We start from the raw sequence: 72,089 nt of genomic DNA on the forward strand, positions 1-72,089 counted from the left end.
TTCCTATCTAACTAGGGTTTAGATACAAGTGATTATATATACCCCCTCTATGCATGAATTTCGACCAAGCCATATACTACCCCCTTTGTGATTTTCGAAATTACAAGTAAGAGAGAGAAAGAGAATTCGACTCCCCTAGTTCGTGGACAAGAATTCATACGACTTCCATCGATCGATTAATTTCATCTATCTCCCTTTTCTTTGATCTTGTGTTGGTTAATTAGAGGCAATCTATTTTGGTTGCATCTCATACGGTTGATTCTAACTTAACCTCACCGTGTTATACTTCGTGCTTGGGAACTCGGAGAAGAATTGTGGGCGCTTCTTTAACAACGGTAGATTGTTCTTCAAAAGGTATTTCTTCTTATCCCTCTTTATATGAAATAACGATTAACGGATCCTATGGTTAAAAGGAAGTAGGCTAAAATTTTTATATTTCCGCTGTTATACCTTAGCCTAATTTCCAATAGCGAGTAGATCGGACATTCAGTTCTCAGTATGTTATCGTGCTAGATATCAATCTAACCCTAAGGAATCTCATTACAACCCTAAGGAATCTTATTACATAGCTGTAAAAAGAATCCTTAGATATTTGCAAGGCTCAGTGAATGCAGGTTTATGGTATCCCAATACTTCAGATTTCACAATTCTTGGATACACTGACGCTGACTACGGACGAGACAAGTTTGAACGAAAAAGCACCTCAGGAGGATGCCACTTCCTTAGGAGCTGTCTTGTGTCCTGGTTCAGCAAGAAGCAGGCATCAGTAGCTCTGTCAACCACTGAAGCTGAGTACATTGCTGCTGGAAGCTGTGTTGCTCAAGTCCTATGGATTAAGCAACAGCTTGAAGATTATGGCGTTCGGACCAAAACAATTGAAGTCAAATGTGACAACAAAAGTGCCATTGACTTATCAAAGAACCCAATCCAGCACAGCAGGATGAAGCATGTCAGCATAAGACATCACTTCATCAGAGATCACGTACTCAAGGGAGAGATCAAGCTGACCTATGTCCCAACGGATGAGCAGCTTGCTGATATCTTCACAAAGCCACTGGCTCGTGAGCAATTCAACATACTTAGAGAAGCCATTGGTATGTTTAATCCTCTTCAATAAATTCCAAGTATTGTATGCATGCTGAGTGAATTACCATGCTGAATGATTTATGCTATTGCTTGCTGAGTAGATATATATATGCTGAGTATTTATCTTAAGCTGAGCTACTAAGCATAAGAACTGCTTCCTTGCATAACACTGACTACTCAGAATCTTAAACGCTTGAAATTCTTAACACTGAGTAAGGATCCGTTGCAAAATTTAATGCAAGCACGCGAATTAAATAGCCACCTAGGATGACGTATGCACTATAATTAGAAAACACACGCGCCGTATGTGTCATAAATGCCAAAATCTTTGTCGATTGAGAATCTCGAGGTTAATTTGACAACCCAACGCTTTAGATCAACTCAATACCTCTATAAATAGTGGACGAATTCCCACTTTTACCTCTCTACGCTTAGAAAACTTTGGCATTCCAATTACTCTCTCAAAAAATTCCCAAAACTTCTTTGAGAATATGACGAACGTTTCTCTGAATATCTCTGGTGCTGGTTTATCCGACAACCGCTCCGATGAAAATCCCAAATCTTCTACCCAGCGTGACCACACTAAGGTCACAACACCGAGCAAGAAAGCTCAAGCTATCCAAGCCACCTCTTCGAAGGGAAAACAACAGCCAAAGGACAAGGGCAAGAAAGTAGTGGAACACACCTACTCTCAGGTTTTCGAGAGTGTGAAGGGGTGTAAGATTGATCACTCACGATGGTTTTCAAAGGGATTCGTGGATGCCGAACAACCCTTTTGTGAGTAGATCAAGAATAATGGTTGGACCGAGCTGTTCTCAGTTCGTGATGCTACTTACCCCGAGCTGGTAAGAGAATTCTACGCCAACCTAAAGGTCGCCGATGATAACCGGGACTACCTGGCTTCTAATGTTCGAGGGAAAGCCATCTTCATCAACCCTACGTATCTTGCTTCACTGTTCAAACTAAAAAACGAAGGAGCTATACTTCATAAATCAGGTGACCAAGATAAAACCAACTACGTTCACAGTTTCTGTAAACCTGCTGGTCATGTAGGTGAAATCTCGAGTACTTCCATGGGTCAGCATCAAAAGATGGCCCATTACATTCTGACCAATTTCCTTTTTCCTAAAATCAACTGCACCAACTCAGCAACCAATTTTGACCAGTGTTTTATATGGCACATGCTGACCTACACACCAATAAACATGCTCGTCTTCATAATCGGTGGGTTTCTACGAAGTACAGGAACCCTTAGGTTAGGCTCTTTTATCACCCGAATCCTCAAGGATCACAATGTGGACATGGTTGCGGAAATTCACACTTGGGGAACCGAGATTATAGCTGCTGCCCTATTCGGTTTGGCCCATGATCAACCTATTATGCCGAAGAAAGGTAAAGGGGAAGCTGTCCAGAACGCTGAGGGGGCGGTGACTCGAAAGGGAAGAACTCAAAGAAAGAGGAAGGCTGTCCAGAGCACCTCTAAAGCTGTTGCTTCTGCCCCAAAGAACCTTAAATTTGTATGCGGAGGAACTAAGCCTCAGATTCAACAAGGACAGGGTGGATCTAGGTCAGCTGAGAAAAGACCTAGGCAAGCTGAGCCTGAGGCAGAAGAAAGAGAGATTGATGAGCAACCATTAAGGAAGAAGAAGAAGCTCAATTTTGAGTTAAGACCTATAGATGCACTTCCAACTGATGTCGTCGTGCCTCCTAACTCACATTATGCACAGAGTCAAGGCATTGACGCTAAGCAATAGTTAGATGACCAGGAAGAACAAGACCAATTGGGTGGTCAGTTTGTCGAGGAAGAACTGGATGAACAGTTTAAGGAAGAAGAACTGGATGATGAGTCTGATGAAGAAGAAAGTGGTCATGATGACACTGAGGAAACAGCTGATGATGAGCACCTTGAACCAATCAATACTGAGTTGGTTGACGAAGAAGAAACTGAGAAAATAGCAAATGCTCCTGCTGTTCAAAGGGAAGCTTCACCTACTGACTCTATTGAGTCCATTCCTTGTGACCCTACTCCTCCAAAGCTAAAGAGACTGAGGAAGAAGAAGGCATTTCGAGCACCCGTCATTGACCTAATGGGTGACTCACTGCTGAGGGATGAGATCTCTGACCTTACAGATGTACATCTTAGGTTCTTCTCCAACCCTCCTGAGTCTCAACCAGAGAAACAAGAAAATCAAGCCTCTGTTTCTCAGCTGAAGGAACATGCCGACTTAACCGCTTCCGCAAACCAAAGTAATGCCGAGCAAGTGCTCGAAGATTCCGCTCCTCAACACGTTGAGCAAGCCAAGGAATTACCTGCTCAGGTGAACAATGAACTTACTCAGCTTCCATAATCTAGTCAGCTTCAGCCTGACCCTGAGCAAGTAACATATTCTGCCGATCCTCCACTTCAACAACTCAATGTGCAGAATCAAATCGAGTCAGTTTCTATTGACAATCCTAATTCCAGGCCAGCCGCTGATAATGTTGGGCCTTCTAATGATGAGTAGAACCAAACATCGCCTTCATTCGGTTCTACTCCTCCTCCGGCATCTGGGCCAACACATGATGGATCCTTTAGCTACCTAAATGCCACTGAGTCTGGTCGAAGAATCGTTGACTCAGCTCAAGCTCTTATCCAGGACCTTCATCAATCAAACACCAATGCCGCTGGGTCTACTAATGTCGAGACAACTCAACTGTCATCTGTCACTCAGCTTCTAACTGAGATCAAAGGTCTGAAGGATCTTCTGAGTGTCATGACTTCATTGTAATCTCAACAGCCCAGGCAGGACTCTATAACAAAGCTGGCCGAATTCCAGCTGACCATGGTAAACCACATAAACTCACTGCAAGGGCAGATTCATCAATTGTTAGCTGCGAACTCCACATATGCCACTTTTGCCGAAGTTCATCATCTCTTCAGCCAGCTTCATACTGAGCAAGAGAAAACCAATTACCAACTCTCTTCCTCCTCCCAATGCTCCATTGAGCGAATCAGCGAGGCTGTGCGTCTGCTAAACTTAAGCAAGCAAGAGATGGACACTGACCAGCTCAAAATAAACGAGATCCTGAAGTACTCTCGCGTTACTTTCAACCATGTGCGACACACCAACGCTCAGCGTGAGTATTATGATTCGTCTTTGCTAAAGATGTTTCATCAAGCTTTCGCAATGCTCACAGACATCATACACTGGGTTGCAAAGGGTCAAGCATATGTTCTAAGTATGTTGAGTGCTGCTGATGTCAGGATTCCTCGTACTATTTTGGATGATGGTGTTCCCATCTTCGATGGCATAAATACAAGCACACACAAGCTGAAGGCATTATCTAAATGCCTAACTAAAGCTGCCATTGAAGACACTTTCATTGCTCCTCCTGCTGATGGTGGCAAAACGGGGGAGAAAGTACAAGCTCAAGGAACCCAGCATTCAGAAGAAGCTTCGGGTAGTCAGCAAAGACAAAAGGGAAAGGATAAAGCTAAAGAACATGAAGCACAACTCAACTATAAGAAGAAATAGCTTTAGCTTTACTAGGACTGACTTGATGTTATTGTGTTAAAACTTGTAGTCTTTCCCTTGTGTAAGTTTGTGCTGACCCTGAATACAAAACGTTGATGCATCTATCCTTTTAACTTAACCAATCTTATGTGATGCTTACTTATGTTTTGTATTGAATAGTTAATCGCATCTTCACTAAATCAACTGTGCTACTTGTCTACATTGCTTTATGATTGCATGATGTGTTGAGAAAAATGTTGACCGCCTTTACATGTCTTCTTAAACACATTGAACAAAGAAATACTCAGCGCTCTCTGATATATAAATCTTCCGCATAAACTGAGTTAAATAGAATATGTTCCATAAGCTGACCTAATTCTGAAAACTGACCTTAGACTTACTTGAAATGTTTAATGTAAATCTAAGTCAGCCGCTCAACCCTTACGGGGGAGTATACTGAGTAAGATAAGGTCAACAATCATGGGGGAGCTCAACACTGAGTTCTTGACTGAATATTTTTGCCAACATCAAAATGGGGGAGTTTGTTGAAACACCTTTCCACATGATTTTGATTTGACAAAATTATTTAAGTAATGATAAAAATATTCTAACACATTAAATTTAAATGCTTTGATTTATTACACTAATGTGTTTGTTCAATGTTGAGTTTAATTGTTTATAAGACATTAAGATTAAAAAGCCCAAAGGCCCTTAAAGTGGAAGTCAAGCCCAAATCAACACATCAAGACCATTCGGCCCAAGAGTTCAAAAGGAAGCCGTATCAAGCAAAACGATGACTCAGCAAAAGAAGGATCGAGAAGCCTTCGAAGCAAAAGCTTCAAGTGGAAGCTGCTGAGTTGGACGACAATGCAGTCTGGACAGCGGCAGACAATGTTCAACTTCTAGACAAAGTATTTCTATTTTGAGAAAAGTTCAGAAGGCGCAGGAAGCTGTCTCGTGGACTTTTCCTTAAATGTCGAAACATTCTGCTGTGGACTGACGAAGACAGAAGATGCAAGAATCCTATTGGCCAACGACGCTGAGCACGCCCAGAGTGACAACGACAAGAAGCCGTTTCCCTCCAGCGGTTATTTTGAAATTCGAAATGACCAGGTGCCTCATATGTCACTATATAAAGGCCATCCATTTGCTTCAATCGATGAAGATCTTCAATTAGTCGAAACGCTGACCAAATTCATACTTGAAGTTTCTGTGAGAAAAGCAAAGCAAATACCTTACACCAATTTCCATATTATTGTGTAAAAGTCTAGAGTGATTTTCAATCATCTAAAGTGTCTTAGCAATTGTTGTTTAGGACAAACACTTTATCATTTCTAGAAGAATAGAAAGGAGAGGCTGAGTACTCGGTTATAGTACTCAGCGGTAGATATAGGAGTGAGTAGAGGTATAGAGGAAGGTACTCTTGTTATACTCAGCTTCTATCTGGAAAAGGTTTCGTGCTCTACCTTTAAAGAGCTCAGTAGAGAATTCAAAAAGCTCGGAATGAGTTCCGGGGACTGGACGTAGGCGGAGAGGCCGAACCAGGATAAGTCTGCTGAGTAATATCTTTCTAACCCTTAAACTTCTTTAATATATATATTGCTTGCAATAAAACTGACTAAGTAAAGAACTCACGCTGAGTTAAGTCTACTAAGAAGCTGAGTTTAGGAATAGACTCTAAGTGTTATTTTCTGACTCAAGTAAAGAAGCAGACTTAGTCACAAGCTGACTAAGCTTGTATCTTGAATCTACTTAGTGACGTTGTGTAAACCTTTTCATAAGAAAAGAAGTCAGCCTTAACGGACAAAATTTTAAATAGTTCCTATCCCCCCTTGTAACTAACTTGTCACGTTATAAGGGACCAACACAAACATCACTATGAACAATATCAAAGGGCATGCATGCATAACTGTTAGACTTGGCGAATGGCAATTTTATTTGTTTCCCATAAACACAAGAAGAACAAACTGAAGCATCCAATTTCTTAGTACAAGAAATGAATTTTTTATTCTGAAGGGTGCTTAAAACATTAGCCCCTGGATGTCCCAAACGATTATGCCAAATGGTAGGAGATAAAGCAGAAAAAGCAGAAGGATAAGATAAATCAGAAGCAGAACTAGGTGTGACAGGATAAAGATCACCCTCACCGTTACATCTCATAATAAGCCCCCCCCCCCATTCGTAGATCTTTCACAGAGAAACCAAATGGATCAAATTCCACAAACACATGATTATCAGTGGTAAATTTATGCACAGATATAAGGTTTTTAATCAACTGGGGTGCATGCAAAACATTATTTAATTGCAAATGGGGGGTGGATCCGGGTAAACTTGCATTGCCATAACCACGAATTGGAACACTTTGACCATTACCAACAATTATGTTACGATTTTGACTCATTAAAATAAGATGTGAGCGTATCTCTATCAGCGGTCATATGAGATGTAGCCTCGGTGTCTATATGCCATTGTTCGGGCGTTGGTGCAACGGTCATAGTATGCATAGCCTCTGTAATATCAGTGGGAATGGAAGATTGGTAAGTATGAGTAACATGAGTTTATGGAGGTGAAGGATGGGCCCCCAAAATTCCAGGTTGAGAAGTCCATAATGAAAGGGGATGAATGGGTGAAGGAGGAAGAGGAGGAGAAGATGACGCATGTTTTTCGGTCATACTTGGTTTTGGATTAAAAAAGTAGCAGAAGAGAAAGGGAAGGCGAGTGCAGCAGTGGGGGTTTAAGCTCTGATACCATAATAGAGGTAGAACCCTTGAGGTTTTCATTGATTAAGAAGTGTTTATATATATACACAACACAATACACAATTAAGCCTACAATTAAGGCTACAATTAAGGCTACAATCAAGGGAATAACAAGGAAATAATCTATTTCCTAAACAATAGGATTTTCCTAAATAATAGGATTATTTACATATCTAACATCTTAGTGGCTCCTCAAATCACTAAGAGTCTCTCCATCCTCTCTATTAATAGAGATCCTCTCTCCACCTCTTAGTGTCTCCTAACTTCATTTTTATTATAATTTATTATTGAAGTGTATTTCTTCTCACACTATTGGTAAATATAATAATAAATAATAATCTTAATAATAAAATAATAAATAAGGGGTGGATATAGGGAATATTGTTGGAGATGATATATCTTAACCCCTCTTAAATCACTAAGAGTCAATTGTTTATATTATTTTTAAAGAGTGCATTAAGAGTTTCTTGGAGTTGCTCTTACTTCTAAGTACCTCATTAATTATTAAAAAATTCATCTATTCTTCCTCGTTCAAAATTAATCATTATCAATTATAAAAAAAATTAAATTGTTCATCTCTCAAAATTTAACCCAAATATTTATATGATGAAAATCATGAAATTTTATTTTTCCCAATATATATATATATATATATTACTGAAGATTCGAATGAAAAAAAAATATGATTTGATGCATATATGTACCATTCACGGGGCGTTTGGTATTCCATTGAGATAGAGATAAGGATAAAGGTTGAGATAAAGATAAGGATAAATCGTTAGGATAAGGATAAAAATATGATAGTCGGGAATTAATATTCAATGTTTGGTATGTGAGATATGGATAGAGATAAAATTATATATTTTAACCTTATTTAAACTACATAACATTAATTTGAAGGATAAGATAGATTTTTCTATCCTATTAAAATCGCATAAGCTCCTTATACTACCCCCCTTGTGGGTATAGGATTATAGTGATAAGACTCATATCCGGCTCTTATCTCTCTAACCTATCTATAAAACAAACATAAGATAACTCGTCTTAGTTTTTTTTTATTCCTATCCCCGTATCTTTATCCCCTCTAACAAACACCCCGTCAACCCTAATTCATCACAGAAAGAAAGAAATAATCTAATTCATTTCACTATGTATGTACATTGATTAATTAACTAGAGGATATAAATCTAACAAAAAAAAAAAAAAAAATTAACTAGAGGATATAAACTGAGTTTTTCTTTAGTACAAAACATAACGCATCAAATAAACATACACAAAATTAAAATAACTCCATGGTAAGAAAAAGTCAGAAGAAGCAACATTTCCGAAGCATAATGATTGATAGAGGTAAATCTCTGCGAATGATATTGAATCTCCACCAAGGAAAAATCAATGAAGTCATTATGGTTTTGGAGCACTTGTCGGAATTTATTTATTTTATTTTTCATGAATCTCCTTCAATCTCTCGATTTGAATGCCAATTTTGATAAATTTACCTCCCCAAATTTAAACTATAAATATGTCAAGATTACACTTCAATTCTCATCCAAAACGTAATCAATCCATTCAAGATGTTTAGCTCTAGTCGTTTCATCGTAGGTCTTTTTCTCGTTACATTTGCATTTTCAAGCATCGATGTTGGACTAGCTTCTCGCAAACTTTTTCAATTTAAACCAGCTTCAACTGGTCTCGAAGGTCTCAAAAAAACCTTGAATGACGTAAAAAAGCTCGTCCATTCCTCAGCCAAACCAAGTGAAGCCGACTTAAAGCAAATCGAGAGCTTGCTCAAATCGATTCATGGTCTTTTACCAACGCCTGACGCCACTGCTGCGAAAGCAACACAGTCTTCACCACGATTTACTCGTAGGCTCTCATCTATAAATTCTAAATCATTATCGGCACTCGGATTGTTGAATAGGCAACGCAACTTGCAAAACCTTCCTTTCATTCCTAAACCAACACACTTCACACAACCAATAGGTGCTTCATCACAAACAGGTTCTCGCCGACTTTCTCAATTCGCGACGCCTGATAATAGCGCGTTACCACAAACCAAGATTCCACATTTTCCTCATATGTTGCCCCCAATGCCTCACTTGCCTCATTTACATTTCCCCAAGCCCGCTGGCGGTTCTCGCAGACTTTCACAGTTACCAACAACTCTTGTCAACCCACTTGCGATCAACCCATTAGCGCAACCAAGGTTGCCACATTTACCTCATGTGGTGCCTCCATTGCCTCACATGCCTCACTTGAATCTCCCCAAGCCCGGTAGCCTACCTCACCTACCGATGATGCCTCTACCGACCATGATGCCTCGTTTCCCTCATTTGAATTTACCAAACTCGCATTCCGCTTCTGGCAGTTCTGCTGCAAGCTCCGGATCAAAATCTACCCCGAGCACCGCAGGGGCACAAACTACAAATCCATCTTCCAGCACCACACAAGCATCTCAACCGGCAAACCAAGCATCAGGGAGCGCCGCGGGGGCACAAGGTACAAATCCATCTAGCACACAATCTTCTCAACCAATGAACCAAGCATCAGGGAACGCGGCCGGGCAACAGAGTACAAATCCATCTACCGCTCAATCTTCTCAACCGATGAACCAAGCATCAGGCAACACCGCGGGACCACAGAGTACAAATCCGTCAACCGCACAATCTGCTCAACCGATGAATCAGGCATCAGGTAACCCTGGAATGCCGAATAGGCTTCTCTATGCGTCAACCATTCGGAAGCAGGAACCGAATAGAATGCCAACTCTTCAAGGAATATTGAACCATGGATCCAACAGATTGGGAATGCCAAAACATTCCCGTTGATGAAATAGGTTTATCCTGACTTCACTATCTACGGAGACTTTTTTGAAGCATGTATATATTATATTTAGTAGCTATACTAGCATAAATAATCCTTGCCAATTAGCTAAATTGGTAGGAATTTTGTCGACATTTTTGTTTTTCCCTACAGAATAATTAGTCTTTGAGACTATTTTTGGGCCAGAGAGCAAGCCTAATAAAGTATAAGAAATTATGCAATTCCTTATCATTGTATAAAATTATGAAATTTTGATGTATATACTGAGATCTTATTAAACACCTTTATTTTCCTTTAATAGTATTCTTTGTTAATTTTTTTTTGTGGGAAGACTCTTTGTTACTTTTTATCTCTTACATTTAAGCGAAATTCAAATTTCATTTATTGGTGGCTTTTACACTTCCAATAAAAATTATTTGTTTTTCTATTTCATTCTTATTTTATGATTTTAAAAATGTCTTGAACTTTAAAAAATGTATTAAATACAGGGAAAATTACAAAACTGGGTCAAATGGGAGGCCCATTTACATATTTAACCCATTTACTCATCCTACTACATATCTAGACTGATTTTGTATGACTTTTCCATAATACCCCTAACCTTCCCACTTCCACCGCTCGCGAACCGCCGCTCCCCCTATCTCATTGGTTATACGAAAAGTTGCTCCTGCATTAATGATTTCAAGACTTTTGATCTGCATTTCTTCCTTTAAATTGCACGAAATCTGCATCATTTAGTCAAAATCACAATGAATTTCTCTTTTTCCTCTCTTCATCTCTTGATTCTGCAACTTTCGAACCCTAGAAAACGAAGCCATGGTTTTTCATCTTCCTGTTCGTTGCTTGGTTTCTTTTTTCTTGTTACCATCAAAGAAATGGTTTTTCTACGTTATTTTCTTTGTTCTTCCCATGTTATCATATTGTTATTGTTGCTTTTGGGGGTGAAATGGGCGAAAAATGTAAGTATCTATTTTTTTTCTGCGTTTTTTCATGAATTCACTTCGCAATCTATGGTTTCGCGAAACTTTGCGAAGAGAACGAGCATGGGAAAGTGATGATCTACTTCGTGAATCGATGATTTTGCGAAGATCTGCGAAGAGAAAGAGTCTGAAACGTGTGGATCTACCTCGCGAATCGATTAGTTCGCAAAGTCTGCGAATAGATCCTCACATTTCAGACCTCGCAGACTTCGCGAAAGCATCGATATGCGAAGTAAAATCACCTCTTTCCCTGCACATTTACATTCGCATGCTTCGTTAATCTTCATTTCGCGAAGCCAAAACCGTCTTTTTCCCTGCCTAACACGATTAATTTTTTCTGTAGATGGTTGAATACGTAACATCCCTTTCTAGAAGGCGGCGTACTGGGCTGCAGGGGAGATGATTTTCCTTCCTATATAGGGATGAACTTCCCCAAGATTGACACATTCACTCCTAAAGTGGTTGGTTAGGAGAGGTTGGGTCAATCTTGGGGTGCACCATGGGACACGTCCATCCCATGGTGCGAATCTTCAAAGTGAACCTAACTAATCCGGTACCAATTTTAAATCGGATGAGTAATCTTGGTGTGCACCGTGGGACACGTCCATCCCAAAAGGTCTGGAAGTCCAGACCTTCTGGGATGAGAAATGGAAGTCCAGACCTTTTGGGATGGATGTGTCACATGGTGCACACCAAGATTACTCATCCGTTTCAAGATTGGTACCGAATTAGTTAGGTTCACTTTGAAATGATTCGTTAGTAGAGTTCATTGTGGCAATCTTGTTGTAAATTTTGATAATGTTATGATTTGAATGTTGTTATTGTGGCAATCTTCTTGTAAATTTTGATAATGTTATGATTTTAATGTTAGAATCCGTTGTTGTTTGCCATTTTTTGTTATATACCACTTCGCGAATTAGCTTCAAAACATATCCAGCATTCGCATATGCGAACTAAATTCATCAAGTGAAACAAACTTCAGCTTCGCAGGCTTCGCATATGCGAACTAAATTCAATAAGTAAATCCAAACATTAGCTTCGCAGGCTTCGCATATGGTCAAATATGCGAAGTCAGACAGGATGGGGCGAGCCGCGCGTAAATATTGAGGGTATTATAGGAAAGTCACACAAAATCAGTCTAGATATGTAGTAGGTTGAGTAAATGGGTTAAATATGTAAATGGGCCTCCAATTTGATCCAGTTTTGTAATTTTCCCTTAAATATATTGTCTAAAACCAATTAGATTTAAATTTATTGATTAAATAATTTTGAGTATTTCTATAAAATAAAAGTAATCTATTATAGATGCATATAAAAGAATAGTATATATCTAAGTCCGATGCATATGATATTTTTTAATAAGGTATCAAAATGCTACACGGTCAGATTTTATCTAATGTCCCTGTACTTTCAAATAATTATACATTTCTCTTCTCCTCCTCAAGCCACCTATTCATCTTCTACTGTTTCGTCTTCTTTTATAAATCTATTAATCACCATTTCTTTTATTCTTTTTAATAGTTTCCCGAATTTTCGGTTTGAGGCTCGTCATGTACTCTTTACGTGAATCGTCTTCCAATTAAACCTTTCTGCGTAAGTTAGAATCCGAACTCGAGATCTAATTTAAATGACTTGATGCCCTTAACCATTCAACCCAACCTTAATTGGTACACTTTTTTTTTAGTTTATATACATGAAGAGTACTTAGAAAAACCATACGCTTTTAGTTTATGTACATGAAGCATGCTTAGAAAAACATTGGTTAATTTTAGGCCTAATACATCACCAGTGTCACGGGGGTAACTCTGTGTCGAGCCAAAGCCCCGTGTGGTGCCTCGACTTCCCCAAGTCTCGGCCAGCCAACTCCTACCGAAGGGTCCCGTCAATGTCTCTGTCGGTATTCCATCCCGGAAGAGTCTTCCAGTGGGGCAACCTCGCCCTAGAATGGGCTCGCACTATGGGGCACTCACCGGCCTCATAATGTCCATAGAGTTTCCACTCTATGGAGACATCCGTCTTCCTTCCCGAAGGACGCATGCCCGACTCTCCTAGTCTCTAGTAGACTAGGGTTAAGCCAGTCCCGACTACTGACCCAGGAGGTGGCGGAGATCCATACGTCAGGGTAGTCCCTGTCCCCTATAGTGTTCCTTATGCCAACTCCGCTCCTTCCGTCCGCGTTGTTGAAACACCTTTCCACATGATTTTGATTTGACAAAATTATTTAAGTAAAAATATTCTAGCACATTAAATTTAATAAGCTTTGATTTATTACACTAATGTGTTTGTTCAATGTTGAGTTTAATTGTGTATAAGACATTGAGAATAAAAAAACCAAAGGCCCATTTAGTGGAAGTCAAGCCCAAGTCAATACATCAACACCATTCGGCTTAGAAGTTCAAAACGAAGCCGTATCAACCAAAACGACGACTCAGCAAGAGAAGGATCGAGAAGCCTTCGTGGCAAAAGCTTCAAGATGAAGCTGCCGAGTTGGACAACAAAGCAGTCAGAACAACGGCAGGAAATGTTCAACTTCTAGACAAAGTATTTCTACTTTGGGTAAAGTTCAGAAGGCGTAGAAAGCTGTCACGTGGACTTTTCCATAAATGGCGAAACATTCTACCGAAGACTGACGAAGACAGAAGATGCAAGAATTCTATTGGCCAACGACGCTGAGCACGCACAGAGTGACAACGACAGGAAGCCGTTTCCCTCCAACGGTTATTTCGAAATTCGAAATGACCAGGTGCCTCAAGTGTCACTATATAAAGGCCATCCAGTTGCTTCATTCGATGCAGATCTTCAACTAGCAATCACGCTGACCAAATTCATACTCGAAGAATCTATGAGAAAAGCAAAGCAAATACCTTACACCAATTTCCATATTCTGTGTAAAAGTCTAGAGTGATTTCCAATCATCTAAAGTGTCTTAGCAATTGTTGTTTAGGACAATCTCATCATCATTTCTAGAAGTATAGAAAGGAGAGGCTGAGTACTCGGTTATAGTACTCAGTGGTAGAATAGGAGTGAGTAGAGGTATAGAGGAAGGTACTCTTGTTATACTCAGCTTCTAGTTGTAAAAGGTTTGGTGCTCTACCTTTAAAGATCTCAGTAGAGAATTCAAAAGCTAGGAACGTGTTCCGGGGACAGGACGTAGGCATAGAGGCCGAACCTGGATAAATCTGCTGAGTAACATCTTTCTAACCTTAAACTCCTTTGATATATATATTGCTTGCTTAAAAACTGACTAAGTAAAGAGGTCACACTGAGTTGTGTGCATTGAGTATCTGAGTTCAGGAATAGACTCAAGTGCTATCTCCTGACTCAAGGAAAGAAGCTGACTTAGTCACCAGTTGACTAAGCTAGTGTCTTAAGTTCACTCAGCGCGCTATGTAAACTCTTTTAAAAGAAAAAAAAGTCTGCCTTAACGTACCAAAATTTTAATAGTTCCTATCCCCCCCTTGGAACTAACTTGTTACGTTATAAGGGACCAACAAGTGGTATCAGATCCTAAAAGCTCACTGTGCAAGGTTTTACTACCTTGAGCTGATCCCCACTATGTCTGAAAACAGCACTCGGTTTCTCCCAGGAAATCTGACAACTCAGATTCTACCTGAGGGTCTGTCTATAACTCGGCCTCCCCTATTCTTCGGGTCTAACTATACCTTCTGGAAGAATAGGATGGAAAATTTCATTCAGGCTACAAATATGAGTGCCTGGCTATCTATAGTCCAAGGCCCATTTGTTCCTGTTGAAACTGTTGATGGCCAAACGGTTGTCAAATCTGAGACCAAATGGACAGAGGATGATCTCAAGAAGCTACAAAATCATGCTTCGGCTATAAACATGCTTCACTGTGCGCTAGATGCTGCAGAATACAACAAGATTTCAGGTTGTGAGTCAGCGCAGGAGATCTGGAAGAAGCTGGAGGTCACCTACGAAGGAACCAACAAGGTGAAAGAATCCAAGGTGAACCAGCATATGAGATTGTACGAGCTGTTCGAAATGAACGATGATGAAGGGATCTCAAACATGAATGCAATATTCACAAACATCATCAACGAGCTCAAGAGACTTGGGAAGATCTTCACTGAGGAAGAACAAGTCAAGAAGATTCTTAGGAGTCTTCCTAAAAGCTGGCAAGCAAAGAAGACCGATGTTGAGGAAGCTCAAGACTTAACCACCTATAAGTATGATGAACTCATCGGCTCACTGCTGACCCATGAGATCTCAATGAAGAATTTTGAGGTGAAGGAAAAGTCTGAAGACAAGAAGCAAAAGTCTCTTGTCATGAAAGCTGACTCCACTGATGGGAGCTCAACAGACGACGAAGAGATGGCTATGTTTACCAGAAAGATGAAAAGGCTGTTAAAAAAGAATGACAAATATTCTAAGAAGCCTTATAAGAAGTTTGATAAGTACAAAACTGACTCCAGCGACAGCAAGTACAAGAAGGACAGCTCAAAGCCCATTACATGCTTTGAATGTCATCAAACTGGCCATATCAAGTCAAGCTGTCCCTCGCTGAGGAAAGAAAGAAAGAACGGCAAAAAGGCAATGGTGGCAACCTGGAGCGATAGTGATGATTCATCATCATCAGAAGCTGATGCCACTGAGTCAGCAAAGATTTGTTTCATGGGTGATGGACTTGCTGAGCCATGTGTTTCTGAGAATGCTGACCCCTCCATTGCATCTGACGATGAGGAACATTCAATTGAGGTAATATCACTGCCCTTGCTCAGAAATGAAATGGTTAATGCCTTGAGTGACCTCTACACACTTGTCAAAAAGTATAATAAAAAGGTTAGAGCACTCAGTAGGCGATGTGACGAGGTTGAGGAGGTCAAACTAAGTGACCTTCGATATCTTCTTCAGGACAACTCAGATTTGCATAGTAACATAGGAATTATGCAAAAGTTTGTCTCTGAGGTCCAATCAGATTCTAAGAAACTGAGAAAGGACGTCACATCAATTCAAAACCAACTTAAGGTTCCGAATAAAAGAAATATTCCTCTGAACACTGAGTACCGAAGTACTAGTCAGCAGAGATGGAATCCTCAGCGGAATGTCCAGTGTGACTTCTGTGGGAAGAAAGGACACACCACAAAGGTGTGCTGGCATACTCAGCACTAGGGTGCTGACCAGTCAGTAAGACATCCTAAACGGAAGGTCAGCTGTGACTTCTGTGGAAAGAATGGCCATACTATCCAAGTATGTCGCCATAAAATAAAATATGATGCTTTACCTGTTGAACCTAACAAGCCAGGACCCAAAAAGATTTGGGTACCTAAAAGTAACTAGTTACATTGCAGGTAAGCCTGAGGTGTGCTGAGAAGTAAAAAATGTGGTATATTGACAGCGCATGCTCGAGGCATATGACTGGTGATGAAACTCAGTTCATCACATTTGAGCATAAACGAGGAGGAAGCATAAGTTTTGGAGACAACAAAAAGGGTAAGATAGTAAGGTCAGGAACCGTTGGAGGTAATCCTACTATTGAGTATGTCTCCCTAGTCAGCGGACTCAAATATAACTTACTCAGCGTAGCTCAGCTATGTGACAATGAGAGAAAAATTATATTTGATGACACTGAATGTAAAATATTCGAGGGTAAAACAAGTGAGTTAATTTTAACTGCCCCTCGTATTGATAATGTCTTCTTGATGAACTTAGAAAAAAAGTTTTCAAAAACTGTATGCTTAGTTTCAAAGGAAGAAAATTCCTGGCTATGGCACAGGAGACTTGGTCATGTAAGCATGGACCTCCTAGCCAAATTAGCAAGAAAGCAATTGGTTGAGGGATTGTCAGAAATTAAATTTGAAAAAGATCAATTATGCCACGCTTGCCAAGCTGAAAAACAAACCAAACAATCTTTTCATAGTAAAAAACATTGTCTCAACTGAGCGTCCATTAGAGTTACTACACTTGGATCTCTTCGGTCTAGTCCAGCCGCTGAGCTTGGGTGGAAGAAGATTTTCCTTGGTCATTGTAGATGACTTTTCTCGGTACACTTGGATCATCTTGTTGAGTAGCAAGGATGAAACCCTTGAGACATTTTCAAATTTGGTAAGAAAACTTGAAAATGATAAAGACCTTAAGTTAGCTCACATCCGAAGTGATAATGGTGGAGAATTCAAGAACCAATAGTTTGTTGAATTCTGTGAAACCAACGACATTGACCATAATTTCTCTGCTCCTAGAACGCCTCAACAAAATGGGGTTGTTGAAAGGAAGAACAGAACCCTGGTTGAAATAGCCAGGACAATGCTGTGTGAGCATAGGCTTCCAAAGTACTTTTGGGGAGAAGCTGTCAACACAGCGTGCTATATTCTTAATAGGGATCTTGTTAGACCTATATTAAAGAAAACCCCCTACAAACTTTGGAAAGGACGAAAGCCCAACATTGGATACTTTCGTGCCTTTGGCTGTAAATGTTTTATATTAAATACCAAAGATAGCCTAGCCAAGTTTGACTCAAAAGCTGATGAAGCTATCTTTTTAGGCTACTCAACAAACAACAAAGCATATAGAGTTTTCAATAAACGAACTCAAGTTTTAGAAGAGTCAGTACATGTAGAGTTCGATGAAACTAACCCTGCAGGTAGATACCAGCCGCTGACCGAGGATGATCCACACTCAGCACCCGCTGACCAAGAAACAGCTACTGAGTTGTTTCCTCAAGGGCTGACCAAAGATAAAAGTGAAACTCAAATTACTTTCACTAACCAATCTACACCTGCAGAGATTGTTGAAACACAGCCAGCGCAAGACATCAATCTACCAAAGGAGATTAGGATACCAAGAGGGCACTCTGAAAGTGCCATTCTTGATGCCGCTGAGAATACCCTGATGACTAGAAATCAACTCAGGAGATACTTTAGCAACGTAGCATTCGTCTCAATCCAGGAACCAAAGAATTTCGCTGAAGCTGAGTATGATGAATTCTGGATGAATGCAATGCAAGAAGTGTTGAAACACCTTTCCACATAATTTTGATTTGACAAAATTGTTTAAGTATAAATTAGAATACATATTCTAAACACACTAAGTTTAAATGCGTTGATTTATTCTACTAATGTGCTTGTTCAATGTTGAGTATAAATGTTATAAGTCATAAGGATTGGAAGGCCCAAGCCCAATACGGAAGCCAAGGCCCAAGTCAAACAACTCAGTACACTCGGCCCGCGTATGTCAAGACGTTGTCGTTTTGGACAAAAACGCAACTCAGCAAACGGAAGGATCTAGAAGACCTTCAGGAACAACTTCACAATGAAGCTGCTGAGTAGTCTCGACAAAGCGTACAAGACAGCAGACCGGCAAAGGAAAACTTCCAGACAAAGTGTTTCCTCTTTTAGCAAAGTTCAGACGACACAGTATGCTGTCCAGTTGACTTTACCATAAAAGGAGAGACCATCTGCTGTGCTGACCGAGGATAGAAGATACACGATTGTGATTGGCCAAGAGCTCTGTGCAAGTCAGGATGACAACAACACATAGCCGTTTCCCTCCAACGGTTATTTCGAAATTCGAAATGACCGAATGGCCAGACGTCTCTATAAATAGTGCCATCACAAGCTTCACAACACACAGAACTTGATCAAGCCATTACGCTGTCCAAATCTCTTCAAGTTCTGCAAGCAAGAAGCAAAGCAAAATTCTTACACTACATTTTCATATCTGTGTAAAAGTCTAGAGTGATTGTTTTTCAATCATCTAAGGTGTTCTAGCAATTGTTGTTTAGGACAAAATCTTTATCATTTCTAGAAGTAGAAAGGAGAGGCTGAGTACTCGGTTTTAAGTACTCAGCGGAGAGATTAGGATTGAGTAGAAGTCTAGAGGAAGGTACTCTTGTCATACTCAATTGCTGATATTGTAAAAGGTTTGAGGCTCTACCTTTAAAGAGCTCAGTAGAGGATTTGAAATCTCGGAAGTGTTCCGGGGACAGGACGTAGGCTTAGAAGAAGCCGAACCTGGATAAATCTGCTGAGTGAAGTATTTCTAAACCTTAACTCCTTATTTACACTGCTTGCTTAAAACAAACTAAAACTGACCAAGTAAAAGAGGTCAAGCTGAGTTGTGCGCTACCAACGAGAAGGTTCAGGAATAGACTCTAAGTGCTATTTCCTGATCTAAGCAACGAAGTTGTCCTAGTCACTAGTTGACTAAGCCAGTGTCTTGCTGAGTGCTAAGCGCCGCTGTTAGATAAACTTTTCTTAAAGAAAAGAAATCTGCCCAAATTATTTAAAAAAAGGTAAAATAGTTCCTAACCCCCCCTTGGAACTATATTTGCAACCTTACAAGGGACCAACAAGAAGAACTTGATCAGTTTAGACGAAATGAAGTATGGGATCTAGTGCCAAAGCCAAGAAGCCAGAAGACCATAGGAACAAGATGGGTTTTTCGAAACAAGATGGATGAACAAGGGAACGTGGTCAGAAACAAAGCAAGACTTGTAGCTCAGGGCTACAGTCAGCAAGAAGGTATTGACTACGGTGAGACCTTTGCCCCAGTGGCAAGGCTAGAGGCTATTAGAATTTTATGTGCATATGCATCTTATATGAACTTTAAATTATTTCAAATGGATGTTAAGAGTGCATTTCTTAATGGAGTTGTAAACGAGGAAGTTTATGCTAATCAACCTCCAGGGTTTGAGGACCCTAAGTTCCCTAACCACGTTTATAAACTCAAAAAGGCTCTGTACGGTCTCAAGCAAGCACCACGTGCTTGGTATGAGAGGCTGACCAGTTTCCTGCTGACTAGAAATTACGTCAGAGGTAAAGCTGATACAACCTTATTCATTAAGAGGAAGGGTAAAGATACCCTGTTGGCTCAGATTTATGTGGATGACATTATTTTCGGTGCCATTAACGAGTCAATGTGCAAGGAATTTAGCAAGCAGATGCAAACTGAGTTTGAAATGTGAATGATGGGAGAACTCAACTTCTTCCTTGGACTTCAAATCAAACAAGGGAAAAATGGCATCTTCATAAGTCAAACTAAGTACGCAAGGGAGATATTGAAGAAATATGAACTTGAAAATTGTAAGCCAATATCTACTCCAATGGGCACTGACACTATCCTCTGCGCTGATGAGAGTGGTAAGTCGGTAGACAGCAGATTGTATCGAGGTATGATAGGCTCTCTACTTTACTTAACAGCGAGTAGACCGGACATTCAGTTCTCAGTATGTTATTGTGCTAGATACCAATCTAACCCTAAGGAATCTCATTACATAGCTGTAAAAAGAATCCTTAGATATTTGCAAGGCTCAGTGAATGCAGGTTTATGGTATCCCAATACTTCAGATTTCACAATTCTTGGATACACTGACGCTGACTACGGACGAGACAAGCTTGAATGAAAAAGCACCTCAGGAGGATGCCACTTCCTTGGGAGCTGTCTTGTGTTCTGGTTCAGCAAGAAGCAGGCGTCAGTAGCCCTGTCAACCACTGAAGCTGAGTACATTACTGCTGGAAGCTGTGTTGCTCAAGTCCTATGGATTAAGCAACAACTTGAAGACTATAGCGTTCTAACAAAGACAATTGAGGTCAAATGTGATAACAAAAGTGCAATTGATCTATCAAAGAACCCAATCCAGCACAGCAGGATGAAGCATGTCAGCATCAGACACCACTTCATTAGAGACCATGTACTCAAGGGTGAGATCAAGCTGACCTATGTCCCAACGGATGAGCAGCTTGCGGATATCTTCACGAAACCACTAGCTCGTGAGCAATTCAGCATACTGAGAGAAGCCATTGGTATGTTTAATCCTCTACAGTAAATTCCAATTCTAAATATGTATTCAAAATGCTGAGTGAATTACTATGCTGAATGATTTATGCTATTACTTGCTAAGTAGAAAGATATATGCTGAGTGATTATATCAAGCTGACCTACTAAGCATAAGAACCATTCCTTTGCACAACACTGCCTACTCAGATCTTTAAACGTTTGAAATTCTTAAAGCTGAATAAAGAGCCGTTGTAATCTTTAATGCAAAACACGCAAATTCAATAGCCACCTAGGACGACGTATAGGCTATAATTAGAAAAGACACGCACCGTATACGTCATAAATGCCAGAATCTTTGTCGATTGAGTATCTCGAGGTTAAATTGACAACGCAAAGTCTTGGATTGACTCAAGACCTCTATAAATAGTGGATGCATTCCCACTGCGATCTCTTTACGCTTATAAATCTTTGGCATCTATATTTCTCTCTCAAATATTCCCAAAACTTCTCTGAGAAAATGACAAAGGTCTCAATGAACATCTCCGGTGCCGGTAACTGCCAAAACCGCTCTGATGACAATCCCACTTCTCCTACCCAGCGCAATCTCACTGGAGCAGCTACGCCGAGCAAGAAAGCTCAAACTGTCCAAGCTACTTCCTCTAAGGAGAAACAGCAAACAAAGGACAAGGGCAAGAAAGTTGTGCAACGCACCTATGTTCAAGTCTTTGGAAGTGTAAAGGGGTGGAAGATTGACCAATCTCGTTGGTTTTCACCCGGTTTCGTGGATGCTAAGCAACCTTTTTGTGAGTGGATCAAACAAAATGGTTGGACCGAGCTATTCTCAGTATGGGACTACACTTACCCTGAATTGGTACGTGAATTTTATGCCAACCTAAAAGTTGCCAAAGAAGATAGGAACTACCTGGCTACAAATGTTCGAGGAAAGAACATCTCCATCAACCCAGCATACCTTGCCTCGCTTTTCAAACTAAAGAACGAAGGAGCTATACTTCGTAAGTCTGGTGACCATGACAAAACCGACTACGTTAAGACCTTCTACAAACCTGAGGGACACAAAGATGAAATTTCTAGCACTTCCATGGGTCAGCATCAAAAGATGGCCCATTACATCTTGACAAATTTCCTCTACCCCAAAATTAACTGCACCAACTCAGCAATCAACTTCGAGCAGTGCTTCATATGGCATATGCTGACTTACACGCCGATCAATATGCCTATTTTCATCATCGGTGGATTTCTACGAAGTACTGGAACCCTTAGGCTGGGCTCCTTCATCACGCGAATCCTCCAAGATCACAAGGTGGACACAGTTTCGAAAATTCGAGTTCAGAGAACCGAAATTATGGCTGCTGCCCTATTTGGTTTGGCATATGACCTACCAATTGTGCCAAAGGAAGGAAAAGGGGAAGCTGAACAAAATGCTGAGGGGGAAACCACTAAGGGGGCTATGACTCGCAAAGGCAGAACACAACGAAAGAGGAAAGCTGAGCAAAGCACCTCTAAAGGAGCTGCCACTGCCCCAAAAAGGATCAAAGTTGTATGCAAACAAACACAACTTCCAACTCAGCAAAGTCCTGGTGCATCTAGGTCAGCTTCGAAATGACCTAGGGAAGCTGAGCCTGAGACAGAGGAAAGGGACGAAGTTGATAAGCAACCACTGAGCAAGAAGAAAAAGAAGAAACTCAACTTTGAGTTAAGACCCATCACGACTATACCGACAGACATCGTCGTTCCTCCTAACTCTCACTATGCACAGAGTCAAGGAATTAACGCCGAGCAACAGGCTGAGGAAGAACACGACCAAAATCCAGTAAGTGGTTAGCTTGATGAAGAAGAGTTGGATGACCAGTCTGGAGAAGATGCACTGGATGATGAGTCAGATGAGGAAGACAGTGGTCAGGATGACAATGAAGAAACTACCGAGGATGAGCAGTTCGAACCAATCAACACTGAGTTGGTTGAAGAAGAAGAAGCTGAGCACACAAAAACTACTGCTGCTGTTCAACAGGAACCCTCACCAAGTGACTCTATTGAGTCCATTCCTTGTGACCCCACTCCTCCAAAGCTTAAAAGACTCAGAAAGAAGAGCGCCATTCGAAAACCAGTCATTGACCTACTAGGAGACTCCCCGCTGGGAGATGAAATCACTGACCTTACTGAGGTACAACTCAAATACTTCTCCAACCCTCCTGAATCTGATCAAGGGGACTTAGAGAATCAAGCCTCTGTTTCTCCAAAGGAACATGCCGGCTTAAATGCCGCCGTAAATCTAAGCAATACCGAGCAGCTGCTCGACGATTCTGCTCCTCAAACTGATGAGCAAGTTAAGGAATTACCTGCCCAGGTGGATGCTGAACTTCCTCCAATACCATCACCAAGTCAGCTTCAGCCTGACTCAGTGCAAGGAACTCCTTTTGCCGATCCTCCACTTCCCCAAGTAAATGTGCAGAATCCACCTCAGTCAGCTTCAACTTACTATGCTGGAACTCCAAATGCCGAGCTGAACCTAACACTGCCTCTAACTGGTTTTACTCCATCTCGGGCATCTGGACCAACGCTGGATGGATCCTTTAACTATAACATTGCCTCTGAGTCTGGTAGACGCATTGTTGACTCAGCTCAAGCACTCATTCAGGATCTCCAAAGATCAAGCACCCATGCCGCTGAATCCAGCACTGTTGAGACAACACAACTTTCATCAATCACTCAGCTTCTAACCGAGATAAAGGGTATGAAGGATCTTCTGAGTGTTCTAACTTCTTTGCAATCTCAACAGCCCCGGAAGGACTCTATTCTAAAAATAGCAGAACTCCAGCTGACCATTGTAAATCATATGAATTCTCTACATTAGGAATTCCATCAACTGTCAGCTGCGAACTCAGCCTATGCCACTTCTGCCGAAGTCCAACATCTCTTTCGCCAACTTAACACTGAGCAAGAGAAAACAAACCATCAGCTTTCCACCTCCTCCCAATGCTCCATTGAGCAAATTTCTGAGGCTGTGCGTCTGCTAAACTTGAACAAGCAAGAGATGGCCACTGATGAGCTTAAGACGAACGAGATTCTGAAGTATTCTCGAGCAATCTACAGTGATGTGCACAAAATCCAGGGTCAGCGCGAGTATTATGACTCATCTCTGCTAAAGATGTTTCATCAAGCTTTTGCAATCCTCACTGACACCATACACTGGATTGGCAAGTCTCAAGCCGCTGTCTTAAGCATGCTGAGTGCAGCTAAAATTGGTATTCCTCGAGTCATTATCGATGATGGTGTTCCAATCTTCGATGGGATGAATGAAAGCTCGAAGAAGCTAAAAGCCTTCTCTCAGCGTCTAGCTCAAGCTCCCAATGACCCAATCTTCATTCCCAAATCTGATGATGGCAAAAAGGGGGAGAAAGATCAACCCCGAACTCAGCAAGCTTCTGGAAGTCAGCAACAGAAGGGCAAGGGCAAACTAAAGTAGCTTTAGTTTATATTGAATAGGATAGACTAGCTGTTGTCCTTTGAACCCTATTTCTTTTGATTAACTCTGTTGTGCTGACTATAAACAAATTATATGCATCTCTATCCTTTTTCGAAATGACTATCTTTATGCGATGTTTACGTAAGTAACTAATATAATTTGTTAAAAACGCATCTTCATTGAATCATCTGTGCTTTACTGTCTATATCAATTGATGATATGTTTGCTGTGTTGATCATGCATGTTGACCACTTCTTATATGTCCACTTAACTAAAACTCATTGAACAAATTTTACTCAGCGCTCTCTGATATTTAAACCTTCCGCGTAAAACTGAGTGAAATAGAATATGTTCCATGAGCTGACCTATCTCTGAAAACTGACCTTAGACTTACTCAATTAAACCTTGAAATGTTTAGAGTAAAACTAAGTCAGTAGCTCAACCCTTACGGGGGAGTTATTTGATAAAACAGGTCAACTATCATGGGGGAGCTCAACATTGAGTTCTTCGACTGAATATTTTTGCCAACATCAAAATGGGGGAGTTTGTTGAAACACCTTTCCACATGATTTTGATTTGACAAAATTATTTAAGTAAAAATATTCTAGCACATTAAATTTAATAAGCTTTGATTTATTACACTAATGTGTTTGTTCAATGTTGAGTTTAATTGTGTATAAGACATTGAGAATAAAAAGACCAAAGGCCCATTTAGTGGAAGTCAAGCCCAAGTCAACACATCAAGACCATTCGGCCCAAGAGTTCAAAACGAAGCCGTATCAACCAAAACGACGACTCAGCAAGAGAAGGATCGAGAAGCCTTCGTGGCAAAAGCTTCAAGATGAAGCTGCTGAGTTGGACAACAAAGCAGTCAGAACAGCGGCAGGAAATGTTCAACTTCTAGACAAAGTATTTCTACTTTGGGTAAAGTTCAGAAGGCGCAGAAAGCTGTCTCGTGGACTTTTCCATAAATGGCAAAACATTCTGCCGAAGACTGACGAAGACAGAAGATGCAAGAATTCTATTGGCCAACGACGCTGAGCACGCACAGAGTGACAACGACAGGAAGCCGTTTCCCTCCAATGGTTATTTCGAAATTCGAAATGACCAGGTGCCTCAAGTGTCACTATATAAAGGCCATCCAGTTGCTTCATTCGATGCAGATCTTCAACTAGCAATCACGCTGACCAAATTCATACTCGAAGAATCTGTGAGAAAAGCAAAGCAAATACCTTACACCAATTTCCATATTCTGTGTAAAAGTCTAGAGTGATTTCCAATCATCTAAAGTGTCTTAGCAATTGTTGTTTAGGACAATCTCATCATCATTTCTAGAAGTATAGAAAAGAGAGGCTGAGTACTCGGTTATAGTACTCAGCGGTAGAATAGGAGTGAGTAGAGGTATAGAGGAAGGTACTCTTGTTATACTCAGCTTCTAGTTGTAAAAGGTTTGGTGCTCTACCTTTAAAGAGCTCAGTAGAGAATTCGAAAGCTCGGAACATGTTCCGGGGACAGGACGTAGGCATAGAGGCCGAACCTGGATAAATCTGTTGAGTAACATCTTTCTAGCCTTAAACTCCTTTGATATATATATTGCTTGCTTCAAAACTGACTAAGTAAAGAGGTCACGCTGAGTTGTGTGCATTGAGTATCTGAGTTCAGGAATAGACTCAAGTGCTATCTCCTGACTCAAGGAAAGAAGCTGACTTAGTCACCAGTTGACTACGCTAGTGTCTTAAGTTCACTCAGCGCGCTGTGTAAACTCTTTTAAAAGAAAAAGAAGTCAGCCTTAATGTACCAAAATTTTAATAGTTCCTATCCCCCTAGAACTAACTTGTTACGTTGTAAGGGACCAACACGCGTATGTTGACATGCCTCACTCGCCACTCCATGCCGAAGCCTTCTCATAGCTTGCTAATGCTTAGGGTTGAGTTTGCCTATGGCCAAACTCCCCCCCCCCCCCTTACACTCTCCCCCACTCAAAGGATCAATGTCCCGTTGATCGGGTTCGTCTTCTCTTAAAAGAGATTCAGTTCTTTCTGAATGCTATTACGGTTCCACCAAGTTGTCGGCATTCTTGTTTCAAACTGATCTCCGCTTGCACTCATCTCTACTTGAGCTTTCACATTGTTCTCTTGTTATTATAGATGGTTTCAACTCCGACCATCAATTTGCTATTTCTGTAACTTGCAACTTGAACATCTTCGACTGAAGATATTTTCTTGCGCTGCAATTATAAACTTTATTTCTTGACGCTAGCAAAAGTACTTCTCAAAGGTTTTTGAAGCTTTGAAAAATTCTTTTCCTTTCAAATCGTCTTTCCCTCCAAGTATTCTTCCTCCACGGAACTTCCTCTGATACTCTTTCTCCATGGACCATCCTCTAATACTCTTTCTCCACGGATCATCCTCTGAGTCTCCATACTCTTCCATCACCTCTCACCATACACATCACATCATATACTAGAGGGTCTTGCTCTAAGTACTCTTTCTCTTCCATAATATACCATAATATACCTTAATATACTATAATATACCATAAGGAGGGTCCATACAGGACCCCCTTGTACTCTCCCCCACTCAAAGGATCAACGTCCCGTTGATCGGGGGAAGAGATTTGAAAAGTTTAGGACGACCATTGACGTCGATGAGCCAACCAAGAAGTCGCTAATCCTTGCTTCGATTTCTACATGTTCATCTTTCCGATTCTTGACCATTTCCTGTCTTTCGAAATTTGTACCTTGCAAGAAGGATCAAGAGGGAAACCACAATATTTGTAATATGAAAATGTGAATGTTGGTAGCTGAATACTTTTTTTAGGTAAGCCTACCAACATTCACAATGGAAGCAAAATATTAAGACAATAACATCACCATCGTTATTCATAATAGAAAGGTAAGAACTCTTACACCATTTTGCAAGTGCTTAAAAATACTTGATTTACCGAATCACTTGATGTTGATACGCTAATTGTGCAGCCGACATCTCCTCTTTGTCGTCTACGGTTGAGGTAGAAATATAAGGCAAGCTTCATTTCTTGCCTCCTTGTGTATCAGACTTCTACCTCTATTATCGCCATTAGTTCTGTCTCAATTGTCATTATTGGGTTGCTTTTCCTTCTCCCTCGGGATGAGTTCGAAGTTGAAGTTGAAACCCAAAACTAAAAACCCCGGGTTTTTCCATCGATGGTCTTTCAATCTGCCTCCATCAAATCTTTAGTTAAGCTCATATTTCACCGATCATAGTCTTCGTAGGGTCTGATAGGGACTCCTCGTTGACTCATGTTTTAGCTTACTAATAGAATGCCTCTTATTTGGTTGGACATGTCCACAGTTTGCTAAAACTCTTGCTTGTTACTTGTTAATTGTTGGACTCATTTGCTTAATACGCTCGTTTGACTCGAGCTTCATAGGGCTCCATTACCTGCATAAAACACATCTTGTACAAAAATATGTCCTGCATGGAATATATTCTACACCAAAACCATGTTCTGCAGGAAACTGCATCCTGCAAGAAACACGTCCTGTCTAGAACATATCTTGTCTAGTGTTGAGACTTCTCGCATTCGTCAAACTTATTGGGGCTTCCAACACACCAAACCACGTTCATTTTCTTATTGAGGCTCCTCACTTTCTCAAGTTTATTGGGGTGTCAGTACCTGCACAAAACATGTCCTTTTTGTACATGAGTTGTTTTGGGGGCCCCCTCCACAGAGCTCATTACAAATAAGGATCATTAGTAAAAAAACGTTCATTTGCATCGCTGCATTTGCATCGGCCATTTCTAACACGCGATGCAAATAACTCATTTGCATCGGTCCTTTAATATGGACCGATGCAATTGTTTTTAGGTATAGCATTTGCATCGGCCACTTAGAAGGGGCCGACGCAAATACATGTGTTATTTGCATCGGCCCCTTCTTAAGGGCCGATGCAAAAGCCCCTTTTTATGGTTCAGTGCTCGCTCAATGAATGGCCATGTGTTTCTAGTCCCAACAAATATTAGTGTTTGTCCCAGCACATCACCACTTATTTTAAAAAATATAATATTATTTTATAATTTGAGTTTTTCTTGTCTCATTTCCGCCTCCATCCACTTTGTATCTTCGTTCTTCCTCAGTTTTTCATTTTCGCCTCCACGGTCTTCTTCAATCTTCCATCTCTCGTCGACCGCCAGACCCTCTTTGTCTCAGTTCTCCATCTCTTGCGGACCGTCGTAAAACTCTTCGCCTCAGTTTTCCAGCTCTCGCCGACCGTTGTAACCCTCTTCTCTAGTTCTCCATCTCTCACCGATCGTGAATCGCCTAGTTCTCCATCGGTTACCTCAACTCGTAACTGCTATAAGTCACCTCAGTTCTGCACCGGTCACCTCAACTGAACTCGTAACTTCTATAGGTGGGTTATTTTTATCTTTTTATTTGTAGATCTGTCTTAATTAACGTTCAAAAATCTCGTAGAAAAATTGAAGTTCTAAATTTGAACTTTAACTCTGCTTGAGCTTGTTTATGTTCCTCTGTTTAGCTCAAAATATTTATTCATTTTCATCTTAATTTTATAGAAAAATTATGCATTATGTTTCCGAGTTAGCGTCTGTTTCCATTCTGGGATGTCTTGTAAAGGTCGATTATTGTGTTTTAGGTTGCAGAAAAATTGGAGGTTTTCACCAAGGGTGGCGACTTCTGAATTGCAATTGGTCAATGGTGGGGTTTTTTTTTTACTTGTTGGCGAATATCTGGAGTCTTTTGGTTAATAGTGGGATTTTTCAAAATGGTCCATCATGCAGAAACATCCTAATATGAATTTTTTCTCCAGTTCCTTCAATTTACCCCATAAGGTATTTCAACTGAATAATTGTAAAAAATTTCATGCAAGGTGATGTATCAATTTTTATTCTTTACATATAAATCCATTAGCATTCTGATCTTTTGCATAAAAAATACTTGATTATAGTGTTTTCAAGATTGTCAATTGATTCTGTTAAATCACTAGTTTAATTAAGAAATAGGTATATTCCCTTATCCATTCAATTTATTTCTTTGGTAGCATGTGAAACACTAGTTTTTCATAGAGAGTAATTGTGTCAATGTATTTTTTAGCTCAACTGGTACTTAATGATTGTAATTTATCATATGAAGAATCCCTTTCTATGGGTTTTTTTCATGGTCTTCAACTTATTCTTTAGCATATAAGTTGCTTTTGCAAATGCTCTGGAGCATAACATTTAAGAGGAAAAAATTACTTTGACTTGCATGTGAAACTTGAAGTATATATGCCTTTTGAAATAGTGCTAAATAATTTTTGTTCTTGTGTTTTTTTTTTTAATTTCAAGCTTAATAAAGTAATGAGCTGAAGTTCTCTGCCATTCAGATTTTTTTGAGACTTTCCTTTTTCCTCATTTTTTTATACTAGCTATACTGCCAAGTTTTCACTTTGTGGTATACTGAGATGCTAGATGAGCTGGGTGACCAACAATGGCTCTCCATGACTCCCCGTATCCCATGAGAAGTTGAAATTGGCATTCCCTTGCTACTTGTCTTTTCCTTAATTGAATTGCATATTTAAGTTTCATCAACACATATTTTGAATGTGCATGGCAGTTATGACATTTAACTTGAATGCCCTCCATGGGATGCATCAGATCAAGAAGGGTTTTTAGGCAGGAGCATGAGATTCTAGTAATGCCCATGCTTTTATGAACTACACCATCAAAAAGGGACACAAGATAGATTCATGGGAATTTGGTGTAAGCCTTGTACAATGTCTTTTTTTTTTATTATTTGTATAAGAACTCTGACATCAAACCTTCACTTGTAGCACCTGGAGGATTTTTTTATAAGCCGTGGTATGCTAAGTTTCTTCAACTTTCTGGCTCACGCATCTTCAATATTATGATTCATCACATATACAGCTCAAGTCCAGGTAGGCTGCTGTTGTGCCAAAATCATTTCATTGTGAATAAAATGAAGAATATGCTTATGATGACTGGTATGTGTTGAAATATTACATATGTTTCATATAAGTTTAAAACACAGTTGATGTTATACGCAATGCTATATAAGTCTTCTAAATCACGGTCTTATTGGTCACTGCTATACTATACTTCCTTTCATGGATTTTATTTGTTTTGCGAATGTTATACGCCTTGCTTGACAGTATCTTGATGAAACTAAATTGCTACTTTAAACTTAAGACCAACCTTAACAATGCATTTACATCTTATGCTAATACACAAACTCATCTTCAGTCTATACAGGACATGTTTAATGATTTCAAGAGTGGACTCATTTTTTAGAGCATCCAAAGCGCATAAATGAACGCCAACAACGGATGGATCAATCACTTCAAGGTTTGCATTTGTGTGCTAATGTCGATGAGGTTAACAAGCTTCGAGGACGATCGATGGATATGGAGACACAAATTGGTCAATCTTTAAGGCAAATCCAAATCACTCTCGATCGACTTTACGACTTGATAGATTGTTTTTGGAAAGAGGGTGGATATAAACCCACAGTCCCCATCCTAATTTGATTTTAGTACATTGTTATATATGCTCATTTTGGTGATTATAGTATATGTCATGAATGTATAACTTGACTAGTTTATTATTATGAGACCTTAAGAGTATGTGTATAACTTTAATTGTTGCTTCGAAATGTATTTCTTTTATTTATTAATTATATGTCTGTTTTAGTAATTATATTGTTTGTTTTATCATGGAAAAATATATGTATAAAAAAGCTGTCCAGAAATTCACAACAATGTCAGTCACTAATCCGAAGGTATAATGTTAGTTGATGAAGTGAGCTTTCAACTTTTTGTCCAAAATTTGGTTGTAAAGTCGTCGGTAAAATTTGCAACCGGATTCTTTGCAACCAAACGGTAGTCTCTGACAACATTGACACATAAATCTGAAGTTGGATATTGAAACCAAATAATGGTTGTAAAAAAACGGTTTGTAATTTTGCCACCTACATAACAACCAATAAATTGGTTGCAAACTTTGCTACCTTAAAGTTAGATTTGGTTTCAAAGAGTTAGCAACCTAGTAATTGCCAACCGATTCATTTTGGTTGCTAAAGGTAAAAATCTGGTTGCAAAAACGTGTTAGAGACCAATCTAGCAACCAGATTTTTGGTTGGTAATTACTGTTTATCTTGTAGTGTTATCATCGATTACTTAAAAATGTAATTTTAAATACTTTGTTTTGTAAAAAAAACATACCACATACCTTTATTTGCAAACTTTTAAACCATAGACCTCTATTCGCAAACAAGACAAACCACGGGCATTTTTTTCGTACTTTGCCCATTTTTAAATTATGTTGGGTTCCTTTTGTCAAAATGGGAGTGTTTCAGAAAATTATAATATTCTCATGTTGTGCTATTAAATTGCACCTTCTGACTTTTAATACCAAACAATAAGGAACAAATGAGACCTAAAACTCCAGAGATTCTGATTATCAAAATAATATTAGTCTTAAAGAAAATTTACTAGAATAGCTTGACATGTCACTTTTTGAGTTTCAGTGTGTAGGCCTTTCCTAATAGTGTCATTCTTCCTTTTATTAGATGTTGATACCAACTTCAGGGTTTCTTCCATCTCCACCATAAAAAAAAAGTGCACCTTAATATATAACTCCTTCACATCCTTGTGATCCATGTACGATATTAAAAAAATTCTCAATAACGTGGTTTCCCTCAAGTTTTTCCCGCATATAATTCGTTTCAGGTCTCTTCATGGTTTCTCTCACGTTTTCACGCATAACTTTTTACCAACTCCATTCAAGCAAAATTTTATTTTTATGCAAAAATGTTAGATATTGTTATATATGTTAATATTCTCTCTTTATGGTATTTCCTATTATAATTACCTCTAGCATAATTATAGGAATTATACCATAATTGTATTGTATTTCCTATTATAATTACCTCTAGCATAATTATAGGAATCATACTATTGTATAAATACCCCTTTCATGATTAATAGAAAATCAAGGGATTCACAATCCAACATGGTATCAAGAGCCATTCTCTCTTTCTAAACCCTAAATTGCCGATCCTGCCTCCCCCCTTTTTTCTTCTCTTTTCCAGCTGGGTCTCTCCCCTCGCTGCCGGCGATCCTCCCTCCCTCTACCGGTGCTGTTTTCTCTCCCCTCACATCCGTTCCACCATGACTGATAAGGCCACCCCTCCCCCCCTCACCCCGCCCTCACCATATCAAATATCTCCACCTTCATTAAAGAACCACTTGAATCTACCACTAGCCAATACATTACCTGGTCCGAACTCTTCAAAATTCATGCTGCCGCCTTTCAAGTTCTCGACCATATTATCCCATCCACCGATGACAAATCTGAAAATTCTTCTTCGGTTATGAAAACAAAGGATCCCGGCTTATGGGCTCGCATTGACGCAATTGTTAAACAATGGATTTATGGATCCATATCGCGAAGCTTGCTTAACAGTATTCTTGTTCCCGACGCCACCGCCGCTCAAGCTTGGACTCGTTTGGAGGAATTTTTCATGACAACAAAAATTCTAGAGTGTTATACCTCGAACAAGAGTTTTCCAATGTGAAAATGGATACGTTCTCCGATGTGAGCTCGTATTGCCAACACTTAAAGTCTCTTTCCGATCAATTAAGCAACGTTGGATCCCCGGTTTCCAATGATCGGTTGGTGCTACAATTACTTTCGGGGCTCACCGATGCTTATGATAATGTCGGTACTCAGATTCGACACCTTGAGCCTCTACCCCAATTCAACAAAGCACGTTCGATGCTTACTCTTGAGGAATCCCCTCGGAACAAGAAAACGGCCATTCAACCCAACACCGCTGCCCTTAACGTTGTAAATAGCCCCCCCTTGCGGGCAACTCCTCCCTGCCGACTTCTTACCATCCGGCATCTCAGCGGCACTCCGGCGGTTACCGCGGCGGACGTCACGGAGGCCGGCACACCCGCGGCAGATTCCAGCACGGTGGTGGGGGCAGACACACCTCTCGGCTATGGCAGCATCATCCATCCTCTTGGTAGCCGGCACCCTCCTCTTGGGCTTATCCTCCGTGGGCCTCTTCACCTACATGGGCCGCTCCTCCGTGCCCCTACACCGTTTGGCAGTAGGCCCGTCCCCAAGTGCATTCTCCAGCCCCGCCCTCTCCCATGGCCGAATCTCCTCAAGCTGGGCTGTTGGGCCCGCGTCCTCAACAAGCCCATATAGGCTATGAATATTACCCGACCAACATTGAGCAGGCCATGCATACTTTGACTATTCAACCACCTTCGGAGGTGTGGCACATGGACACTGGCGCTACGTCGCACATGATGGCGGATGCAGGTACACTCACATCTTACTTTAATAAGAGCACCAATTCTAATATTATTGTTGGTAGTGGTCATTCCATTCCGGTTGTTGGCTCAGGTAATGCATGCTTAAATCATAGCTCCAAACCTCTACATCTAACCAACGTTTTACATGCACCCAAATTAATTAAAAACCTTATCTCTGTCCGCAAATTTACTGTTGATAATAATGTGTCTGTTGAGTTTGATCCTTTTGGTTTCTCTGTGAAGGACTTGCACACGGGGAGGCATATCATGAGATGTAATAGTGCTAGCGATCTTTATCCTGTCTCGTCGACTACATCACCAACTCTATCTTATGCTTTTTCTGCATTCTCTAGTAATATTTGGCACAATCGTTTGGGTCATCCAGGGCCCAAAGTTTTAAATTCTCTTCGGAATAATAATTTAATTTCTTGTAATGGTTCATCAATTGATTCTATTTGTCATTCTTGTATTTCTGGAAAACAAGTCAAACTTCCATTTTATTCCTCTACTAATGTCTCAAGTATGCCTTTTGATATTGTGCACAGTGATGTTTGTGTTGGTCCCTTATAACGTAATAAGTTAGTTCCAAGGGGGGGATAAGAACTATTTAAAATTTTAGTACGTTAAGGCTGACTTCTTTTTCTTTGAAAAAGGATTACACAGCGCGCTGAGTTAATTAAGACACTAGCTTAGTCAACTGGTGACTAAGTCAGCTTCTTTCTTTGAGTCAGGAGATAGCAATTGAGTCTATTCCTGAACTCAGATACTCAATGCACACAACTCAGCGTGACCTCTTTACTTGGTCAGTTTTGTTTAAGCAAGCAATATATATATATATTAAGGAGTTTAAGGTTAGAAAGATGTTACTCAGCAGATTTATCCAGGTTCGGCCTCTAAGCCTACGTCCTGTCCCCGGAACACGTTATGAGCTTTCAAATTCTCTACTGAGCTCTTTAACAGTAGAGCATCAAACCTTTTACAACTTAGAAGCTGAGTATAACAAGAGTACCTTCCTCTATACCTCTACTCACTCCTAATCTCTCGCTGAGTACTATAACCGAGTACTCAGCCTCTCCTTTCTAATCTCTAGAAATGATAAAGATTTGTCCTAAACAACAATTGCTAAGACACCTTAGATGATTAGATAATCACTCTAGACTTTTACACGAAAGATATATAATTTGGTGTAAGAATTTGCTTTGCTTTTCTTCACAGAACTTGAGTAGAATTTTGGTCAGCGTAATGGCTTGATAATGTTCTGTGTTGAAATGAAGCAACTGAAGGGCACCATTTATAGAGACGTCTGAGACATCAGTCATTTTGAATTTCGAAATAACCGTTGGAGGGAAACGGCTTCCTGTCGTTGTCACTCAGTTTTGCTCAGAGCTCTCGGCCAATCAGATTTGAGTATCTTCTGTCCTCGGTCAGTGTTGAGCAGCTTTTAGTCAGCTCGGCAGAATGTCTCTCCATTTATGGTAAGGTCAACTAGACAGCGTCCTGTGTCTTCTGAACTTTACCCAAAGTGGAAACACTTTGTCTGGAAGTTGTTCTTGCTCAGCTGCTATCTTGTACTCTTTGTCGATTCAACTCAGCAGCTTCACTCCGAAGTTGTTCAACGAAGGTCTTCTAGATCCTTCTCTTGCTGAGTTGTGTTTTGATCATAACGACAACGTTTTGCACACGCGGGCCGAGTTGTCTTGATCTGTTTGACTTGGGTTTTGACTTCCGTATTGGGCTTTAAGTCTTTTAGTCTTTATGTCTTATAAACAATTTAACTCAACATTGAACAAACACATTAGTTAAATAAATCAAAGCATTTAAACTTAGTGTGTTTAGAATATATTTAAATTTACTTAGATAATTTTGTCAAATCAAAATCATGTGGAAAGGTGTTTCAACAAACTCCCCCATTTTGATGTTGGCAAAACTATTTAGCGAGGAACTCAGTGTTGAGCTCCCCCATGATAGTTGACCTATTATTACTTAGCAAACTCCCCCGTCAGGGTTGAGCTACTGACTTAGTTTTAACTCTAAACATTCTAAGGTTTAATCGAGTAGGTCTAAGGTCAGTTTTCAGATATAGGTCAGCTCATGGAACATATTCTATTTGACCCAGTATTAAGCGGAAGGTTTATCATTCAGAGAGCGCTGAGTAATTGTTTTGTTCAATGGGTCTTATTAGACAGTGTTTTATAAGCATACAGGACAATGTCAAACATTTGATCAACATAGGATACAATCAACAAGTATTATAGACAGTAAACACAGTTGATGTAATTGAAGATACATAATAACATAATACTCAGCATCATATGAAATAACTCAAGTTAGGATAAAAGATGCAAGTATTGTATTAAAGTAAAGTAGTCAGCATACATAGCAAAAGATGAGCATAAAAGAACATAGAGACTACAGACTAAGTTAAACAAAAACTAAGCTAGCCTATTTCTACTTCTTTTTCTTTTGCTTAGACTGACTGCTTCTAGGAGCCTCCTGCTGAGTTCTAGCTTGTTCTTTCTCCCCCGTTTTGTCAACATCGGGAGGAGCAGGAATTCTAAAAGAGTCGGTTAAGACTGCGACGGTCAGTGCGCCGGACAGCTCCTTAAGTTTATCGGCACTTTCATTGATGCCGTCAAAAACAATAATGCCTTCATCCAAGACATCTTTAGGTATACCTAGTTCAGCGGCGCTGAGTAAGCTCATGATGTAGGCTTGAGACTTACCTACCCAAGTAATTGTATCTGACAGCGCAGCAAACGCTTGATGAAACGTCTTCAGCAGAGCTGAGTCATAGTATTGGCGCTGGATATTATTATGACACACATGTGTGAAGGTCCTTTGGGTAGTGACCAGAATCTCATTCTGCTTCATCTGGTCAGTGTCCATCTCCTGTTTATTTAAGTTCAGCAAACGAACTGCGTCGCTAATTTGCTCCACCGAGCATTGAGAGTAGGAGGCCAGCTGATTGTTGGTCTTGATTTGCTCAGTGTGAAGTTGGGCAAAGAGCATCTTAACTTCATCAGAAGTTGCATACTGAGTATTCGCAGCTGACAAGGTCTGGAATTGGCCTTGAAGAGTGTTAAGATGTTGAACAGTTGTCAGTTGGATCTCAGCCAGCTTAGTTATTGAGTCCTGCTTGGGCTGATGTGATTGAATTGAGATCATATCACTTAGCAGATCCTTCAGTCCTTTAACCTCATTTAAGATCTGAGTGACCTGGGACAGCTGAGTTGATGCATTGTTACTAGACCCAGCAATAGGTTCAGCAGATTGATGAATGTCCTTAATTAATGACTGCACCGAGTTGATGAGTTTTCTACCAGACTCGGTGGCATGCAGATAGTTGAGGGATTCATCACCATGTTGCCTAGTTTCCTCAGTATGACCAATTTGTGGAGGAGTCAGAGTTATGACAGGGTCAGTGACTGGAAGTGTGTTTTCAAGCTGTACTTGGTTTTCTGGAAGAGAGGATTGATCGGCAGTAGTGATGGTCGGTGAAGTAGTAATCCTAATGCTGTCAGTGATGATTGGTGCAGGAATATTCTGAGTCAGCACAGTGCTTGAGGCAGCAGTATTGACGAGAACTTGCTCGATTTGGCTCGTTGAGTTAGCGGAAACATTCAAGTCGGCTTGTTCCCTTTGTGAAGAAAAAGAGGCTTGCTTTTCAAGAGAAGCTTGTTGAGAAGAAGGGGTTTGCTTACTGAAAAACTTCAGCTTCAGAGAAGAAGGATCTTTAGTCGGCTTTTGAACAGGCAGATCGATGACTGTTTTCTGACTTGCCTTTACTAATCTTCTTCTGCGAGGAGGAGTGGGATCAGCTTGGATAGATTCTCCTGAGTGAGAAGGAGAAGTTTCTTCTTGATCAGCATCGGGCTGATTAGCTTGTACTTGTACTTTATCTGCAGCCAACTCAGTGTTAGTTGGGTCAGCAGCTTCCTCTTCACTCGCTGTTTCCTCCGCGTCATCCTGATCGCTGTCTTCTTCTTCTTCTTCCTCATCATCCTGATCTGAGTTATCTAATTCTTCTTCCACCTGAGTGATGAAGTGATCATCCAGTTCCACATCATCTTCTTCATGCTCAGCTTCAGTTCCTTGACATTGTGTGAAGTGAGAGTCACCAGGAACAATGATGTCAGTGGGGATAGCATCAATAGGGGTCAGTTCTGAAGACTTTTTCTTCTTCTGAGGTTGCTCATCAGCATCTGTTCTTGCCTCTATTTCAGGCTCATCTTGCCTTCTTCTCTTCTCGGCTGATTTAGGTCTCTCCTGACCTTTTTGAGAAGCTGACTTTAGCTTCTTGCCCTGAGGCTCAGCCTTCTTTGAAGGAGTCCCAACAGCTTTCCTCTTTCGGGCAGCTGGAGCCTTTGTCCTTTTGCCCTTCTTTAGGACAGTTGTCTCCTCATCAGCCTCATCAGTATGTTTGCCTTTCTTAATCGGTTGGTCATATTTCAAGGCACGCAGCACAGCAGCTGTGATTTCAGAGCCTTGGGCCTCAGTTTCCTCGAACAGGTCAACCTGCTAGTCTTTGAGGATTCTAGTTATGAGTGAGCCCAGCCTAAGAGTTCCAGTGCTCCTCTGAAAGCCAACAATTAAGAAAACTGGCATATTGATGGGCTTGTAGGTCAGCATATGCCATATGAAGCATTGCTCGAAATTTGTCGCTGAGCTAGTGCAATTAATCTTGGGGTAGATGTAATTGGTCAGTAGATAGTGTGCCATTTTTTGGTGCTGGCCCATTGATGAACTTGAGATTTCTCCAGAATAGCCAGGGGGTTTGCAGAAGGTGGCTATATACCCAGTTCCTTCATGATCACCAGTTCTCCTTATCTTTGTTCCCTCATTTTTCAATTTAAGCAAATTGGCAAGGTAGGTAGGGTTGATGAAGATTGTTTTCTCCTTTACCACGGTTACTAGGTAGTCCTAGTTATCGTTAGCAACCCGTAAGTTGTGGTAGAATTCCCTTACTAGGTCAGGGTAAGTGGGATCTCTAATGGAGAATAGCTCGGTCCAGCCATTCTTCGATATCCATTCACAGAATGGTTGCTCGGTTGTTACGAAGGCCTCAGAGAACCATCGTGAGAAGTCTATTTTCCACTCTCTAACGTCTGCGAAGACTTTGGTGTAGGTTCTGACCTTGGTCGGCTTTCCCTTAGAGGAGGTGGCTTGGCCAGCTTTGCCTTTGCTCGGCGTAGTGACCTTTGTAGCTTCAGGCGAAGTAGTTTGCCTGGAAGGTTCATCGGAACTGGTCTTAGGATGATCGGCACCGGAGATGTTAACGGAAACCTTAGTCATAGTTTCAGAGAAAGATTGGGAAGTTTTGAGAGTTTTTAGAGAGAGAATGCTTATGCCAGAAAATTCGGTAAGCGTAAAGAGATAACAATGGGGATTTACCCATTATTTATAGCGGTGAAAAGTGGATCTTATCGAATCCATGTGTCAGTTTTGCCTTGGGATTGTCAACCGACAATGATCCTGGCTTTTATGACACATTCGGCGCATACGTCATCCTAAGTGGCTATTCGCGTGCACTAGCATTAAATGCAACGGATCTTATATTCAGCGTTTAGAATACTAGGTGTTTTATATTTGGAGTGGTCAGTTTTATGCAAACAGATGATTTCTTAGCTTGAGATAACTACTCGGTGCCAATGTTTGCTCAGTATGTGATATTCATTCATTCAGCATTAATCACTCAGCATACATCTATTCACTCAGCAAATAATAGATCACTCAGCATGTTAATTCACTCAGCATGAATATATATTAAGAGCTGGAATTTACTGAAGAGGATTAAACATACCAATGGCTTCTCTCAGTATGCTGAACTGCTCATGAGCCAGTGGCTTTGTGAAGATATCCGCAAGCTGTTCATCCATTGGGACGTAGGTCAGCTTTATCTCACCCTTGAGTACATGGTCTCTAATGAAGTGATGTCTTATGCTGACATGCTTCATCCTGCTGTGTTGAATTGGGTTCTTGGATAGATCAATTGCACTTTTGTTGTCACATTTGACCTCGATTGTCTTTGTTTGAACACCATAGTCTTCAAGCTGTTGCTTAATCCATAGGACTTGAGCAACATAGTGTCCAGCAGCAATGTACTCAGCTTCAGTGGTAGATAAGGCTACTGACGCCTGCTTCTTGCTGAACCAGGATACAAGACAGCTTCCTAAGAAATGACATCCTCCAGAGGTGCTTTTTCGTTCTAGCTTGTCTCGTCCATAGTCAGCGTCAGTGTATCCAACGAGTGTAAAACCATGAGTGTTGGGATACCATAAACCTGCGTTCACTGAGCTTTGCAAATATCTAAGGATTCTTTTAACACCTATGTAATGATATTCCTTAGGGTTAGATTGATATCTAGCACAGTAGCATACTGAGAACTGAATGTCCGGTCTACTTGCTGTTAAGTAAAGTAGAGAGCCTATCATACCTCGATACAATTTGCTGTCTACTGACTTACCATTCTTGTCAACGCAAAGGACAGTGTCAGTGCCCATAGGAGTAGATATTGGCTTGCAATTTTCAAGATCATATTTCTTTAATATCTCCTTGGCATATTTAGCTTGACTGATGAAGATGCCATTTTTCCCTTGTTTGATTTGAAGTCCAAGGAAGAAGTTGAGTTCTCCCATCATTGACATTTCAAACTCAGTCTGCATTTGCTTGCTAAATTCCTTGCACATTGACTCATTAGTAGCACCGAAAATAATATCATCAACATATATTTGAGCCAGCAGGGTGTCTTTACCCTTTCTCTTAATGAATAAGGTTGTATCAGCTTTGCCTCTGACATAGTTTCTAGTCAGCAGGAAACTGGTCAGCCTCTTATACCAAGCACGTGGTGCTTGCTTGAGGCCGTACAAAGCCTTTTTGAGTTTATAATCGTGGTTTGGGAACTTAGGATCCTCAAACCCTGGAGGTTGATTAACATAAACTTCCTCATTTATAACTCCATTAAGCAATGCACTCTTAACATCCATTTGAAACAGTTTAAAGTTCATATAACTTGCATAAGCGCATAAAATTCTAATAGCCTCTAGCCTTGCCACTGGGGCAAAGGTCTCACCGTAGTCAATACCTTCTTGCTGACTCTAGCCCTGAGCTACAAGCCTTGCTTTGTTCCTGACTACATTTCCTTGCTCATCCAGCTTGTTGCGGAAGACCCATCTTGTTCCAATGGTCTTCTGACTCCTTGGATGTGGCACTAACTCTCATACATCGTTTCTTCTGAATTGGTCAAGTTCCTCTTGCATTGCGCTCATCCAGAATTCATCTTCCTCAGCATCAGCGAAGTTCTTAGGTTCCTGAACTGAGACGAAGGCTACGTTGCTGAGGTATCTCCTGCGTTGATTTCTTGTCATCAGGGTATTCTCAGCGGCATCAAGAATGGCACTCTCTGAGTGTCCTCTTGGTATCCTTATCTCCTTTGGTAGATTGATGTCTTGTGCTGTCTGTGTTTCAACAGTCTCTGCAGGTATAGATTGGTCAGTGAAAACAATTTGAGGTTCACTTTTACCTTTGGTCAGCCCTTGAGGGAATGACTCAATGGCTGTATCTTGATCAGCGAGTACTAAGTGTGGATCATCCTCGGTCAGCGGCTGGTATCTACCTGCAGGGTTAGTTTCATCGAACTCAACATGTACTGACTCTTCTAAGACTTGAGTTCGTTTATTGAAAACTCTGTATGCTTTGCTGTTTGTTGAGTAGCCTAAAAAGATAGCTTCATCAGCTTTTGAGTCAAACTTAGCTAGGCTATCTTTGGTATTTAAGATAAAACATTTACAGCCAAAGGCACGAAAGTATCCAATGTTGGGCTTTCGTCCTTTCCAAAGTTCATAGGGGGTTTTCTTTAGTATAGGTCTAACTAGAGCCCTATTAAGAATGTAGCACGCTGTGTTGACAGCTTCTCCCTAAAAGTACTTTGGAAGCCTATGCTCACTCAGCATTGTCCTGGCTATTTCAACCAAGGTTCTGTTTTTCCTTTCAACAACCCCATTTTTGTTGAGGCATTCTAGGAGCAGATATCTTCCTGCAGGGTTAGTTTCGTCGAACTCAACATGTACTGACTCTTCTAAAACTTGAGTTCGTTTATTGAAAACTCTGTATGCTTTGCTGTTTGTTGAGTAGCCTAAAAAGATAGTTTCATCAGCTTTTGAGTCAAACTTAGCTAGGCTATCTTTGGTGTTTAAAATAAAACATTTACAGCCAAAGGCACGAAAGTATCCAATGTTGGGCTTTCATCCTTTCCAAAGTTCATAGGGGGTTTTCTTTAGTATAGGTCTAACAAGAGCCCTATTAAGAATATAGCACGCTGTGTTAACAGCTTCTCCCCAAAAGTACTTTGGAAGCCTATGCTCACTCAGCATTGTCCTGGCTATTTCAACCAAGGTTCTGTTCTTCCTTTCTACAACCCCATTTTGTTGAGGCGTCCTAGGAGCAGAAAAATTATGGTCAATGCCGCTGGCTTCACAGAATTCAACAAACTGTTGGTTTTTGAATTCTCCACCATTATCACTTCGGATGTGAGCCAGTTTTAGGTCTTTATCATTTTCAAGTTTTCTAACCAAATTTGAAAATGTCTCAAAGGTCTCATCCTTGCTACTCAGCAAGATGATCCACGTGTACCGAGAGAATTCATCTACAATGACCAAGGAAAATCTTCTTCCACCCAGACTCAGCGGCTGGACTGGACCGAAGAGATCCAAGTGTAGTAACTCTAACAGACGCTTAGTTGAGACAATATTTTTACTATGAAAAGATTGTTTGGTTTGTTTTCCAGCTTGGCAAGCGTGACATAGTTGATCTTTTTCAAATTTAAGTTCTGGCAGTCCCTCAACCAATTGCTTTCTTGCTAATTTGGCCAGGAGGTCCATGCTTACATGACCAAGTCTCCTGTGCCATAGCCAGGAATTTTCTTCCTTTGAAACTAAGCATACAGTTTTTGAAAACTTTTTCTCCAAGTTCAGCATGAAGACATTATCAATGCGAGGGGCAGTTAAAATTAACTCATTAGTTTTACCCTCGTATATTTTACATCCAGTGTCATCAAATATAACTTTTCTCCCATTATCACATAGCTGAGCTACGCTGAGTAAGTTATATTTGAGTCCGCTGACTAGGGAGACTGACTCAATAGTAGGATTACCTCCAACGGTTCCTGACCCTACTATCTTACCCTTTTTGTTGTCTCCAAAACTTACGCTTCCTCCTCGTTTACGCTCAAATGTGATGAACTGAGTTTCATCACCAGTCATATGCCTCGAGCATGCGATGTCAATATACCACATCTTTGACTTCTCAGCACATCTCAGGCTTACCTGCAATGTAACTAGTTACTTTTAGGTACCCAATTCTTTTTGGGTCCTTGCTTGTTAGGTTCAACAGGTAAAGCATCATATTTAATTTTATGGCGGCATACTTGGACAGTATGGCCATTCTTTCAACAGAAGTCACAGCTGACCTTCCGTTTAGGATTTCTCACTAACTGGTCAGCACCCTAGTGCTGAGCGTGCCAGCACACCTTAGTGGTGTGTCCTTTCTTCCCACATAAGTCACACTGGACATTCCGCTGAGGATTCCATGTCTGTTGACCAGTACCTCGGTACTGAGTATTCAGAGGAATATTTCTTTTGTTTGGAACCTTTAATTGGTTCTGGAGAGTTGTGACGTCCTTTCTCAGTTTCTTAGAATCTGATTGGACTTCAGAGACAGACTTATGTATGATCTCCATGTTATCATGCAAAGTTGAGTTGTCCTGAAGAAGGAATCTGAGCAGCTTGACCTCTTCAACCTCGTCACAGCGCCTGCTGAGTGCTCTAACTTTCTTATTACACTTTTTGACAAGTGTGTAGAGATCACTCAGGGCATTAACCATTTCATTTCTGAGCTGGGGTAGTGATATTACCTCATTTGATTGCTCCTCGTCATCAGATGCGATGGAGGGGTCAGCATGCTCAGAGATGCATGGCTCAGCAAGTTCGTCAGCCATAAAACAAATCTTTGCTGACTCAGTGGCATCAGCTTCTGATGATGAAGACTCATCGCTGTCGCTCCACGTTGCCACCATTGCCTTTTTTCCGTTCTTCCTTTCTTTCCTCAGCGTGGGGCAACTTGACTTGATATGGCCAGTTTGATGACTTTCAAAGCATGTAATGGGATTTGAGTTGTCCTTCTTGTATTTGCTGTCGCTGGACTCAGCTTTATACTTATCAAACTTTCTGTAAGGCTTCTTAGAATATTTGTCATTCTTTCTGAACAGCCTTTTCATCTTCCTGGTGAACATAGCCATCTCTTCATCATCTGTTGAGCTCCCATCAGTGGAGTCAGCTTTCATGACAAGAGATTTTTGCTTCTTGTCTTTAGACTTTTCCTTCACCTCGAAATTCTTCATTGAGATCTCATGGGTCAGCAGTGAGCCGATGAGTTCATCATATTTGTAGGTGGTTAAGTCTTGAGCTTCCTCAACAACGGTCTTCTTTGCTTGCCAGTTTTTAGGAAGACTCCTAAGAATCTTCTTGACTTGTTTTTCCTCAGTGAAGATCTTCCCAAGTCTCTTGAGCTCATTGATGATGTTTGTAAACCTTGCATTCATGTCAGATATTCCTTCATCATCGTTCATTTCGAACAGCTCGTATAGTCTCATCTGCTGGTTCACCTTGGACTCCTTCACTTTGTTGGTTCCTTCGTAGGTGACCTCCAGCTTCTTCCAGATCTCTTACGCTGACTCACAACCTGATATCTTATTATATTCTGCAGCATCAAGCGCACAGTGAAGCATATTTATAGCCGAAGCGTGATTTTGTAGCTTTTTGAGATCATCCTCTGTCCATTTGGCCTCAGGTTTGACAACTGTTTGGCCAGCCACAACTTCAACAGGAACAAACGGGCCTTGGACTATTGAAAGCCATGCACTCATGTTTGTTGCCTGAATAAAGTTTTTCATCCTATTCTTCAAGAAGGTGTAGTTAGACCCGAAGAATAGGGGAGGCCGAGTAATGGACAACCCCTCAGGTAAGATCTGAGTTGTCTGGTTTCCTGGGAGAAACCGAGTGCTATTTTCAGCCATAGTGGGGATCAGCTCAAGGTAGTTAAACCTTTCACAGTGAGCTTTTAAGCTCTGATACCACTTGTTGGTCCCTTATAACGTAACAAGTTAGTTCCAAGGGGGGGGGATAGGAACTATTTAAAATTTTAGTACGTTAAGGCTGACTTCTTTTTCTTCGAAAAAGGATTACACAGCGCGCTGAGTTAATTAAGACACTATCTTAGTCAACTGGTGACTAAGTCAGCATCTTTCTTTGAGTCAGGAGATAGCAATTGAGTCTATTCCTGAACTCAGATACTCAATGCACACAACTCAGCGTGACCTCTTTACTTGGTCAGTTTTGTTTAAGCAAGCAATATATATATTAAGGAGTTTAAGGTTAGAAAGATGTTACTCAGCAGATTTATCCAGGTTCGGCCTCTAAGCCTATGTCCTGTCCCCGGAACACGTTGCGAGCTTTCGAATTCTCTACTGAGCTCTTTAACGGTAGAGCATCAAACCTTTTACAACTTAGAAGCTGAGTATAACAAGAGTACCTTCCTCTATACCTCTACTCACTCCTAATCTCTCGCTGAGTACTATAACCGAGTACTCAGCCTCTCCTTTCTAATCTCTAGAAATGATAAAGATTTGTCTTAAACAACAATTGCTAAGACACCTTAGATGATTAGATAATCACTCTAGACTTTTACACGAAAGATATATAATTTGGTGTAAGAATTTGCTTTTCTTTTCTTCACAGAACTTGAGTAGAATTTTGGTCAGTGTAATGGCTTGATAATGTTTTGTGTTGAAATGAAGCAACTGAAGGGCACTATTTATAGAGACGTCTGAGACATCAGTCATTTCTAATTTCAAAATAACCGTTGGAGGGAAACGGCTTCCTGTCGTTGTCACTCAGTTTTGCTCAGAGCTCTCGGCCAATCAGATTGGAGTATCTTCTGTCATCGGTCAGTGTTGAGTAGCTTTTAGTCAGCTCGGCAAAATGTCTCTCCATTTATGGTAAGGTCAACTAGACAGCGTCCCGTGTCTTCTGAACTTTACCCAAAGTGGAAACACTTTGTCTGGAAGTTGTTCTTGCTCAGCTGCTGTCTTGTACTCTTTGTCGATTCAACTCAGCAGCTTCACTCCGAAGTTGTTAAACCAAGGTCTTCTAGATCCTTCTCTTGCTGAGTTGCGTTTTGATCATAACGACAGCGTTTTGCACACGCGAGCCGAGTTATCTTGATCTGTTTGACTTGGGCTTTGACTTCCGTATTGGGCTTTAAGTCTTTTAGTCTTTATGTCTTATAAACAATTTAACTCAACATTGAACAAACACATTAGTTAAATAAATCAAAGCATTTAAACTTAGTGTGTTTAGAATATATTTAATTTTACTTAGATAATTTTGTCAAATCAAAATCATGTGGAAAGGTGTTTCAATAGTTTGGACATCTCCCACTTTAAGTTCTAGTGGTCATAAATATTATGTGCTATTTCTGGATGACTGCACCAATTTCTTATGGACTTTTGGTCTTGCACAAAAATCTCAAGTCTGTTGAAACACCTTTCCACATGATTTTGATTTGACAAAATTATTTAAGTAATGATAAAAATATTCTAACACATTAAATTTAAATGCTTTGATTTATTATACTAATGTGTTTGTTCAATGTTGAGTTTAATTGTGTATAAGACATTGAGATTAAAGAGCCCAAACGCCCATAAAGTGGAAGTCAAGCCCAAGTCAACACATCAAGACCATTCGGCCTAAGAGTTCAAAACGAAGCCGTATCAACTAAAATGACGACTCAGCAAGAAAAGGATCGAGAAGCCTTCGTGGCAAAAGCTTCAAGTAGAAGCTGCTGAGTTGGACGACAAAGCAGTCTGGACAGTGGCAGGCAATGTTCAACTTCTAGACAAAGTATTTCTACTTTGGGAAAAGTTCAGAAGGCGTAGAAAGCTGTCTCGTGGATTTTTCCTTAAATGTCGAAACATTCTGCCGAAGACTGACGAAGACAGAAGATGCGTGAATCCTATTGGCCAATGATGCTGAGCACGCCCAGAGTGACAACGACAGGAAGCCGTTTCCCTCCAATGGTTATTTTGAAATTCGAAATGACCAGGTGCCTCAAGTGTCACTATATAAAGGCCATCCATTTGCTTCAATCGATGCAGAACTTCAAGAAGTCGAAACGCTGACCAAATCCATACTCGAAGATTCTGTGAGAAAAGCAAAGAAAATACCTTACACCAATTTCCATATTATTGTGTAAAAGTCTAGAGTGATTTCCAATCATCTAAAGTGTCTTAGTAATCGTTGTTTAGGACAAACACTTTATCATTTCTAGAAGAATAGAAAGGAGAGGCTGAGCACTCGGTTATAGTGCTCAGCGTAGATATAGGAGTGAGTAGAGGTATAGAGGAAGGTACTCTTGTTATACTCAGCTTCTATTTGTAAAAGGTTTCGTGCTCTACCTTTAAAGAGCTCAGTAGAGAATTCAAAAAGCTCGGAACGAGTTTCGGGGACTGGACGTAGGCGGAGAGGCCGAACCAGGATAAGTCTGCTGAGTAATATCTTTCTAACCCTTAAACTCCTTTTATATATATTGCTTGCTATGAAAACTGACTAAGTAAAGAACTCACACTGAGTTAAGTTTACTAAGAAGCTGAGTTCAGGAATAGACTCTAAGTGCTATTTCCTGACTCAAGTAAAGAACAGACTTAGTCACAAGTTGACTAAGCTTGTGTCTTAAATCTACTTAGTGATGCTGTGTAAACCTTTTCTTAAGAAAAGAAGTCAGCCTTAACGGACAAAATTTTAAATAGTTCCTATTCCCCCCCTTGGAACTAACCTGTCACGTTATAAGGGACCAACAAGTGGTATCAGAGCTTAAAAGCTCACTGTGCAAGGTTTAACTACCTTGAGCTGATCCCCACTATGGATGAGAACAGCACTCGGTTTCTCCCAGGAAATCTGACAACTCAGATTTTGCCTGAGGGTCTGTCCATAACTCGGCCTCCTCTATTCTTCGGGTCTAACTATACCTTTTGGAAGAATAGAATGAAAAATTTCATTCAGGCAAAAAATATGAGTGCATGGCTATCTATAGTTCAAGGCCCATTTGTTCCTATTGAAACTGTTGATGGCCAAACGGTTGTCAAAGCTGAGACTAAATGGATAGAGGATGATCTCAAGAAGTTACAAAATCATGCTTCGGCTATAAACATGCTTCACTATGCTTTAGATGCTGCAGAATACAACAAGATTTCAGGTTGTGAGTCAGCGCAGGAGATTTGGAAGAAGCTTGAGGTCACCTATGAAGGAACCAACAAGGTGAAGGAATCCAAGGTCAACCAGCACATGAGGTTGTACGAGCTGTTTGAAATGAATGATGATGAAGGAATCTCTGACATGAACGCAAGGTTCACAAACATCATCAACGAGCTCAAGAGACTTGGAAAGATCTTCACTGAGGAAGAGCAAGTTAAGAAGATTCTTAGCAGTCTTCCTAAAAGCTGGCAAGCAAAGAAAACTACTGTTGAGGAAGCTCAAGACTTAACCACCTACAAGTATGATGAACTCATTGGCTCGCTGCTGGCCCATGAGATATCAATGAAGAACTTCGAGGTGAAGGAGAAGTCTGAAGACAAGAAGCAAAAGTCTCTTGTCATGAAAGCTGACTCCACTGATGGGAGCTCAACAGACGATGAAGAAATGGCTATGTTAACCAGAAAGATGAAAAGGCTGTTCAGAAAGAATGACAAATATTCTAAGAAGTCTTACAAGAAGTTTGATAAGTACAAAGCTGAGTCCAGCGACAGCAAGTACAAGAAGGACAGCTCAAAGCCCATTACATGCTTTGAATGTCATCAAACTGGCCATATCAAGTCAAGCTGTCCCACGCTGAGGAAAGAAAGAAAGAACAGCAAGAAGGCAATGGTGGCAACTTGGAGCGACAGTGATGAGTCTTCATCATCGGAAGCTGATGCCACTGAGTCAGCAAAGATTTGTTTCATGGCTGACGAACTTGCTGAGCCATGTGTTTCTGAGCATGTTGACCCCTCCATTGCATCTGACGATGAGGAATACTCAACTGAGGTAATATCACTACCCTTGCTCAGAGATGAAATGGTTAATGCCCTGAGTGACCTCTATACACTTGTCAAAAAGTGTAATAAAAAGGTTAGAGCACTCAGCAGGCGATGTGACGAGGTTGAGGAGGTCAAACTGAGTGGCCTTCGATATCTTCTCCAGGACAACTCAATGTTGCATAGTAATGTAGAAATTATGCAAAAGTTTGTCTCTAAGGTCCAATCAGATTCTAAGAAACTGAGAAAGGATGTCACATCAATTTAGAACCAACTTAAGGTTCCGAATAAAAGAAACATTCCTCTGAAAACTGAGTACCGAAGTACTAGTCAGCAGAGATGGAATCCTCAGCGAAATGTCCAGTGTGACTTCTGTGGGAAGAAAGGACACACCACAAAGGTGTGCTGGCATGCTTAGCACTGGGGTGATGACCAGTCAGTAAGACATACTAAACGGAAGGTCAGCTGTGACTTCTGTGGAAAGAATGGACACACTGTCCAAGTATGTCGTCATAAAATGAAATATGATGCTTTACCTGTTGAACCTAACAAGCAAGGACCCAAAAAGAATTGGGTACCTAAAAGCAACTAGCTATATTGCAGGTAAGCCTGAGGTGTGCTGAGAAGTCAAAGATGTGGTACATTGACAGCGCATGCTCGAGGCATATGACTGGTGATGAAACTCAGTTCATCACGTTTGAGCGTAAACGAGGAGGAAGTGTAAGTTTTGGAGACAACAAAAAGGGTAAGATAGTAGGGTCAGGAACCATTGGTGGTAATCCTACTATTGAGTCAGTCTCCCTAGTCAGCGGACTCAAATATAACTTACTCAGCGTAGCTCAGCTATGTGACAATGGGAGAAAAGTTATATTTGATGACTCTAGATGTAAAATATTCGAGGGTAAAATAAATGAGTTAATTTTAACTGCCCCTCGTATTGATAATGTCTTTATGCTGAACTTAGAAAAGAAGTTTTCAAAAACTGTATGCTTAGTGTCAAAGGAAGAAAATTCCTAGCTATGGCACATGAGACTTGGTCATGTAAGCATGGACCTCCTGGCCAAATTAGCAAGAAAGCAATTTGTTGAGGGACTGCCAGAACTTAAATTTGAAAAAGATCAATTATGCCACGCTTGCCAAGCTGGAAAACAAACCAAACAATCTTTTCATAGTAAAAACATTGTCTTAACTAAGCGTCCATTAGAGTTACTACACTTGGATCTCTTCGGTCCAGTCCAGCCTCTGAGCTTGGGTGGAAGAAGATTTTCCTTGGTCATTGTAGATGACTTTTCTCGGTACACTTGGATCATCCTGCTGAGTATCAAGGATGAAACCTTTGAGACATTTTCAAATTTAGTAAGAAAACTTGAAAATGATAAAGACCTTAAGTTAGCTCACATCCGAAGTGATAATGTTGGAGAATTCAAGAACCAACAGTTTGTTGAATTCTGTGAAACCAACGGCATTGACCATAATTTCTCTGCTCCTAGAACGCCTCAACAAAATGGGGTTGTTGAAAGGAAAAACAGAACCTTGGTTGAAATAGCCAGGACAATGCTGAGTGAGCATAGGCTTCCAAAGTACTTTTAGGGAGAAGCTGTCAACACAGCGTGCTACATTCTTAATAGGGCTCTAGTTAGACCTATACTAAAGAAAACCCCCTATGAACTTTGGAAAGGACGAAAGCCCAACATTGGATACTTTCGTGCCTTTGGCTGTAAATGTTTTATCTTAAATACCAAAGATAGCCTAGCTAAGTTTGACTCAAAAGCTGATGAAGCTATCTTTTTAGGCTACTCAACAAACAGCAAAGCATACAGAGTTTTCAATAAACGAACTCAAGTCTTAGAAGAGTCAGTACATGTTGAGTTCGATGAAACTAACCCTGCAGGTAGATACCAGCCGCTGACCGAGGATGACCCACACTCAGCACCCGCTGACCAAGAAACAGCCGCTGAGTCATTTCCTCAAGGGCTGACCAAAGGTAAAAGTGAAACTCAAATTACTTTCACTGACCAATCTACACCTGCAGAGATTGTTGAAACACAACTAGCATAAGACATCAATCTACCAAAGGAGATTAGAATACCAAGAGCTCACTCAGAGAGTGCCATTCTTGATGCCGCTGAGAATACCCTGATGACGAGGAATCAACTCAGGAGATACCTCAGCAACGTAGCATTTGTCTCAATCCAGGAGCCAAAGAATTTCGCTGAAGCTGAGTATGATGAATTCTGGATGAATGCAATGCAAGAAGAACTTGATCAGTTCAGACAAAATGAAGTATGGGATCTAGTGCCAAAACAAAGAAGCCAGAAGACCATAGGAACAAGATGGGTCTTCGGTAACAAGCTGGATGAACAAGGGAACGTGGTCAGAAACAAAGCAAGACTTGTAATTCAGGGATACAGTCAGCAAGAAGGTATTGACTACGGTGAGACCTTTGCTCGAGTGGCAAGGCTAGAGGCTATTAGAATTTTATGTGCATATGCAAGCTATATAAACTTCAAACTGTTTCAAATGGATGTTAAGAGTGCATTCCTTAATGGAGTTATAAACGAGGAAGTTTATGTTAATCAGCCTCCAGGGTTTGAGGATCCTAAATTTACAAACCACGTTTATAAGCTCAAAAAGGCTCTGTATGGCCTCAAGCAAGCACCACGTGCTTGGTATGAGAGGCTGACCAGTTTCCTGCTGACTAGAAATTATGTCAGAGGTAAAGCTGATACAACCTTATTCATTAAAAGGAAGGGTAAAGATACCCTGCTGGCTCAAATATATGTTGATGATATTATTTTTGGTGCCACTAACGAGTCAATGTGCAAGGAATTTAGTAAGCAGATGCAGACTGAGTTTGAAATGTCAATGATGGGAGAACTCAACTTCTTCCTTGGACTTCAAATCAAACAAGGGAAAAATGGCATCTTCATCAGTCAAACTAAGTATGCTAAGGAGATATTGAAGAAGTATGAACTTGAGAATTGTAAGTCAATATCTACCCCAATGGGCACTGACACTGTCCTCTGCGCTGATGAGAATGGTAAGTCAGTAGACAGCAGATTGTACCGAGGTATGATTGGTTCTCTACTTTACTTAACTGCTAGTAGGTCGGACATTCAGTTCTCAGTATGTTATTGTGCTAGATATCAATCTAACCCTAAGGAATCTCATTACATAGCTGTAAAAAGAATCCTTAGATATTTGCAAGGCTCAGTGAATGCAGGTTTATGGTATCCCAACACTCATGACTTCACACTCATTGGATACACTGACGCTGACTACGGACGAGACAAGCTTGAATGAAAAAGCACCTCAGGAGGATGCCACTTCCTTGGGAGCTGTCTTGTGTCTTGGTTCAGCAAGAAGCAGGCGTCAGTAGCCCTGTCAACCACTGAAGCTGAGTACGTTGCTGCTGGAAGCTGTGTTGCTCAAGTCCTATGGATTAAGCAACAGCTTGAAGATTTTGGCATTCGGACTAAAACAATTGAAGTCAAATGTGACAACAAAAGTGCCATTGACTTATCAAAGAACCCAATCCAACACAACAGGATGAAGCATGTCAGCATAAGACATCACTTCATTAGAGATCACGTACTCAAGGGAGAGATCAAGCTGACCTATGTCCCAATGGATGAGCAGCTTGCCGATATCTTCACAAAGCCACTGGCTCGTGAGTAATTCAACATACTTAGAGAAGCCATTGGTATGTTTAATACTCTTCAATAAATTTCAAGTATAGTATGCATGCTGAGTGAATTTCCATGCTGAATGATTTGTGCTATTACATGTTGAGTAGATAAATATATATGCTGAGTATCTATCTCAAGCTGAGTTACTACGCATAAGATCGATTCCTCTGCATAACACTGACTACTCAGAATTTTAAACGCCTGAAATTCTTAACACTGAGTAAAGAGCCATTGTAAACTTTAATGCAAAGCACGCGAATTAAATAGCCACCTAGGATGACGTATAGGCTATAATTAGAAAATACATGTGCCGTATGTGTCATAAATGCCAGAATCTTTGTCGATTGAGAATCTTGAGGCAAAACGGACTACTCAACGCCTTGGATTAACTCAACATATCTCTATAAATAGTGGATGAATTCCCACTTCTATTTCTTTACGCTTAGAAATCTTTGGCATTCATACTCTCTCTCTCGAAAAAGTTCCCAAACCTTCTAAAAACTTCTCTGAGAAAATGACTAAAATTTCTCTGAACATATCTGGTGCCGGTCTCTCCCATAACCGCTCCGATGACAATCCCACTTCTCCCACTCAGTGTGATCACGCTGGAGTTACTACGCCGAGCAAGAAAGCTCACGCTGTCCAAGCCAACTCTTCCAAAGGGAAACATCAGCAAAAGGACAAGGGTAAGAAAGTAGTTGAATGCACCTACACTCAGGTCTTCGAGACTGTGAGGGGATGGAAGATTGACCACTCGCGGTGGTTCTCAAAAGGATTTGTGGAGGCCGAGCAACCTTTCTGTGAGTGGATCAAGAACAATGGATGGACCGAGCTGTTCTCAGTTCGGGACTACACTTACCCTGAATTGGTACGTGAATTTTACGCCAACCTAAAAGTTGCCAAAGAAGACAGGAACTACCTGGCTACAAATGTTCGAGGAAAGAACATCTCCATCAACCCATAGTATCTAGCCTCACTGTTCAAGCTAAAAAATGAAGGAGCTATACTTCGTAAATCTAGTGACCATACGAAAACTGACTACGTTCAGACCTTCTGCAAACCTGAGGGTCATGTAGGTGAAATTTCAAGCACTTCCATGGGTCAGCATCAAAAGATGGCCCATTACATACTGACCAATTTCCTCTACCTCAAAATCAACTGCACCAACTTAGCAACCAACTTCGAGCAGTGTTTTATATGGCATATGCTGACCTACACGCCGATAAATATGCCTGTCTTCATAATCGGTGGGTTTCTACGAAGTACATGAACCCTTAGGCTGGGCTCCTTCATCACTCGAATCCTCCAGGATCACAAGGTGGACACGGTTGCGGAAATCCAAGTTCAGGGAACCGAAATTACAGCTGCTGCCCTATTTGGCTTGGCACATGACCTACCAATTGTGGCGAAGGAAGGAAAAGGGGAAGCTGTCCAGAACGCTGAGGGGGCAAACACTGAGGGGGTTGTGACTCGAAAGGGGAGAGTGCAAAGAAAGAGGAAAGCTGTGCAAAGCACCTCTAAAGGAGCTGCTTCTGCCCCAAAGAAGCTTAAATTTTTCTGCGGAGGAACTAAGCCTCAGATTCAACCAGGTCAGCTGAGAAAAGACATAGGCAAGTTGAGCCTGAGACAGAAGAAAGAGAGGTTACTGACCAACCATTAAGGAATAGGACGAAGCTCAACTTTGAGTTAAGACCTATTGAGGCCATGCCAACAGATATCGTCGTTCCTCCTAACTCACACTATGCACAGAGTCAAGGGATTGACGCTGAGCAACAGGTTGAGGAAGAACAAGACCAAGACCAATTGGGTGGTCAGCTTGTTGATGAAGATTTTAATGACCAGTTAGAAGAAGAAGAACTGGATGATGAGTCTGAAGAAGAAGAAAGTGGTCAGGATAACACTGAGGAACCAGCAGATGATGAGAATCTTGAACCAATCAACACTGAGTTGGTTGATGAAGAAGAAACTGAGCACATAGTAGATGCACCTGCTGTTCAAAGGGAAGTCTCACCCACTGACTCCATTGAGTCTATTCCCTGTGACCCTACTCCTCCGAAGCTTAGGAGACTGAGAAAGAAGAAAGCTTTTAGAACACCTGCTATTGATCTCATGGGTGATTCTGTTGGAAATTAGGCTAAGGTATAGCAGCAGAAATATAAATTTTTTAACCTATTTCCATATAACCATAGGATCCGTTAATCGTTATTTCATATAAAGAAGGATAAGAAGAATTACCTCTTGATGATCAATCTACCGTTGTTAATGAAGTGCCCACAACTCTTCTCTGAGTTCCCAAACACGAAATAAAACACGGGAGGATTAATTTAGAATCAACCGTTGAATAGCAACCAAAGTAGATTGCCTCTAACTAATCAACACAAGATCAAGGATAAAAGAAATAGATGAAATCAATTGATCGCAAGGAAGCCGTAGAGAAATCTCGTCCTCGAACTAGGGGTGTCGAATTTTCTCTCTCTCTCTCACTATAGGGATTTCAAAAATCTCAGTAGGAATACACTTAAGCATTTCGAAAATCACTAGGGGGGGTATTTATAATCTCTTGTATCTAATCCCTAGTTAGATAGAATTAGGTTACTGAATAGGAATTCAATTCGGAATAGAATTCCTAATTATTATCTCACTATATATCTAATATATTAAGGATAATAATAATAACCTTATTGGATAATAATAGGAGTATTTTAATCTAATTAAAACTCCTAACTTATTTATCTCTTAACTAATTTAATTCATAATCCTAATCTAATTAGGAATAACAAAATCAAATTAATTATTCATGTATTTAATTACATGAATTTGGACCCCCCTTTGGTCCATGGGCCTTCTTGGGCTCAATTGGGCTTCCATCAATTAATTAACATCTATCTCTCTTTAGGTTCCAAGTCTTATGTGTGACCCATTAGGTTCTTATTGCTTCTAGCCATATGCAACGTTATTAAATTAATTTTCAAAGAATTATATTTAATCTTTGCATAACGGAATGATGTACAGAGTATGTGATTAGCAAGTCCGTAATCATTCCCCCAGAGCTATAAGAAGACAGGTTGATTCTGCCGTTAACCTTTCCGTATTAGTTACAGTATAATTCGATCCTTTATCAACTACATCATTGAACTGAGTCTTATGACTATGGGTGATGTCAAGTCACATATAGCGAGACATTCATTTTACTTGTACAGGCCGAGTCAACTCAAATAGATAGGTTAAGTGAAATCTGTATTTCAAGTCTTAAGCTATCACCTTGCAAGGATTTAGAGTCGAGTCTTCCACAAGCGATCCATGGATGTATCTCCCATTTATCGGGAGTGATAAATGCTCAATCCAATATATAACGATCCCGCAATCACTTCCTGTGATACCCAACGTCTACTGTTCACACCCCAGAGTCATCTCTGTTAAGGATCGTGTTACACCAGAGTCAAAGCGTCACATTCTGTAATCCAGAATACCAATTAATATTCCTTTGAGTCTGAGGATTAGTTATACCTATTAATACCAATGAGATGAATAAGTGACAAGGATGAATCTACCCATCCTGTTATCTCAAATCGGATCCCCAATCCTAATGAACAACTTTTCACCGGATCTATGTAACTGTCCAGATATCTGTATATATGAAGCTTGTGAGATCAGCTTTCTGTCGGACAGAAGACATTGTTACATACAAGTCTCAACAGTGATATATCAATCCTAAACATATCACTTGACTTGGGGTGGTTTTAAGTTTATTAGTTTATTATAAAGTTTTGTCTCACTTCATGCTTGTATGAACACTTTATAATCACTTTAAATAAACTTACGGATTTCCTTTTATTAGACTTTATTTAGTGCTTAAAAGGGATTGCCTTTATATAGTTATAAAACATATATCTCATTAAAACAAATGATATAAAGAACAATTCATTTACATTAAGTTTGTATCCTAGAACAATTGTCTATAGGACACTAAACCCCAACATACTCCCACTTGGACTAAAGCCAATTGTTTCTAAAACTTATCCCAGTAGAAGTTAAATGACGATCATGTACTTTCTGGGTTAAAGGCTTTGTCAACGGATCTGCAACGTTGTCCTCTGTAGGTACTCTTTCTATTCTCACATCTCCTCTAGCCACAATCTCTCTAATGATGTGGTATCGCTTAAGGTAATGCTTGGACGCATTATGAGACCGTGGTTCCTTTGCTTGCGCAATGGCTCCATTGTTATCACAATACAGTGTAATGGGATTTACAATGTCAGGCACCACACCAAGTTCTGTAATGAACTTTTTTTATCCAAACCGCTTCCTTTGCTGCTTCCGCAGCTGCGATATACTCTGACTCGGTCGTAGAGAAAGCTACGCTTCCCTGCTTAGAACTCTTCCAACTGACCGCGCCCCCATTCAAAATAAACAGGTATCCTGATTGGGATTTAAAATCATTCTCATCTGTGAGATGACTTGCGTCTGAAAATCCTTCTATTTTCAGATCACCTTCTCCGTACACTAGGAACATATCTTTAGTTCTTCTCAAGTACTTAAGATTGTTCTTGACGGCAATCCAATGCTCGCCTCCCGGATTCCCTTGGTAACGACTCGTTACAGATAACGCGAACGCTACGTCAGGTCTAGTGCATAGCATAGCATACATAATCGAACCGATTGCGCTGGCGTACGGGACTACAGATATGCGTCTTTTGTCATCATCGGTTTTAGGACATTGATGATTGTTTAACTTTACTCCATGTAGCATGGGTAAGTTACCTCGTTTCGATTCAAGCATGCTAAAACGATTTAGCACCTTTTCAATGTATGTAGCCTGTGAAAGACCAAGCAGTCTTCTCGATCTATCTCTATAGATCTTTATACCAAGTATATAAGCTGCTTCACCAAGGTCTTTCATTGAGAAGTTACCAGATAACCATACTTTTACCGACTGTAGTAGAGCAACGTCATTTCCCATTAATAATATATCGTCCACATATAGTATGAGAAATGCTATAGAGCTCCCACTTGCTTTCTTGTAAATGCAAGCTTCTTCGCAATTTTGTTCGAAACCAAATTGTTTTACGGTTTCGTCAAAACGCTTATTCCAGCTTCTTGATGCTTGCTTGAGTCCATAAATGGATCTCTGAAGTTTGCAAACTTTATTTGCATCCTTCGATATGAAACCTTCAGGCTGCATCATATATACATCCTCAAGCAGGTTTCCGTTTAGGAAAGCTGTTTTCATATCCATTTTCCAAATCTCATAATCGAAATGAGCGGCAATTGCAAGCATGATTCTGATTGATTTGGACATAGCCACAGGAGAGAAGGTTTCGTCATGATCAATTCCTTGTTTCTGACGATATCCTTTCGCTACTAACCTAGCTTTGTAGGTGCTAACCTTTCCATCCATGTCTGTCTTCTTTTTGAAGATCCACCTGCACCCAATGGGTATTATCCCTTCGGGTGGATCAACCAAAGTCCACACTTGGTTAGTATACATGGAATCCATTTCAGAATTAATGGCCTCAAGCCATGCTTTAGAATCTGGACTAGTAAGAGCCTCTTCGTAGTTTTCGGGTTCGTCGTCTAACACGGGAACCTCATTATCATCTCCCACTAGAAAACCATATCTAACTGGAAGTTCACGAACTCTTCGTGATCTATGAATAGGTGGACTGGAGTCTCATCTAATGGGACTCCTTCGGGTACCTCAACTGCCTCTGTTGTTTCAGTCTGTGTTTCTTCTTGAACTTCGTCAAGTTCAATCATGTTTCCCTTTTGTGTTTCTTCGAGAAACTCTTTCTCTAAGAAGGTTGCATGTTTGGATACTATCACTTTCTGATCATCTGGATGATAGAAGTAATATCCCACAGTTTCCTTAGGGTATCCAATGAAGAAACATTTATCAGATTTTGAATCTAGTTTGTCGGACGCAATGCGTTTGACAAATGCTGAACAACCCCATACTCTCATAAATGAAAACACGGGTTTCCTACCAACGAACAATTCATATGGTGTGGAACTAGCGGATTTAGTTGGTACTCGATTTAGGGTGAAGAGGGAAGTTTCTAAGGCATAGCCCCAGAACGTCTTTGGAAGTAAGGCCATGCTCATCATGGATCGTACCATATCTAGTAGGGTACAGTTTCTCCTATCGGATACACCATTGTGTTGTGGTGTATAGGGAGGTGTCCATTGTGAGCATATCCCACATTCAGTTAGATAATTCAGAAAATCATCTGAAAGATATTCGCCACCTCGATCAGATCGAAGCGTCTTTATTTTCTTTCCTAATTGATTTTCTACTTCATTCTTGAAGCATTTGAATTTCTCAAAAGCTTCTGATTTGTGCTTCATCAAGTAGATGTAACCATATCGGGTATGGTCACCTATGAAGCTTATGAAGAATCTGAATCCTCTTCTTGCTTGGACTGACATAGGACCGCATACATCTGAATGAATGAGTCCTAGAATGTCTGATACACGCTCACCTTTATTGCTAAAGGGTGTCTTTGTCATTTTACCTTTTAAACATGATTCGCATGTTTCCAATGATTCGGGATCGATTGGATCTATAAGCCCATCTGCATGTAGCTTTAGCATGCGTCTCTTGTTTATATGGCCTAAACGACAATGCCACAAGTAAGTTGAATTATCTAGCTTATGTCTTTTGGTATTAATTGCAAAAACAGGAATTTTGACATCTAACACATAAATCCCATTTTGTGATATTCCTGAAAAATAAAAGATCGAATCTTTATAAAAATTGCAACTCTTGTCTTTTATTGAAATATGAAAACCGTCGTCAACAAGACGGCTAATAGAAATAATGTTACGAGACATTTGCGGAAGGTACAAATAGTTCCTTAATTCTATTACAAGCCCTGAGGGCAAATTTAAAACATAATCTCCAATTGCGAGGGCGGCAACTCTTGCTCCATTTCCTACTCGCAAGTTTATGCTTTCTTTCTTTAGTTCCTTAGTCTGTTTTAGCTCCTGCATATTTGTACAAATATGAGATCCACATTCGGTATCAAGTACCCAAGATTTAGACTGTGAAACTGTATTTATTTCAATATAAAACATACCAGATGCTGAAGCACCGTCATTTTCCTTCTTGTGGAAGGTCAGGTACTCCATGCAGTTCCTCTTCCAATGCCCCAAGTCACCACAATAGTAGCACTTTCCTTTGGGCTTCTTTAATTCCTTTCCATTCGTTTCGGTGAGCACAGCCTCCTTGCCTTTATCAGGATGGTTTGGATTGGGAGAGACCTCTTTCCTTTTCCTTGATCCTTCAATAGCAAGGGCTAGTATCTCCTCGTTTTCTTTTATAATGGGCTCGACTGACTCGAGCATATGTGCAAGCTCTACAAGAGAGGTTTGCAAGCCACTCATTTGGTAGTTCATGATGAACTGTGAGTAACTCTCGGGGAGGGACTGAAACAGTAAGTTTTCACTTAGTTCATGGTACATCGCATCTCCAATACTAGAAAACTTGGTGATAAGGCTGATCATCTTGGCACAGTGTGCCATTACAGATGTGCCCACCTGCATCTTGCTTTTATATAACTCCTTGGTTATTTCGAAGCGCTCGCACCGAGTTTCATTCACAAATAACTCTTTAAGGTGCTTGACCATGGAATAGGCATCAATATCTGAATGTAGTTGCCTTTTTACTTCCGGTGTCAGGGATGCAAGTATGATGTCTCCTGTTTGATCATCATCAGATTTATGCTTCAAGTAAGTATAAATTTCTAAGTAGGGAGCATCATCCGTTGGGTAAGGGGGTATCGGTGTATCAAGTACATACCCTTTCCTCTCGAACTTCAAAACAATTTTGAGGTTGCGATACCAGTCGGTGAAGTTTGAACCATTCAATTTGTTATCGGTAAGAATGTATTGCAGATTGGTGTTAGTCATGATTTTAAGAGTGCGTTTAATTAAACCTGAGAGTGAGAAAGAGTAAACGTATGTCATTCATTTGCTTAAAGTATATCAATCTAAAATTATAGGCCTTTTAGTTTATTTTAGATTGCTCCCACTATTTTGCCAAATTAATAGCCCTCCATATTAATTCGAAGAATTTCACAAATCCTTTAGTGAGCTAGGATCCTAACTCGTGAGATTTCGCCTTGAGTTTGCTCAACAAGCTAGTCTCATTCGTTAGGTAGATTCATGTAATTAATCACATCTTTAATGTGATTCCTAGGTTATTGGGTTACTAACCACATTAGTAACTAATATGTTGTTCACATTAATCCCAACCATCTTGCCCATTAGTTTATGACAACATGAGTTTGCTCATCCAATTATCATAATCTAATTTAAGTATTACCCCATATTCATGAAAAGTAATTTTCGATAATTCAGGTGTTACCGAAAGGACCCCGAGCTTGAGTTTGCTCAACAACCCAAAGGCCCTCAGCACTGCTGCCTGAATTATAATATTAGGGAGGGGCAACCGATTTTAATAACTTGTTTATTTACTTAACTTTTTAATGAGGGATTTTATTTTAGGTCTCATAATCTAACTTAGTCTTGATTTGCTTTAGCATACATCAGACACATACATTCACATACATTGGCGTTATGGACATATCATCTAAATTATTCCGTCGAGCCAGAGACGGAATAAAAGGGGCAAAACCTAAGGAAATACTAATTATTACATATTTCTCTTTAGGTCCTCCGTCTTCTCCATGGCGCCTTGAAATTACATATTAATTTCTATACTACTAAATAAAACTTCAATTGAATTGAAGGGAATCAGATGAGAGGAGAAATTACAATAGATAGTAGAAAGGCAGGACTCGCAGGCCCTATTTCAAAAATACCAAAAGACTAAAAGAGGGTCCAAATATGTCCATAACTCCAAACATGCATAGACTCAATTAAATAAATTTAATTGGTTGATTACATAACTGTCTTATGTAATATTTATGTCAATCACATTAACTTATCAAATTAACTTTCATCCAATTTTACTTCTAATAGTTTCGTATCTTTTATATTAATCTTTAGATTAATATAACTATACAAAACTTCAATTATGCATGTCCCAATTATTTTGATTTTAATTCATTTAACATTTTGATTTACAAATTGGTAAAACAAACTTTTAAACAATTTTCATTCGATAATCAAAACAGAAAACTATCAATTTCTGAAACATATATATTTAAATATAACAAAACGATTTTAAACAATTTAAAATCAAGTGGGTCTCGGGTCGGGCCCGGCAGCAGCCCTAGGGCGGTTGGGTCGCCGCTGCCTTACGGCAGCGGCGGCCAGGCGCCGCACGCGGCTGCTGCCGCGGGGCAGCAGCGGCCAGTCGCGTCGCGAGGCGCGACTCGGGCTGATGTCGTATTATTTTTTTTTATATAAAACAATTTTAAATATATATATATATATCAGTTCTAAAACGGTTTTAAAACGATTTTCAGAAAATAGGAAAAACTACTATAGATTTCCGTTTTATCTTTAGAATTAATAAAACTGATTTTATCAATCTAACTATAAAACTAATAGATTTCGTTATCATGATTATCAACCAAAATAATTAGGAACATACGCATAATCTATTTTAATTAACAATTAATTAAAACTTATTTATCCTTAGAATTAATTAATCAAAACAATTTGTTAATTAATCCTAACTATAAATATTTATTCGATCCTATTGAAAAACTTCTAAATTTTCATATATGAAATAACGGATTTAACGATGGCTCTGATACCACTGTTGGAAATTAGGCTAAGGTATAACAGCGGAAATATAAATTTTTTAACCTATTTCCATATAACGATAGGATCCGTTAATCGTTATTTCATATAAAGAAGGATAAGAAGAATTAACTCTTGATGATCAATCTACCGTTGTTAATGAAGTGCCCACAACTCTTCTCCGAGTTCCCAAACACGAAATAAAACACGGGAGGATTAATTTAGAATCAACCGTTGAATAGCAACCAAAGTAGATTGCCTCTAACTAATCAACACAAGATCAAGGATAAAAGAAATAGATGAAATCAATTGATCGCAAGGAAGCCGTAGAGAAATCTCGTCTTCGAACTAGGGGTGTCGAATTTTCTCTCTCTCTCACTATAGGGATTTCGAAAATCTCAGTAGGAATACACTTAAGCATTTCGAAAATCACTAGGGGGGTATTTATAATTTCTTGTATCTAATCCCTAGTTAGATAGAATTAGGTTACTGAATAGGAATTCAATTCGGAATAGAATTCCTAATTATTATCTCACTATATATCTAATATATTAAGGATAATAATAATAACCTTATTGGATAATAATAGGAGTATTTTAATCTAATTAAAACTCCTAACTTATTTATCTCTTAACTAATTTAATTCATAATCCTAATCTAATTAGGAATAACAAAATCAAATTAATTATTCATGTATTTAATTACATGAATTTGGACCCCCCTTTGGTCCATGGGCCTTCTTAGGCTTAATTGGGCTTCCATCAATTAATTAACGTCTATCTCTCTTTTAGGTTCCAAGTCTTATGTGTGACCCATTAGGTTCTTATTGCTTCTAGCCGTATGCAACGTTATTAAATTAATTTTCAAAGAATTATATTTAATCTTTGCATAACGGAATGATGTACATAGTATGTGATTAGCAAGTCCATAATCATTCCCCCAGAGCTATAAGAAGACAGGTTGATTCTGTCGTTAACCTTTCCGTATTAGTTACAGAATTCGATCCTTTATCAACTACATCCTTGAACTGAATCTTATGACTATGGGTGATGTCAAGTCATATATAGCGAGACGTTCGTTTTACTTGTACAGGCCGAGTCAACTCAAATAGATAGGTTAAGTGAAATCTGTATTTCAAGCCTTAAGCTATCACCTTGCAAGGATTTAGAGTCGAGTCTTCCACAAGCGATCCATGGATGTATCTCCCATTTATCGGGAGTGATAAATGCTCAATCCAATATATAATGATCCCGCAATCACTTCCTATGATACCCAACGTCTACTGTTCACACCCTAGAGTCATCTCTGTTAAGGATCGTGTTACACCAGAGTCAAAGTGTCACATTCCGTAATCCAGAATACCAATTAATATTCCTTTGAGTCTGAGGATTAGTTATACCTATTAATACCAATGAGATGAACAGGTGACAAGGATGAATCTACCCATCTTGTTATCTCAAATCGGATCCCCAATCCTAATGAACAACTTTTCACCGGATCTATGTAACTGTCCAGATATCTGTATATATGAAGCTTGTGAGATCAGCTTTCTGTCGGACAGAAGACATTGTTGCATACAAGTCTCAACAGTGATATATCAATCCTAAACATATCACTTGACTTGGGGTGGTTTTAAGTTTATTAGTTTATTATAAAGTTTTGTCTCACTTCATGCTTGTATGAACACTTTATAATCACTTTAAATAAACTTACGGATTTCCTTTTATTAGACTTTATTTAGTGCTTAAAAGGGATTGCCTTTATATAGTTATAAAACATATATCTCATTAAAACAAATGATATAAAGAACAATTCATTTACATTAAGTTTGTATCCTAGAACAATTGTCTATAGAACACTAAACCCCAACAGATTCACCGTTGAGAGATGAGATCACTGACCTCACCGAGGTACATCTTAAATACTTCTCCAACCCACCTGTACATCAACAAGATTTACAAGAAAATCAAGCCTCTGTTTCTCAAAAGGAACATGCCGACTTAAATGCCTCCGCCAACCCAAGTAATGCCGAGCAAGTGCTCGAAGATTCCGCTCCTCAAACTGTTGAGCAAGCTAAGGAATTTCCTGCTCAGGTGGACACTGAACTTCCTCAAATTCCATCACCTAGTCAGCTTCAGCCTAACACTGAGCAAACAACTCTTTCTGCTGATCCTCCACTTCCCCAACTAAATGAGCAGAATCAGATTCAGTCAGTTTCCACTGACAATACTAATTCCAGGCCAGCCGCTGACAATGTTGGGCCTTCCAATGACGAGCAGAACCAAACACTGCCCTTATTCGGTTCTACTCCACCTCCGGCATCTGGGCCAACACAAGATGGATCCTTTAGCTACCTTAATGCCTCTGAGCCTGGTCGAAGAATCGTTGACTCAGCTCAAGCTCTTATCCAGGACCTCCATCAAACAAGTACCAATGCCGCTGGGTCTGCTACTATTGAGTCAACTCCATTTTCATCTGTCACTCAGCTTCTTACTGAGATCAAAGGTATGAAGGATCTTCTGAGTGTCATGACTACACTATAATCTCAACAGCCCAGGCAGGACTCCTTAACAAAGCTGGCCGAACTCCAGCTGACCATGGTTAACCATCTGAACTCACTACAAGGGGAGATTCATCAATTGTCAGCTGCGAACTCAGTATATGCCACTTCTGCCGAAGTACATCATCTCTTCCGCCAGCTTCACACTGAGCAAGAGAAAACAAATCACCAGCTTTCCACCTCCTCTCAATGCTCCATTGAGCAAATTAGCGAGGCTGTGCATCTACTGAGCTTAAACAGGCAAGAGATGGCCACTGACGAGCTTAAAACCAACGAGATTCTGAAGTATTCTCGAGCAACTTTTAGCAATGTGCGCCAAATCAACGCTCAGCGTGAGTATTATGATTCCTCTTTGCTAAAGATGTTTCATCAAGCCTTTGCAATGCTCACTGAAACCATGCACTGGATTGCCAAGTCTCAAGCCGCTGTTTTAAGTATGCTGAGTGAAAGTACGAGATATCTAAAGGCATTTTCTCAACGCCTCACTCAAGCTGCAATTGACGCCACCTTCACTCCCAAACCTGATTATGGCAAAACGGGGGAGAAAGAACAAGCCCCAAGAACTCAGCAAGCCTCAGTTAGTCAGCCGCAACACAAGGGCAAGGGCGAAACAAAAGTAGCTTAACTTGTATTGTTTAGGATAACTAGCTTTTGAACCTTTATATCTATGTTCTTTTTCTGTGAACCCTGTTGTGCTGACTTTAAACTCAAAACAAATTATATGCATCTCTTTCATACTTACTACTCTTATGCGATGCTTACTTAAGTAATTAATATAATTTGTTAAAACGCATCTTCATTAAATCAACTGTGCTACACTGTCTATATTAATTTATGATATGTCTGCTGTGTTGATCAATAAAATCATTGAACAAAGCTTACTCAGCGCTCTCTGACATTCAAACCTTCCGCGTAAAACTGAGTTAAATAGAATATGTTCCATGAGCTGACCTATCTCTGAAAACTGACCTTAGACTTACTCAATTAAACCTTGAAATGTTTAGAGTAAAACTAAGTCAGTAGCTCAACCCTTACGGGGGAGTTATTTGATAAAACAAGGTCAACTATCATGGGGGGAGCTCAACACTGAGTTTTTCGACTGAATATTTTTGCCAACATCAAAATGGGGGAGTTTGTTGAAACACCTTTCCACATGATTTTGATTTGACAAAATTATTTAAGTAATGATAAAAATATTCTAACACATTAAATTTAAATGCTTTGATTTATTACACTAATGTGTTTGTTCAATGTTGAGTTTAATTGTGTACAAGACATTAAGACTAAAGAGCCCAAAGGCCCATAAAGTGGAAGTCAAGCCCAAGTCAACACATCAAGACCATTCAGCCCAAGAGTTCAAAACGAAGCCGTATCAACTAAAATGACGACTCAGAAAGAGAAGGATCGAGAAGCCTTCGTGGCAAAAACTTCAAGTAGAAGCTGCTGAGTTGGACGACAAAGCAGTCTAGACAGCGGCAGGCAATGTTCAACTTCTAGACAAAGTATTTCTACTTTGGGAAAAGTTCAGAAGGCGCAGAAAGCTGTCTCGTGGACTTTTCCTTAAATGTCGAAACATTCTGCCGAAGACTGACGAAGACAGAAGATGCGTGAATCCTATTGGCCAACGATGCTGAGCACGCCCAGAGTGACAACGACAGGAAGCCGTTTCCCTCCAACGGTTATTTTGAAATAAGAAATGACCAGGTGCCTCAAGTGTCACTATATAAAGGCCATCCATTTGCTTCAATCGATGCAGAACTTCAAGAAGTCGAAACGCTGACCAAATCCATACTCGAAGATTCTGTGAGAAAAGCAAAGCAAATACCTTACACCAATTTCCATATTTTTGTGTAAAAGTCTAGAGCGATTTCCAATCATCTAAAGTGTCTTAGCAATCGTTGTTTAGGACAAACACTTTATCATTTCTAGAAGAATAGAAATGAGAGGCTGAGCACTCGGTTATAGTGCTCAGCGTAGATATAGGAGTGAGTAGAGGTATAGAGGAAGGTACTCTTGTTATACTTAGCTTCTATTTGTAAAAAGTTTCGTGCTCTACCTTTAAAGAGCTCAGTAGAGAATTCAAAAATCTCGGAACGAGTTCCGGGGACTGGACGTAGGCGGAGAGGCCGAACCAGGATAAGTCTGCCGAGTAATATCTTTCTAACCCTTAAACTCCTTTTATATATATTGCTTGCTATGAAAACTGACTAAGTAAAGAACTCACGCTGAGTTAAGTTTACTAAGAAGCTGAGTTCAGGAATAGACTCTAAGTGCTATTTCCTGACTCAAGTAAAGAAGCAGACTTAGTCACAAGTTGACTAAGCGTGTGTCTTAAATCTACTTAGTGACGCTGTGTAAACCTTTTCTTAAGAAAAGAAGTCAGCCTTAACGGAAAAAATTTTAAATAGTTCCTATCCCCCCCTTGGAACTAACCTGTCACGTTATAAGGGACCAACAAAGTCTATTCCGTCTTTCTGTCTTTTCGTAATTTTGTTCGTACTCAATTTGAAAAAGACATCAAAACGTTCTAATGTGATAATGGTGGTGAATATAATAATTCTCAATTTCATGAGTTTTGCACTCTACATGGTATGCAATTTCGTTTTTCTTGTCCTCACACCTCTCCACAAAATGGCAAAGCCGAACGCACAATTCGAACAATTAATGATGTCATGCGTACTCTTCTCACGCACTCATCTATCCCTCTTAACTTTTGGCACCATGCTCTTTCTCATACTACATATCTTCTAAACATCCTCCCTCACAAAATTCTTGGTTATCTATCCCCCACTCAAGTCCTCTATCAACGTCAACCCACATATTCTCATCTTCGTATCTTTGGTTGTCTCTGTTTTCCTCTCATTCCCTCCACCTCTCGTACTAAATTACAAGCCCGTTCCTCTCCTTGCGTCTTCTTAGGTTTTCCATCAAATCATCTCGGATACAAGTGTTATGACATCTCCACAAAGAAGATCATTCTCTTCAGACACGTTATTTTTGATGAAAATACCTTTCCTTTTACCCAACCTAATCCCTTCCACTCTTTGACTACACCTACCTCTCATCCCTCCCTTTCACCCTCCTCTTTTCTTAACCCGCCAGCCCACCCGACACCACCTACCCGGCCCAACGCCCCACTACCAACCCAACCCATATCACCTCCGCCGCCCTACCCGCCTCTCGGCCCAGCTCCATCTCCGGGCCCAAGCCCGCCACACCAATCTTCTACCCCCCATTTACCTCCCTCTCCTCTCGGGTCCATCTCTCCTGGCCCATCAGCACCTCTTCCCCCATTAAACATGAACCCGCTAACTCCCCCTCCCACACCACCAAACATTACCCCGAGCCCGCCAGCAGCTCCCCCTACCCACACCATGCGGACACGTGCCCAAGACGGCATTTTTAAGCCTATTCGAAAATCATGACTGAGGAATTTGATGCTCTTATTAAAAATAAGACGTGGGTCCTTGTACCCCGTCCTCCTAATGCTAATATTTTGCGAAGTTGGTGGATTTTCAGGCATAAGATCAATGCTGATGGCTCTTTTGAGCGATATAAGGCCCGCTTGGTTGGCAATGGAGCAAATCAATTGGTGGGGGTTGATTGCGGGGAAACTTTCAGTCCAGTTGTGAAGCCAGCCACTATTCGAGCAGTTCTAAGCATTGCTCTTTCCAAAAATTGGGGTCTTCACTAACTCGACGTCAAAAATGCCTTTCTACATGGGGAACTTCATGAGACTGTATACATGCATCAGCCTTTGGGGTTTCGAGATCCTGCTAGACCTGATTATGTATGTTTGCTCCAAAAATCTCTATATGGTCTCAAACAGGCCCCTCGGGCTTGGTATCAACGATTTGCAACCTTTCTCTCTACTTTGGGTTTTGCTCATAGTATGTCTGATCACTCACTTTTTGTGTTTCGCCAAGGCACGAAGATTGCTTATTTGCTTCTTTATGTTGATGATATTGTTCTAACGGCCTCATCTGATAAATTGCGTTCCTCCATCATCACTAAATTGAGTAATGAATTTGCCATGAAAGATTTAGGGCCGTTGAACTACTTCCTAGGGATCTCTGTCACTCGCTCACCTGGCTCTCTCTTCCTTTCTCAAAAGAAATATGCTTCAGAAATTATAGAGAAAGCTGGTCTCAGCTCTTCGAATCCTTGTGCCACTCCGGTTGACACCAAATAGAAGCTTAGCATCTCCTCCGGATCCTCATACCATGACCCTTCGGAATACCGAAGCCTAGCAGGCGCCTTACAGTACTTGACTCTTACTCGTCCCGATATATCCTATGCGGTTCAGCAAGTGTGTTTATTCATGCATGATCCAAAAACACAGCATATGGCAGCCATAAAGCGCATTCTTCGGTATATCAAAGGTAAATTGGATCTCGGTCTTACTCTCACTCCATCATCTCTTGGTTCATTGGTCTCTTACACTGACGCCGATTGGGGAGGTTGTCCGGATACCCGACGTTCCACCTCTGGTTATTGTGTTTTTTCTTGGGGACAATCTCATCTCCTGGTCCGCCAAGAGGCAACCAACCCTCTCTCGCTCGAGTGCCGAAGCCGAGTATAGGGGCGTCGCAAATGTTGTCTCCGAAACTTGTTGGATTCGAAATCTCCTACTCGAACTTCACTGTCCCATTCGGAAGTCCACTTTGGTTTATTGTGATAATGTCAGTGCCGTTTATTTGTCCGAGAATCCTGTTCAGCACCAGCGGACCAAACATGTCGAGATGGATATACATTTTGTACGGGAAAAAGTCGCCAAAGGCGAGGTTCGAGTTCTTCATGTTCCTTCTCGACATCAACTTGCGGACATCTTCACCAAAGGCCTTCCTTCTGTATTGTTTGATGATTTTCGGGCTAGTCTCAACGTGCGTCCTCCTCCTGTTTCGACTACGGGGGTGTGTTAGATATTGTTATATATGTTAATATTCTCTCTTTATGGTATTTCCTATTATAATTACCTCTAGCATAATTATAGGAATTATACCATAATTGTATTGTATTTCCTATTATAATTAGCTCTAGCATAATTATAGGAATCATACTATTGTATAAATACCCCTTTCATGATTAATAGAAAATCAAGGGATTCACAATCCAACACAAAACACTAACATAAAACATAACTTACACATATATTTTTTTAATATTTAAATTTTTAGGACTTGATTGCCATTTCTGGATGAATGAGTACAGAAATGTTGCTTTGATATTCATGTTAGCAAATAATTATAACGTATCTTAAAGAGTCACTTCTTAAATTTGAGGTGCTAAATATATAAAACAATAGATGAATAATTAAAATAAAAATAACTCGTATAAATTTGAAAATAAAATATATTTAAACAACATTGACATAAATACATTATACTCGTGGCCTGGAGGAGTCTCAAAGACTAATAATTCTCCAGCACCACAGAAAGCCGAATGCCAATAAATTTGGCATGAATTATTTACGCTAGTATTCAGATTACATTCACAATATATATATTATATAGGTTCAGAGAGAAAGTTTATACTCCTCCCTTGATTCCAACTCGAAAACCTAAGCCCCAAAATTGAACAGCTTATGGAAAAACCCTTCAGGTTTCTTAGTTGGAGAAGGTCCTGGTGCAGCAGATGGGGAAGAAGGATTTCCAATTGATGATGGTGATTCAGCCTCAGTTTCAGATTCAACTGGAAACATCCCTGTGGTCTTAGGCAATCTTGGTATTGTTCCAGTCATGTACTCAGTTGGTAAATGAGGAAATTTAGGCAAGCTTGAGATCGGACCCATGTTATAGTAAGGAGTTCCTGAAGGGGTGCTGGGGTTAGATTCAGCAAATTCCTCAGGATGTGTTGCGAAAAGTCTCCGAGTCGCGGGGACAGATTTGGTGGAGGTTCCATCAATGGGTAGAAGTGCATGGTTACGTGCAACTATACTCTTTAGTTGAGCCAAAGTTTGTTGCAGTGCTGCAGAGCTATATGATGGATTTGTGGCTCCGGCATTCTTGGGAAGTTGGGCGTGAATCTGCTTGAGCAAGCTGTCTATTTCGGTTAAGGTTTTTTGGACTTCGGTAGTGGAGGCTTTCGGGGATGCCTGCAAGACTTGGCGAGAAGCTTGTCCAACATCCAAGCTTGAAAAGGAAAAGATAACCAAAAGAGATACGATTAGAAAGGTGGAATTGGCCATGTTGAATAATGGTTTAGGATTTTGGGATGAGATAAATGAAGGCTATGTTTGAATTTTTTATAGATGCAAATGGAGAGAAAATGAACGAGAGAGATGAAAAAACTCCTATAATTTCTCCCATGCCATTGTTGGTTTCTTGAATTTTCATGGTGGAAATTCAATGTGTGACATATATTTACTATTATGAGCGATATACATTAGTATGCTAAAAATGCAAATATTTGAGCAAAAATAGTTAATAAGTTGTGGGGGTGATAGTAAAATCTCTCCTATTATTGCTCAATAGAATAAGTGTTACTTGTTGTGGTACACCCCATTGCACATAATTTAGACCTGGGTATCGACAGGCGAGCTCTCCCGGCCCGCTCAGGCCCAAGCCCATTTAGCCGGGCTTGGACACATGAAATTGGTGTCAGGCTTGGTCCGGCCTGGCCCAAACTCATATAAGCCCGTCATAAACTGGACGGGTTTGGGCTATATAAATTTTACATCGGTCCAGCCCGAGCCCGACCCATGTCCAAGTCTAAGATAATTTATCCAAAAACGTTTTTTTAAGTAAACTATGGGTGAAATGAAGGCAGAATTAAGATCGAACATTCTAACTAGATTGACACTCTGAGCACATGATCCCAAGTTTCCGGTCCAATATATTAAGAAACATGAGAATATAGAGGAGAAAAAGAGAAAAGCAAAACAGTTAAAAAAACCTATATTTTTTAATGGAATTAAAGTCATAAAAAATAAAAGAATTACAGAAATCCGAGGAAGTGTCCCACCAAGGCTAATTGTGAGATTTTAGAAGTTTAGAAGTAAAGTAGAAGATGAGAACCCTAATAAATAAGTATAAGTAAAAAATGAAGTAGAAAGTCCAATTATTTAAAAGAAAAACTGCTTAAAGATAACAACTTTTTTTTTTATAACACTTAACGTTTGATCTAATAAAAACATCAAATTTTATATAAAAAAACATGTTATTTTGCTTTAATTATCGATTTGTTCATATAAAACATTATCTACAAGCATTAATTTCTAGATGCAGAATAACTAAAAATAATGTCTACGTCAATATACTTTAACATATTTCTCTCAATGTATAAAATTGTTAAACCATTCAACATTTCTTGTGGTGGTGAAGATATCA

General features: G+C 40.1%; 1 long non-coding RNA gene across 2 annotated transcripts; it reads left to right on the forward strand.

The window, feature by feature from the left end:
• Positions 1 to 28,399: 28,399 nt before the first annotated feature.
• LOC136227754 (uncharacterized) lies at positions 28,400 to 31,050 on the forward strand. 2 transcript variants are annotated; one of them, XR_010688218.1, is made up of 5 exons: positions 28,400 to 28,748; positions 28,992 to 29,187; positions 29,992 to 30,096; positions 30,168 to 30,272; positions 30,598 to 31,050. It is a non-coding gene; the product is annotated as an uncharacterized lncRNA (long non-coding RNA). The 2 variants fall into 2 exon arrangements; XR_010688217.1 differs by having other exon boundaries at positions 28,402 to 28,748; positions 29,951 to 30,096.
• Positions 31,051 to 72,089: the final 41,039 nt, after the last annotated feature.

Source organism: Euphorbia lathyris, chromosome 4, assembly GCF_963576675.1.
Source record: "Euphorbia lathyris chromosome 4, ddEupLath1.1, whole genome shotgun sequence".
Taxonomy (NCBI): domain Eukaryota; kingdom Viridiplantae; phylum Streptophyta; class Magnoliopsida; order Malpighiales; family Euphorbiaceae; genus Euphorbia; species Euphorbia lathyris.